The 56,006-nt window shown below is 45.8% G+C and overlaps 1 long non-coding RNA gene across 1 annotated transcript; it reads left to right on the top strand.

Moving 5' to 3' along the window:
• The first annotated feature begins 17,980 nt into the window (after nucleotides 1-17,980).
• LOC142931275 (uncharacterized) lies at nucleotides 17,981-53,337 on the top strand. Its single transcript, XR_012947293.1, has 3 exons — nucleotides 17,981-18,360; nucleotides 19,808-20,192; nucleotides 52,390-53,337. It is a non-coding gene; the product is annotated as an uncharacterized LOC142931275 (long non-coding RNA).
• Nucleotides 53,338-56,006: the final 2,669 nt, after the last annotated feature.

Raw genomic sequence — 56,006 nt, 5'->3', positions numbered from 1 at the left:
GCGACCAATGTTGTGGTTCGTAATTAATGTTTGGGTTAGACCACGTGCGGACATTTCCAATGCGTCGTTGTACACATTGCCATTTCATTGTAATCTTTACAAGTACGAATGCATACAGACACACCAGTTAAATCTGCCTTTATATCTCGAATTCCTATACAACAAATCTTAGGAGTCTCAATGTTAATAACATAGCCCGACTCCACTTCTGATATATTCTGTCCTATTAATGCAAGTTCAGGATTCGTGATTTAAAAAATAATTTTGATAACTTCCATTTTGTTTAGACCTTTCTCTTTGCACCGAATTAAAATCCCTCGTTCATGGTTCACAAAAGCTCGGCGCTGTCCTCGGGTTAGCATGTAATGTTGGCCTGACGGTTTCCAATAAAAAAACAGCTTTCACATTTTTACAGGGATGGTATTTGAAATGTATTAGTACATTTCTAGAATTCGCAGACATGGAGGGGGGTGGAGGGTGACGAATGTGTGATAAGAGCCCCATGACTAAGGGGCTTGCATAGATGTGTTTTATAATCGGTCCATCCCTAAGATTAGATCTCCTAAAGTGGCTTCTGGAAGGGGAAAAAAAAGTATTCGTAATCTTAAGGGGGACTGACAATGGAATGGTGTGGGGGGATTTTGTTGTTTGTGTATATATCTATCTGTCTCTCGCACACGAAAGAAATATTCCTCACGGAACAAAGTACGATATTAACGGAGCAATTTAGCAGCTTTAAAAAAAAACGCACGCAGTGACTTTTAATGAATGGCTATTTACACAACGAGCCGGGCACACTTTCTAAATCATCGCCGCTGTTTCAATTTTTGATGTGTTATTGATTTTTAAGAAATTTTTTTTCTCTGTCTCCCTCCTCCGAGGCGATATGGGCTCTTGCCTGCAAAGATCACTAAAGGTCACCCTAATGTGCCACGGGATGGGGGTCGCCTTGGCAACGGACTCATCCATTAGCGACAGCGTCGGCCGGGGGGGGGGGTGAGAGATGGTCGGTGGGTTGTAGGAGTGATTGGACTATACCAACGAGAATTAATGTCCGTAGAAATGTCGGGATTTTTACAACAACAATATTAATTGAATGAAAAACTAAAACTAACCAACCGAATAACTATGCGTCAAGAGATTCCTCGCGAAAGGCGCATCCATTATTTTTCTGCGCTTTGCCACTCATGACTAAGAACATACATTTTGGTTTTAATTCTGCAAATTGGTTTATACTGCTTTGGCAGTGTTGTGGCACAGTAGTCGATCGCTACGTAAACCGTTGCTGGTATCGTTTTGGTTAGCCCAGGGTCCAAGGCCGTAGCCATGGAGTCAACATTGGGGGGGACCAAATCTTCCAGGCTGTCTGGGGCTCCCAACCCAGAAAAATATAAAAAAAATTTTTTAACTCATTTCCTGCCTAAAATATTTTTTAAAAAATCACTAACACATGGGGATGGACTTTTTATTTTTTACAATAATGTCTAATAGTGTATTGTATTACATTGATCTGTTTATTTCTTTGTTACCTTTCCTTGTTTCATTGTATGTAATGGCAGAGATATAAAGTACAACCATAATCACGATCATGTAAACATAAATCTATGCATTGTTATATGAAGACAAGTCCAGATATTGTGGCCAAGGTTAGCGAATTGTTGTTTTTTATTCACATAGCATCGCAATTATTATTTTTAAAAATATTCTTATAGCAATATATTGGGGAGGGGGGGGGGACATTTTGATGTGTCCCTCCCACCCAATATACATTATAATAATTACGTCCTTGCCGGGGTCACTAACGCTCGAATGGGTGGGATGATAAGTCGTGTTAGCGTATGGTAACACGTGTCACCCGAGGAGACGTCACTAAGGGTTGACGGTCTTGAATTGTGGGCCAGTCGGTCACCCTATTATACCAGTGTTCTTCACGAATTTGTATTTTTCAGAGGGGGGTGGGCCACTTTCGTTGATAAGACATCATCAATGCGAGGGCCGCCACACATTTGAAACCATTGTGGGTTTCACAGCAGCACGATGGGGCTTGTTGTCACCAATGCCGGATTAAGCTAGTGCGGGACCTGTAGCATATGTGAAAAAGGGGCCCTAAATACAAACAACAAATATTAAAGCACAAATGTTTAACTTGCATAGTAAAGTAATTGTATTTTGTCATTTGCTATACAGCCAGATAACACGACAAATCGCTAACCTTAAACACGCCGTTGTTCATAAAAGTCGAAGGCGGTATAGTACTATAGTAATAGAACAAGTGCAGAATCACTGAACCGGAATTGATATCCTGAAAGCATTTAGCGCGGGGCCCTTGAAAGTGCGGCGCCCGTAGCTACTACACGTGTAGTAGCTACTAAACGTGTAGTAGCTACAACACGTGTAGTAGCTACTACTACACGTGTAGTAGCTACTACTACACGTGTAGTAGCAGCTACTACACGTGTAGTAGCTACTACTACACGTGTAGTAGCTACTACTACACGTGTAGTAGCTGCTACTACACGTGTAGTAGTGGCTACTACACGTGCAGTGGCTACTACACGTGTTGTGGCTACTACACGTGTTGTGGCTACTACACGTGTTGTGGCTACTACACGTGTTGTGGCTACTACACGTGTTGTGGCTACTACACGTGTTGTGGCTACTACACGTGCAGCTACTACACGTGTTGTGGCTATTGCACGTGTTGTGGCTACTACACGTGCAGCTACTACACGTGCAGCTACTTTTGCTACTACGATAAATCCGTCAAGGTCTCACGGGGCTTTGCAATGAAGAACGCTTCCCTATTACACTTCCACACGGCAGCGCAACTTCCAACAGCAAAATCTGTCACACGCACACACAACACACGGTATCTTACAACAGTGGTTCTTAACCTTGTTGGAGGTACCGAACCCCACCAGTTTCATATGCGCATTCACCGAACCCCTCTTTAGTGAAAAATAAAATGTGATTTTTTTCAAATTCAAGACATAGATATGTTTTTTACTGGTACACAAAATGAGCCGTGCATGAACATTACCTTGTTCAAAGAATAAAACCAACACAATGCATAAACTCACAACAAATTACATACCTGGAAATCAATGTGACTTCTGCTGTTGCCTTTGAGAGATCAGTTCAGATATGCGTGGCTTCACCTTGGCAAGTGCCACTCTCATGTCATTTTCACAGCAAAGTCTGTTCCTTTTCTTCGTTTTTATGTCCAGCATCCTCGAAAAGGATTGCTCACAAAGATATGTTGTAACAAATGGTATAAAAAAATCCAGGGCTTTCTTAGCAATAACTGGATACTTGTTCATTTGTCGACACCAAAACGTTGAGAGCGTTGTTGTTCTGAAGAGTTGCTGTTGAACCTGGCTCTGCTGAATTTCAATGATTTCGTCGAGGAATTCATCATTGACATCTGCTGTTTCAACAGCAAACGTGAACGGCTGTCTCACCCATGCTGGATATGACTCTCTTGTAGGGAAATATCCGTCGAGAGACTTTGCAAGCTCATCTAAGTGCGTGGCAATTGTTTGCTTCAGTTCCGTGGATACAGAAATATCTCCGATTCTAGACACATCTTCGATCTTACTTGCACAGTCGTCCAGAAGCGGGAAGTTTGCGAAGTTATTGTTCTCTGTTCGTCGTTTCCATAACGGTAGCTTTTTTTGAAAAGCCTTCAGGTGTTCTTCCGCTTCCATGATATTGACTCCACCACCCTGCATCTGCTGATTGAGATGATTGAGAGCTGCGAATATATCAGCCATGTACGCTAAAATGAGAATGAACTCAGGATTGTTGAAGCAATCTGCATGGCAGTGTTGGTGCTCTTGCAAAAACAGGGCTAATTCCACACGCATGGCAAAAACACGATTCAGCACCTGTCCCCGGGATAACCACCAAATATTAGAATGGAGCAGAAGTACCTCAAATTCAGAGCCCATTTCTTTACACAGCTCACTGAAGATGCAGTGCCTCAGAGCACTTTTTCGCACATAGTTCACACATTCCACCACAGTTTTTAATACTTCTGCCATTTTTGGAGGTAAGGTTTTTGTTGCCAATGCATGCCTGTGCAGAATACAATGCGTCACAATGATGTGTGGTGCATCGGCCTTTACTAGCGCACCAAAACCAGACTTTCTTCCCAGCATGACTGGAGCTCCGTCCGTACAAACTGCAGAAACCATATCCCATGAAAGATTGTTGTCTCTGAAGAAGTCATCCACAAGCTTCTTCACATCGGCTGCCTTTGTTGTTGTTGTAAGAGGCTTACAAAATAAAAACTCTTCTTTTATCATGTCGTCTTTCACATAGCGTACAAAAACAGCAAGCTGGCTTAGATCAGAAACGTCTGTGGTTTCGTCGAGTTGAAGGCTGAATTTTGCCGGGCTTGAAATCAGATCCGCGACTACTTGAGCCAAGATGTCTTTACTCATGTCTTCTATTCTGTCACTGACAGTGTAATTTGAAAGGGGAATTTGGGATAATTTACCTTCGGCCGCTGTTCCGAGTATCAGATTCGCCATCTTTAATGCAGCTGGTTTCACAAGTGTTTCACCAATGGTGTGTGGCTTGCCCTGCTTTGCGATCAGGTAAGCAACTTCGTACGATGCTGTCAGGATCGGTTTGTTAACAGGTACAAATCCAAGAGCAGGCAGAGTGGCCCTTTCATCGAATCTGGCTCTCTTCACCCTGAATTCAGCAAGTGTTGTGTTCTTGTATTCCCCGTCTCCATGCAGCTTCAAGAAGTGTTCCTTTAGTTTTGCCGGTGCAAGACTAGAGTTGCTCAACTTGGCGTTGCAAATCATGCAGATAGGACGCTCACTCCCATCACGTTCCGTGATACATGAGAATCCATGTTGTACATATTCGTCCGACCACTTTCTTCTTTTGCCCGACATAGTTAGTATGGATAAAATATTAAAGAAATCACACGACGTACGACAACAACAGTCACACGTTGACTACTGAGTACGCACTAAATTCCCCGCAGCGCTGATTGGCCAAGCAGTGTAGCATGATCATCTGCAGCCAGTGATGGCCAAGCTGGCCGTGTGTGTCATCACAAATTTACACAATAATTCAAGTGTGTCCGGACCTCCGTGGCGGGGGCTCTGCCGAACCCCTGAGATCGACTCACCGAACCCCTGGGGTTCGATCGAACCCAGGTTAAGAACCACTGTCTTACAAGTAGTAACAACCAAAAGCGCACCCACTCACACTTACGTTCTAGTAGTGCATTACCGAATCCATTACTCTCGCTCGGATAAGACTGCAACCCTTAGCGTCCGTTAGCCCTTGAGGCAGTTTTGCCCATCCATCCGATGGGTAGCGTGACCAGCGTGGTGAAGTATGGTTACCAGTAGCGTGACCAGCGTGGTGAAGTATGGTTACCAGTAGCGTGACCAGCGTGGTGAAGTATGGTTACCAGTAGCGTGACCGGCGTGGTGAAGTATGGTTACCGGTAACGTGACCGGCGTGGTGAAGTATGGTTACCGGTAACGTGACCGGCGTGGTGAAGTATTGTTACCGGTAACGTGACCGGCGTGGTGAAGTATGGTTACCAGTAGCGTGACCGGCGTGGTGAAGTATGGTTACCGGTAACGTGACCGGCGTGGTGAAGTATGGTTACCGGTAACGTGACCGGCGTGGTGAAGTATGGTTACCGGTAGCGTGACCGGCGTGGTGAAGTATGGTTACCGGTAGCGTGACCGGCGTGGTGAAGTATGGTTACCGGTAACGTGACCGGCGTGGTGAAGTATGGTTACCGGTAACGTGACCGGCGTGGTGAAGTATGGTTACCGGTAACGTGACCAGCGTGGTGAAGTATGGTTACCGGTAGCGTGACCGGCGTGGTGAAGTATGGTTACCGGTAACGTGACCGGCGTGGTGAAGTATTGTTACCAGTAACGTGACCGGCGTGGTGAAGTATGGTTACCGGTAACGTGACCGGCGTGGTGAAGTATGGTTACCGGTAACGTGACCGGCGTGGTGAAGTATGGTTACCGGTAACGTGACCGGCGTGGTGAAGTATGGTTACCGGTAACGTGACCGGCGTGGGGGTAGAGGCTGACCCCCACCTCCCCCTTGACAACCACCGTGTGAAAAGAAGAAAAAAACTCTTAATTAAAATGCGGTTTCAATTAATTTGTCTTTAATGAAATCTCTTTCATTTATGTTCCGCGGTTTATTTTGAATTTAATTAGCACAGTACCGTTTGGCTTCGGCAAAAAATAGCGCAAATTAAATAGTGGGGGTGCCACCTGACCACCGATTGCATCCCCCCCCAACTCCATCTGATAATGTAGTCACTACACCACTGATAACGTAGTCACTACACCACTGATAATGTAGTCACTACACCACTGATAATGTAGTTACTACACCACTGATAATATAGTCACTACACCACTGATAATGTAGTTACTACACCACTGATAATGTAGTCACTACGCCACTGATAATGTAGTTACTACTCCACTGATAATGCAGTTACTACACCACTGATAATGTAGTTACTACACCACTGATAATGTAGTTACTACACCACTGATAATGTAGTCACTACACCACTGATAATGTAGTTACTACACCACTGATAATGTAGTTACTACACCACTGATAATGTAGTTACTACACCACTGATAATGTAGTTACTACACCACTGATAATATAGTTACTACACCACTGATAATGTAGTTACTACACCACTGATAATGTAGTTACTACACCACTGATAATGTAGTCACTACACCACTGATAATGTAGTTACTACGCCACTGATAATGTAGTTACTACACCACTGATAATGTAGTTACTACACCACTGATAATATAGTTACTACGCCACTGATAATGTAGTCACTACACCACTGATAATGTAGTCACTACACCACTGATAATGTAGTTACTACACCACTGATAATGTAGTCACTACACCACTGATAATGTAGTTCTACACCACTGATAATGTAGTCACTACACCACTGATAATGTAGTTACTACACCACTGATAATGTAGTCACTACACCACTGATAATGTAGTCACTACACCACTGATAATGTAGTTACTACACCACTGATAATGTAGTCACTACACCACTGATAATGTAGTTACTACACCACTGATAATGTAGTTACTACACCACTGATAATGTAGTTACTACACCACTGATAATGTAGTCACTACGTCACTGATAATGTAGTTACTACACCACTGATAATGTAGTCACTACGTCACTGATAATGTAGTTACTACACCACTGATAATGTAGTCACTACACCACTGATAATGTAGTTACTACACCACTGATAATGTAGTTACTACACAACTGATAATATAGTTACTACACCACTGATAATGTAGTTACTACACCACTGATAATGTAGTTACTACACCACTGATAATGTAGTCACTACGTCACTGATAATGTAGTTACTACACCACTGATAATGTAGTCACTACACCACTGATAATGTAGTTACTACACCACTGATAATGTAGTTACTACACAACTGATAATGTAGTCACTACACCACTGATAATGTAGTTACTACACCACTGATAATGTAGTTACTACACCACTGATAATGTAGTTACTACACCACTGATAATGTAGTTACTACACCACTGATAATGTAGTTACTACACCACTGATAATGTAGTTACTACCCCACTGATAATGTAGTCACTACACCACTGATAATGTAGTTAGTACACCACTGATAATGTAGTTACTACACCACTGATAATGTAGTTACTACGCCACTGATAATGTATTTACTACGTCACTGATAATGTAGTTACTACGTCACTGATAATGTAGTAACTACACCACTGATAATGTAGTTACTACCCCACTGATAATGTAGTCACTACACCACTGATAATGTAGTTAGTACACCACTGATAATGTAGTTACTACACCACTGATAATGTAGTTACTACGCCACTGATAATGTATTTACTACGTCACTGATAATGTAGTTACTACGTCACTGATAATGTAGTAACTACACCACTGATAATGTAGTTACTACGCCACTAATAATGTAGTCACTACACCACTGATAATGTAGTTACTACGCCACTGATAATGTAGTCACTACACCACTGATAATGTAGTTACTACGCCACTGATAATGTAGTCACTACACCACTGATAATGTAGTTACTACCCCACTGATAATGTAGTTACTACACCACTGATAATGTAGTCACTACACCACTGATAATGTAGTTACTACACCACTGATAATGAAGTTACTACACCACTGATAATGTAGTCACTACAACACTGATAATGTAGTTAATACACCACTGATAATGTAGTTACTACACCACTGATAATGTAATCACTACACCACTGATAATGTAGTTACTACACCACTGATAATGTAGTTACTACACCACTGATAATGTAGTTACTACGCCACTGATAATGTCCTTACTACACCACTGATAATGTAGTCACTACACTACTGATAATGCAGTTACTACACCACTGATAATGTAGTCACTACACCACTGATAATGTAGTTACAACGTCACTGATAATGTCCTTACTACGCCACTGATAATGTAGTCACTACACCACTGATAATGTAGTCACTACACCACTGATAATGTAGTCACTACACCACTGATAATGTAGTCACTACACCACTGATAATGTAGTTACTACGTCACTGATAATGTAGTTACTACACCACTGATAATGTAGTCACTACACCACTGATAATGTAGTTACCACGCCACTGATAATGTAGTTACTACACCACTGATAATGTAGTCACTACACGACTGATAATGTAGTTACTACGTCACTGATAATGTAGTTACTACACCACTGATAATGTAGTCACTACACCACTGATAATGTAGTTACTACACCAATGATAATGTAGTCACTACACCACTGATAATGTAGTCACTACACCACTGATAATGTAGTTACTACACCACTGATAATGTAGTTACTACACCACTGATAATGTAGTTACTACGTCACTGATAATGTAGTCACTACACCGCTGATAATGTAGTCACTACACCACTGATAATGTAGTCACTACGCCACTGATAATGTAGTCACTACACCACTGATAATGTAGTGACTACACCACTGATAATGTAGTTACTACGCCACTGATAATGTAGTTACTACACCACTGATAATGTAGTTACTACACCACTGATAATGTAGTTACTACGCCACTGATAATGTAGTTACTACACCACTGATAATGTAGTCACTACACCACTGATAATGTAGTTACTACACCACTGATAATGTAGTTACTACACCACTGATAATGTAGTTACTACACCACTGATAATGTAGTCACTACACCACTGATAATGTAGTTACTACACCACTGATAATGTAGTTACTACACCACTGATAATGTAGTCACTACACCACTGATAATGTAGTTACTACACCACTGATAATATAGTCACTACACCACTGATAATGTAGTTACTACACCACTGATAATGTAGTTACTACACCACTGATAATATAGTCACTACACCACTGATAATGTAGTTACTACACCACTGATAATGTAGTCACTACGCCACTGATAATGTAGTTACTACACCACTGATAATGTAGTTACTACACCACTGATAATGTAGTTACTACACCACTGATAATGTAGTCACTACACCACTGATAATGTAGTTACTACACCACTGATAATGTAGTTACTACACCACTGATAATGTAGTTACTACACCACTGATAATGTAGTTACTACACCACTGATAATATAGTTACTACACCACTGATAATGTAGTTACTACACCACTGATAATGTAGTTACTACACCACTGATAATGTAGTCACTACACCACTGATAATGTAGTTACTACGCCACTGATAATGTAGTTACTACACCACTGATAATGTAGTTACTACACCACTGATAATATAGTTACTACGCCACTGATAATGTAGTCACTACACCACTGATAATGTAGTCACTACACCACTGATAATGTAGTTACTACACCACTGATAATGTAGTCACTACACCACTGATAATGTAGTTCTCCACCACTGATAATGTAGTCACTACACCACTGATAATGTAGTTACTACACCACTGATAATGTAGTCACTACACCACTGATAATGTAGTCACTACACCACTGATAATGTAGTTACTACACCACTGATAATGTAGTCACTACACCACTGATAATGTAGTTACTACACCACTGATAATGTAGTTACTACACCACTGATAATGTAGTTACTACACCACTGATAATGTAGTCACTACGTCACTGATAATGTAGTTACTACACCACTGATAATGTAGTCACTACGTCACTGATAATGTAGTTACTACACCACTGATAATGTAGTCACTACACCACTGATAATGTAGTTACTACACCACTGATAATGTAGTTACTACACAACTGATAATATAGTTACTACACCACTGATAATGTAGTTACTACACCACTGATAATGTAGTTACTACACCACTGATAATGTAGTTACTACACCACTGATAATGTAGTTACTACACCACTGATAATGTAGTTACTACACCACTGATAATATAGTCACTACACCACTGATAATGTAGTTACTACACCACTGATAATGTAGTTACTACACCACTGATAATGTAGTCACTACACCACTGATAATGTAGTTACTACACCACTGATAATGTAGTTACTACACCACTGATAATGTAGTTACTACACCACTGATAATGTAGTTACTACACCACTGATAATGTAGTTACTACCCCACTGATAATGTAGTCACTACACCACTGATAATGTAGTTAGTACACCACTGATAATGTAGTTACTACACCACTGATAATGTAGTTACTACGCCACTGATAATGTATTTACTACGTCACTGATAATGTAGTTACTACGTCACTGATAATGTAGTAACTACACCACTGATAATGTAGTTACTACGCCACTAATAATGTAGTCACTACACCACTGATAATGTAGTTACTACGCCACTGATAATGTAGTCACTACACCACTGATAATGTAGTTACTACGCCACTGATAATGTAGTCACTACACCACTGATAATGTAGTTACTACCCCACTGATAATGTAGTTACTACACCACTGATAATGTAGTCACTACACCACTGATAATGTAGTTACTACACCACTGATAATGTAGTTACTACACCACTGATAATGTAGTCACTACAACACTGATAATGTAGTTACTACACCACTGATAATGTAGTTACTACACCACTGATAATGTAATCACTACACCACTGATAATGTAGTTACTACACCACTGATAATGTAGTTACTACACCACTGATAATGTAGTTACTACGCCACTGATAATGTCCTTACTACACCACTGATAATGTAGTCACTACACTACTGATAATGCAGTTACTACACCACTGATAATGTAGTCACTACACCACTGATAATGTAGTTACAACGTCACTGATAATGTCCTTACTACGCCACTGATAATGTAGTCACTACACCACTGATAATGTAGTCACTACACCACTGATAATGTAGTCACTACACCACTGATAATGTAGTCACTACACCACTGATAATGTAGTTACTACGTCACTGATAATGTAGTTACTACACCACTGATAATGTAGTCACTACACCACTGATAATGTAGTTACCACGCCACTGATAATGTAGTTACTACACCACTGATAATGTAGTCACTACACGACTGATAATGTAGTTACTACGTCACTGATAATGTAGTTACTACACCACTGATAATGTAGTCACTACACCACTGATAATGTAGTTACTACACCAATGATAATGTAGTCACTACACCACTGATAATGTAGTCACTACATCACTGATAATGTAGTTACTACACCACTGATAATGTAGTTACTACACCACTGATAATGTAGTTACTACGTCACTGATAATGTAGTCACTACACCGCTGATAATGTAGTCACTACACCACTGATAATGTAGTCACTACGCCACTGATAATGTAGTCACTACACCACTGATAATGTAGTGACTACACCACTGATAATGTAGTTACTACGCCACTGATAATGTAGTTACTACACCACTGATAATGTAGTTACTACACCACTGATAATGTAGTTACTACGCCACTGATAATGTAGTTACTACACCACTGATAATGTAGTCACTACACCACTGATAATGTAGTTACTACACCACTGATAATGTAGTTACTACACCACTGATAATGTAGTTACTACACCACTGATAATGTAGTCACTACACCACTGATAATGTAGTTACTACACCACTGATAATGTAGTTACTACACCACTGATAATGTAGTCACTACACCACTGATAATGTAGTCACTACACCACTGATAATGTAGTTACTACGCCACTGATAATGTAGTCACTACGCCACTGATAATGTAGTCACTACACCACTGATAATATAGTCACTACACCACTGATAATGTAGTTACTACACCACTGATAATGTAGTTACTACACCACTGATAATATAGTCACTACACCACTGATAATGTAGTCACTACACCACTGATAATGTAGTGACTACACCACTGATAATGTAGTTACTACACCACTGATAATGTAGTCACTACACCACTGATAATGTAGTTACTACACCACTGATAATGTAGTTACTACACCACTGATAATGTAGTCACTACACCACTGATAATGTAGTTACTACACCACTGATAATGTAGTCACTACACCACTGATAATGTAGTCACTACACCACTGATAATGTAGTTACTACACCACTGATAATGTAGTCACTACACCACTGATAATGTAGTTACTACACCACTGACAATGTAGTTACTACACCACTGATAATGTAGTCACTACACCACTGATAATGTAGTTACTACACCACTGATAATGTAGTCACTACACCACTGATAATGTAGTTACTACACCACTGATAATGTAGTCACTACTCCACTGATAATGTAGTCACTACACCACTGATAATGTAGTTACTACACCACTGATAATGTAGTTACTACGCCGCTGATAATGTAGTTACTACGCCACTGAAAATGTAGTTACTACACCACTGATAATGTAGTCACTACACCACTGATAATGTCGTCACTACACCACTGATAATGTAGTTACTACGCCGCTGATAATGTAGTTACTACGCCACTGATAATGTAGTCACTACACCACTGATAATATAGTCACTACACCACTGATAATGTAGTTACTACATCACTGATAATGTAGTCACTATACAACTGATAATGTAGTTACTACACCACTGATAATGTAGTTACTACACCACTGATAATGTAGTCACTACACCACTGATAATGTAGTCACTACGTCACTGATAATGTAGTCACTACACAACTGATAATGTAGTTACTACACCACTGATAATGTAGTTACTACACCACTGATAATGTAGTCACTACTCCACTGATAATGTAGTTACTACCCCACTGATAGTGTAGTTACTACACCACTGATAATGTAGTTACTACGCCACTGGTAATGTAGTTACTACACCACTGATAATGTAGTCACTACTCCACTGATAATGTAGTTACTACGCCACTGATAATGTAGTTACTACACCACTGATAATGTAGTTACTACGCCACTGATAATGTAGTCACTACACCACTGATAATGTAGTCACTACGCCACTGATAATGTAGTTACTACGCCACTGATAATGTAGTCACTACTCCACTGATAATGTAGTTACTACGTCACTGATAATGTAGTCACTACACTACTGATAATGTAGTCACTACACCACTGATAATGTAGTTACTACGTCACTGATAATGTAGTTACTACACCACTGATAATGTAGTCACTACACTACTGATAATGTAGTTACTACACCACTGATAATGTAGTTACTACACCACTGATAATGTAGTTACTACACCACTGATAATGTAGTTACTACGTCACTGATAATGTAGTTACTACGCCACTGATAATGTAGTCACTACACCACTGATAATGTAGTCACTACACCACTGATAATGTAGTTACTACACCACTGATAATGTAGTCACTACCCCACTAATAATGTAGTTACTACCCCACTGATAATGTAGTCACTACACCACTGATAATGTAGTTACTACGTCACTGATAATGTAGTTACTACACCACTGATAATGTAGTTACTACACCACTGATAATATAGTTACTACACTACTGATAATGTAGCTACTACCCCACTGATAATGTAGTTACTACGTCACTGATAATGTAGTTACTACACCACTGATAATGTAGTTACTACACCACTGATAATGTAGTCACTACACCACTGATAATGTAGTTACTACACCACTGATAATGTAGTTACTACACTACTGATAATGTAGTTACTACACCACTGATAATGTAGTCACTACACCACTGATAATGTAGTTACTACACTACTGATAATGTAGTTACTACACCACTGATAATGTAGTCACTACACCACTGATAATGTAGTTACTACACCACTGATAATGTAGTCACTACACTACTGATAATGTAGTTACTACACCACTGATAATGTAGTCACTACACTACTGATAATGTAGTTACTACACCACTGATAATGTAGTCACTACACTACTGATAATGTAGTTACTACACCACTGATAATGTAGTTACTACACCACTGATAATGTAGTTACTACACCACTGATAATGTAGTTACTACACCACTGCATCCGAACATGGAAACGTTCCCACTATCCGACGCAGTGTCGAGCGCAATGCCGCGATGTTTAACCCGCGCTCGCCGTTCGTCTTCAGGGGCTTTGGGTGTTGAGACCCCCCCCAAACCCCCCCCAACCCCCCCCAAACCCACCCCCAAACCCCTCCCCCCCCCCTTGGGGCAGCCGTCGGCAACCCGCGACTCGCGAGCCACGTGCGGCTCTTTAAGGGCCGGCTCGTGGCGTTATTTATGAAGGACCACCAGCAGCACCGTCTCGCAATTGCGGCTCTTGAAATATTGAGTGTTTTTGTTGTTGTTGTTACCGAATTCGCAAACAAAAAGGTTGTTGTTGTTGTTTTGGAAGCCCTAGGGATTCCAGCACTCACCTTTTACCACAGTATTCCCATCGGGTGCTTCAGTGACCTTACTAGTCACCCCTGCACTCTAGTAGATGGCACCCCGTCACCATCACCAAACTCTATGTGACCTCTCGGGTTATCTTAAGCCACCCTCGCTACAGTTTATCCCTTCTCGAGATGCAGTACACAGTGGCGTAGTAACTACTTTATCAGTGGCCTAGGAACTACATTATCAGTGGCTTAGGAATTACATTATCAGTGGCGTAGTGACTACATTATCAGTGGCGTAGTAACTACATTATCAGTGGTGTAGTAACTACATTATCAGTGGCGTAGTAACTACATTATCAGTGGCGTAGTAACTACATTATCAGTGGTGTAGTAACTAGATTATCAGTGGCGTAGTAACTACATTATCAGTGGCGTAGTAACTACATTATCAGTGGCGTAGTAACTACTTTATCAGTGGCGTAGTAATTACATTATCAGTGGTGTAGTAACTACATTATCAGTGGCGTAGTAACTACATTATCAGTGGCGCAGTAACTACTTTATCAGTGGCGTAGTAACTACTTTATCAGTGGCGTAGTAACTACACTGTCAGTGACGTAGTAACTACAATATCAGTCGCGTAGTAACTACATTATCAGTGGTGTAGTGACTACATTATCAGTGGTGTAGTGACTACATTATCAGTGGTGTAGTGACTACATTATCAGTGGTGTAGTGACTACATTATCAGTGGCGTAGTAACTACATTATCAGTGGTGTAGTAACTATATTATGAGTGGCCTAGGGACTACATTATCAGTGGCCTAGGAACTACATTATCAGTGGCGTATTAACTACATTATCAGTGGTGTAGTGACTAGAATACTAGATTATCAGTGGGGTAGTAACTACATTACCAGTGGTGTAGTGACTACATTATCAGTGGAGTAGTAACTGCATTATCAGTGGCGTAGTCACTACATTATCAGTGGCGTAGTAACTACATCATCAGTGGTGTAGTAACTACATTATCAGTGGTGTAGTAACTACATTATCAGTGGCGTAGTAACTACATTATCAGTGGGGTAGTAACTACATTATTAGTGACGTAGTAACTACATTATCAGTAGTGTAGTAACTACATTATCAGTGGCGTAGTCACTACATTATCAGTGGTGTAGTAACTACATTATCAGTGGTGTAGTAACTACATTATCAGTGGCGTAGTAACTACATTATCAGTGGGGTAGTAACTACATTATTAGTGACGTAGTAACTACATTATCAGTAGTGTAGTAACTACATTATCAGTGGCGTAGTAACTACATTATCAGTGGTGTAGTAACTACATTATCAGTGGTGTAGTGACTACATTATCAGTAGCGAAGTAACTACATTATCAGTGGCCTAGGAACTACATTATCAGTGGCGTATTAACTACATTATCAGTGGCGTAGTCACTACATTATCAGTGGTGTAGTAACTACATTATCAGTGGTGTAGTAACTACATTATCAGTGGTGTAGTAACTACATTATCAGTGGTGTAGTAACTACATTATCAGTGGTGTAGTAACTACATTATCGGTGACGTAGTAACTACATTATCAGTGGTATAGTGACTACATTATCAGTGGTGTAGTAACTACATTATCAGTGGTGTAGTAACTACATTATCAGTGGCGTAGGAACTACATTATCAGTGGTGTAGTAACTACATTATCAGTGGCGTAGTCACTACATTATCAGTGACGTAGTAACTACATTATCAGTGGTGTAGTAACTACATTATCAATGGCGTAGTGACTACATTATCAGTGGCGTAGTAACTACATTATCAGTGGCGTAGTCACTACATTATCAGTGGTGTAGTAACTACATTATCAGTGGTGTAGTAACTACATTTTCAGTGGCGTAGGAACTACATTATCAGCTCAGGGGGTGCAGCAATTGGCAAGATAAGGCCCCAATATTTGATTTACCTCGCACGGTCGCACATAGGCTACGAAATATCGTGGCTACTCTTGCGTAATCACATCGTTTCCGCTCACGGTCTCGAACATTTAACGCTGCATGGGGCGCTCAGTCTTTCCAAATAACAGCATTCTCACAAAAAATACATTTAAACCGCCTTTTAAAATCAGTGTTTGTTCTTTTACACTGTTGATGAAAACACATCTCATGGCGATAGTCAAGGGGGCACCCCCCCAACTCGTAGCTTTGGCCACCAGGGGAGGCCAAGGCACCCCCTGCCTGCCGCACGCTCACTACGCGACCGAGCACACCGCAATCACGGACCACCACATCCATCTCTGCCGGTTACCACAACCAGCACGCTCAGCAGCACAATGTGGGACTTAAATGGCACGAGCCGAGACGGTGACAACAGAAGTGCTGCTGTTGCATTTATTTAGCAGTCCTTCCCCCGCACGGTGCGAAAGAAGTTCAACATATAGTATTCCCTCGCTATTCGCGAGGGATACGTTTCGGAGATGCTCGTTAATAGCACATTTTGTGGATAACGATATTGGCCAACATATATTGTACCCGTAACGTCAGCAGATGCTTCTAAAGCTTCGAGATCTTTCTCACTCTCACTTCTCTCTCGATGCGTACGTATAGATTTGTATAAAGGTAGAACTTCTTCCGCATCGGGCGAGGACTATTAACTCACGACCCCAATGGTGCGCTATATACAAATCACACTTTCAGAATTATAGAGGACCGCTCGTCCTCGTCGTGATGCAACGCCGCCGTTTAGAGAATTTGGCTCGACTGGCCACTCCTCTCTCCACTGCTCCCTGGATGTTCGCTGGATGTTGGAGAGCACCGCTTGACGAATGTTCTCCTGCCGTGGTGTCTCCCCGCATCTCCATTGCGTGGGAGGCGAGGTCCGGGGAGGTCGGAGGTCGGGGGGGGGGTCCCTTATATATGAAACTTGGGTTGGGTTGGCATGGTCCATTGGTTTATTTCTGCTTTTTATGATGAAATTAAGCCCCTGCACCCGTTCTGAATACAACAATCCACACGTGCTTTTTCTGCGCCCATTCGGAATGAATATCACCGGCACGCGGTTCATCCCGCTAATAATGTAACTCAAAGCGCAATGTTGCGCCACTGGATGAATTGGCGACCCGAATGAGGCTCATCAATGCCTTCACTTGGCGAACACAGAAGCCAGTTTTTCCTCTGCCAATTCACCATCCCCCCCCCCCGTCCCTGCCCTCCTTCACACACATGGTCCGCCCCATACACCCTGTATCGGCATTGGACCCTCACGATATTCCGCTCTCACCGGTAAGTCATTTTAATTTTCATTGTCCGAACAAAACTCAACACATTTGTCAAGAACACTTGTGTGTGTGCGTGGCTTTAAAAGGAAACATGATAGGTGACTTTTGATTTAAACCTTTCGCGACTGCAGGAATTCATATTCTTGGTTCTTTCGGTAAAGTCACGTAGAAGGGAAACCAAACGACATGTCTCGGACGGCATCCGTGAACACAAAGCAGACCTAAAACACGGTAGGACCAACACCTCGGCCGTGGCAGATCACTGTTATAATTCAGTAGGCTCACATGACATTGACTTCTCCAAGACAGAGGTTCTCTGCAAGCCATCTGGCTACCATGAGAGATTCGTTCATGAGGCTATCCACTTATACAAACACAGAGACAATTTCAACCGAGAAGATGTATTCTGGCTTAGCAATCATTGGAAGGATTTGATAAACCATTTCGGGTCTTAATTGATTGTTCACGCTTACGGTGGCTTTCAGACCGCATCCATTATTTTCGTCTCCCCCCCTCCTCTTTTCCGAACATAGATAGACTCGTTCATCTGACTAAACTGTCAAATCGCTCTCCGTGGTGCTAACGTAAAAAAAACGCCACATTTTTCAAATTTTCTTGTTGTGGTTTTCACACCTGATGATGATTGCTTATGTTGCAGTCGAAACGTCGTGATAATTTATTGTTTTATATTTGTTTTATTTTATTGTTTCCCTTCTACGTGACTTTACCGAAAGAACCAAGAATATGATAGGTGACGTTTCGGCCAATGGCCCTTCTTCATAACACACACTTTTTTATCAGGCCAAGTTTGGATAATTTTAAGCTCCACGTCCCACATTTATTTTTGTAAAGTTAGCTACGGTATTTCAATGGGGCCATTCGCAGTACTGGGTGGAGAGATGGCGCAATAATTAGCGCACTGCGTCATGAACCCGATCACTTGGCTTCGATATTCGGTCACGGCTAACATCAGTGGCCAGTGAAATCTGAACTGGTACTGGGTCCCATCCACCATCACCCACCAAAGCACACCAATGTGGTGACGTATGGTGAAACGTTTCCATTGGCCGACATGACAGGCCTTCACCCAACAGTGTATTGACACAGATCTGTTAAGGGGCCGTCCAAAAATGACGTCACGCGATTTTGGACGATTTTTTACCCCCCCCCCCTCGTCCCACGGCGTCACAAAAAGTCAGACCTTCCCTCAAATATGACGTCACAAAGCTCTGCCCCCCCCCCCCAATATATATAAAACATGCTTTAAAGCGCTTTAAACTATTGTCATTGTAGTGCGTATTTAATGTGGAGAAAACGTTTATTAAAAAGTCTATTTAATCAAGTGGAACGTGTTGTCTATATTTATCTAAAGTTGCGCATTTTTACGTGACGTCACATTTCTCAAACACCCCCCCCCCTCCTCGTCATGCCGTCGGCTCGACCCCCACTAGGTGCGTGACGTCATTTATGGACGGCCCCCAAGGTGAGCAGCGTGAGGGGGTCGAGCCGACGGCGGGCGAACGCCGATCTTGACGCGAAATATTGCCGCGTGCGAAGTGCCAATGTTGGAAGGGCCTCATTTGGACCAAATACAAATGATGCCACGCCACCAATTCGGGAGACGTCATCCATTCATCACCGGGTGGCAATCACCGCTGAGGCCATTGAGTTGTTGTCGACAGGAAACGAATCTCTTACCGGGCCCTTGTCACCAACGAAGACCCCCCACACACACACACACACGCCTCCCAGCACGGAGACCTCACGCCGAGCAAACTCTTGTGTTTTTTTACTGTCCCAGCGGCGGGCGCATCAGGTGACAAATGTGCCGTCAGGGTGAGTTACGGACGATGCAAAATTAACTGCCGCAACAGAGGGAGACAAACACAAATTCAGTTTCCATGCACCCCCCCCCCCTCTTTCTCACTCTCTTCCTCACTGGCAATGCAAAGCGTGCGCGCAGCAGTGACGGGAACTTCTGGAGGTTTATTTTGGGGGGGGGAGGGGGGTTTGCTGTGAGATTATTGCGCGCCGAGAGTGTTTTAAGGCCGATTTAAAGCTTTCGCGACTGCAGGAATTCATATTCTTGGTTTCTTCGGTAAAGTCACGTAGAAGGGAAATAATAAAATAAATAAAATAAAACATTAAATTCTCACGACGTTTCGGCCACAACGCAAGCAGCCGTCCTCAGGTGAAGAACAGAGCTGTCGGAACAGAAGACAGCATCTTTCCGACAGCTGTATACTACACTTACAGCTCTCCACACTATACAGCTCTGTTCTTCACCTGAGGACGGCTGCTTGCGTTGTGGTCGAAACGTCGTGAGAATTTTATTTTATTATGTTTTATTTGTATTATTTCATTATTTCCCTTCTACGTGACTTTACCGAAAGAACCAAGAATAGGTTTTAAGACCGTTTTGCCCGTGCAGTTGTTGTAGTGTAGCGGTCAGCGCGCTGCGCTACGAACCCGGCGGCCCTGACCAACACCAGTGACGATTTATCTGAACGGGTCCTGGCCCACTTCCCGCTAGGTCGACTCAGCCTAAAATGAGTGCCTGGTGCGGTGAGTAAACGTAGCCACTAGGAAGACAAAGGCGGTCGGGATTGGTGCTGGCCCACCCACCTCCTCGTGCGCAATTCCTGCCTACATAGGCGCTCGCTAACAGCACTTGCACCAACAGTGTGTTAAGGCTACACGGGGGATGTTTGTGATTGCAGTGTGGTGAGTGGATGAGTGAGTAGGTGGGTAGGTGAGTGTGTTGCTATGATTGATCTGCATGGAATGTTTGAGTGGGTGAGTGCGTTGTTGTGACCTGCAGTCTGGATGAAAACAGAGTATCGATGAGACGAAGCCGTCTAGTATCTCAACATGGGTGGAGGAATTGAACGCACGAACAGTAACCATGGTCAGAGCCGTCCCCAGGATACGGCGAATCGGGAGGACCCGCGTTTGGGGGGGGGGGCACGCTTCGACATTATTGTGTGAGATGTAATACTTCCGGTTTAGTTTGAAGGCGTCGGGGGCGGGGGGGTGTCCCGCACCCCATCTTTGGACGGCCCTGACCATTGGACGGTACAATAGTCGTGTGTTGGCTCAGTACGGTACTCGTAATCCAACGCAGGATCACATGTTGTGATAAAAATGTGTGGTGGTGGTGGGAGGGGTGTTTGAAAATGTGATTGTAATTGTCGAGTGAAGTCGTTGTGCTGGGGAAATTTGTCAGTTTTGTAATTCTCAGAGCTCAAACTTAGGCAAATGTGATGCAAAACCACATTTAAGGATGTTTTTTTTTTGGTGCAGTCATTGGCGACTGGGCTGAGACGATTAACAATGTATTGAGAGTTCAATTTTAATGTACAATGTATATTGAGCGACTGTATTTTGTCTCCGTGTGGTCCGGCACTGCTTTTGCTGTTGTTTTACTGCCTTTCAAAAAGATTGGAAATTGATGATGCAATTGAAACTCATATACTTTATTTATTTATTAAATTGGGCGCCATGGTGGTGTGATGTAATCTTCCTCGCCTGGTATGCTGGAGCTTGGGGGTTCGATCCCAACCCTGACACCTTTATATTTGGAGTTTGCATATTCTCCCCGTGGTCGCGTGGATTTTTTTTCTCTGAGTGCTCCAGTTTTTCCCACACCACACTTATAAACATGCATTGAGATTATTTACAAATATCTTGTAGCTATAATGTCCAAATGATTGGCCAGTTTGTTGAGCTATCATTTGTGGCCAGGTCGCTTCTGAAAATAAGTTAATACCTCAGTGGGCTTTGTTTGGTAGGATGGGGATGGTTTAGTTTTACAGTATTTGTATGTATCCTTTGGGTCTTTCGGTAAAGTCACGTAGATAGGTTCAAATTAATAAAAAATAAATTAACAAAAGACTACGACGTTTCGATCGCAACTAAAGCAGTCGTCATCAGGCCTACGTGTTAAACTGAATATGAATTCCTGCAGTCACGAAAGCTTTAAGTCATTATTTTATTTGTTTGTATTTGGGTGATTTGTTTCTTGTACTTTGCACTACTATCATGTTTTTGTATTCGTTGTTGTAACGTTCTTACCCACTCCTACTGGACATCTGTGAAAAAAGGTGCTTTACAGCTCATCGGATTCCTCCGGTATAAATATTCGATTATGTGGCTGAAACCCAAATACTAACACTGAATCTCGGTGGTACTGGCTGAGCATCTCTAACCCTTTGAACCACAAAGGTACTTCTTCAAGAACCCGGTATAATCACCGTTAGCTGTCCGAAACCCAAATACTAACCCAGCATCTGGGTGGCATTGGCTGAGCATCTTTGACCCTCTGAGAATCCCGACCACTTCCAGCCACATGGGATTTTTTTTAAACTAAAAGTGAAAATCACCTTGGGATAGTTTTTTTTTTTACAGCGACACAGTGTACTAACCACTTTCTCACCACTTCCCATGGCGTCAATTGGTCCTACAGCCGTAATTGGCTCCACGGTACATAATTGTCAACGGTATGGCCTGAAATTGCCACAGCTCCAGAGATGCATTATTTGTAACGAGCCGTCCTCCAGAATTAGCGGCTCGCAAATTAGGAGTTAAATAAATAACACCAAATTGCTAAAAATTATGCAGTCCGTTTCGTGGCGTTAAATTAATATGTCACGACTCATAACAAAACAAAGCTCGTAAAATTCTATTTATATGATAAGCAGATGGGAAGGCTGTCATCGCGGGAAGGCTGCCGTGTAGTTTGCGAGGATTAAACCTAAGGCGAAAAAGAAATTAATTACTTAGTAATAACCGCTGTCAGCGTGGCTCGTTCAACGTGTAATTGTTATCGTGTGGATCGACATTGCCTTGCCATGCGCACCGTGGCTGGGTTTATTCAATGAGACGAAGCGAGGGCGCAGGGTAACGGGTTCGCCTTGAACAGGGTTCATCAGCAACCAAAATAACAAGAAAGGGCCATTTTTTTTCAAATTCAGTAACAAAAAATCTCAATAATTCAATAGCCGCAATGCACTGTGGTGGTGGTGAAAACCAGACGGTGGTGGTCCCTTAATAAACAACATCACGAAGCAGTCCTTAAAGATCCGCATATGGCTGCGGAGACGCAGGTTACCGACACCTGGTCTATAACGTACCCCGACGATTCCCATCCTTGGCTCGACAATGAAATTGTGGCAGGGTCAATAAATGAAAGCTTTTGCCCATTTATTTCCCCCTCTTCGCTTAGAAAAGTTGGGCCCTAACTGTGTCCGCTCTCCTGATGTGAATTGACCTGCTCGCTTTGCTCCCTCCATCATATATCATCATCGGCATCGCCACCACATCATCATCATCGAGGGAGAGGGTGAACAACGTAATTGAGTTCCCGAAGGAATTGGCCACTCATCTCAATATTCCGAGCCTACCATCATCATCTGTGTTAAGTATTTGCTCTATGGCTACTTCTTATCAATGTCAATTCCGTTAGGAAGACAATTGGTGACTGCAACTTGAGAATGTCATATTTGGACGGACCGTCAATTCGACAAATGAAATTCAGTTTTCTGGGATCTTTCGGTAAAGTCACGTAGAATGGAGATAAAAAAATAAAAAAATAACATAATTATCATTAAAATAATAATAACATTATTATTATTGTATCTCCATTCTACGTGACTTTACCGAAAGACACCAGAATTATTATTATTTTTATTATTATTGTATCTCCATTCTACGTGACTTTACCGAAAGAACCCAGAATTATTTTTATTATTTTATCTCCATTCTACGTGACTTTACCGAAAGACACCAGAATTATTATTATTTTTATTATAATTGTATCTCCATTCTACGTGACTTTACCGAAAGAACCCAGAATTATTTTTATTATTGTATCTCCATTCTACGTTACTTTACCGAAAGAACCCAGAATTATTATTATTTTTATTATTTTATCTCCATTCTGCGTTACTTTACCGAAAGAACCCAGAAGATGAATCCCTGCAGCCACGAAAGCTTTAAATAAAAATTCAATAGTCACGCTTGCAGTTATGAATGGCATTTTAAGTGACGTAAGTGAGTTCCTCTTAATACGATTTTATAATATGTAATTTTAGATCACTATTATTTCCATTGTAAATAGTTGTGGTTGTTTATTATTGTTATTTATTAGCCATGTTTACGAGACAAAAAAATATATTTTGCTTTTGTTCAACGCAACTTCTGTAAAACCCGCGCCCTTCCCATGAAACTTGCCGGTCACTTTGACCGGGGTCACGTGTCCTGTCCAACAGCATGCGGAGGTTTTGACCCGACCACGCGAATTGTTTTAAGCGATTGCTTTACCTTTCCTATCGTGTTTGGTGTGGTTTTTTTTGCACCGTTTGTTGTTATAACGTTGTGACGCCGTGCCACTACTGGACATCTGTGGAAAAAAATTGCTTTATAGCTCATCGGATTCCTCCGATATTAATAAATCGCATGATAGAGTTACATAGCACAAGCAGTAGGAGTTGTGTCAAGTTAGTCGTGAGTCTTAGTACAACTACCGTGTCACGCAAGAACGATTTTTTTTCCATTAAGAGGCAAGCTATAAAGTGCCTGAGAATTGCACTGATGAACATTCGAGCGAGATAGCAATTTTGCTTTTGTGTGTGTGTTTTTTTCTTGTAAGTTAAAGTCGGTGACGTTACTTTAAAGTTCAATACAAATGTTATCCAAATTTATTTATTTTGTGCTCGTCCCGAGTAGGAAGGAAGGCAGCGGAGCGATGCGCGTGCGGTTGCTAGGCAACGTCGGCCCCTGTGTGCCGTTGCCTGGCGACGGTCCCGTGTCATTTATCAGACGAGGAATTGAAAAGGGCCTCCTTTTTACCTCCCACTCCGCGTCTCCCAGTGAATACATAAAGATGCGGCGGAGGCGGCGGTGGGCAGCTCTTATCAGCCAGAGGCAGGTGACTCGCGGCCAATATTCCATCTCTTTGGCGGCGTGGGGGCCGATGTTTAGATTGGCAGAGGCACCGTAGGTGCAGAGATTCACTCACTGCCCCAGAAAATGGACGAATGTGGAAAATCATTTCAGACAAAGCAGGCGTCAAGATTTAAAGCAAAAAAAATCGAGAGAAAATTTAATTAGCAAAATATTCCGCTCAAAGTTGTTAAAGCCCCACAGACGTTCGTGATTGAATTCTATTCAAAGCCATAGGTGGAAGATTAACTTGATGTAAATTTACGTTTTGTGTTTTCTTCCTATGAACCTGTGCATTTGTACTATGTTACTTCGCACCGTATGCAGCCAACCGTGCTAATCGGAGGTGTGGGGGGAAGGACAACAAACTAAACTTTTTTTAAATTGCGGCTTATGAAGATGTTTATTGTGGCTATATGGCAACCAACATCATTCACAATGATGTCCCCACAATTGTATGTGTTATGTAGAGAGACGGATATATGAAGGAGACAATTTGTCCGATTATTTATTTTGTTATGCATCTTCTCCACGACGTCGCTTATTATGGTTTTCTGTAAATTATGATAATAAGTGATTTACACCCCTTTGTAAGAATTAACGTTAATTCAGCCTACTGGGAGAAAATATAACTGATGGGTTCCTATACAATATTGATATCAACAGAAAAAAGGTATATTTAAAAAAAAAAACATGTTTTAAGGATATCGGTGCAGTAATTAACACACTGGACTATGAAACCGTCGATCTGAGTTCGATTCCTGGCCATGGTTAACATCATTGGTAAGTAATACCTGAACCGGTTATGAGTGCCACCTTCACCAACCAACACTGACCGACATGGTGAAGTATGGTCAAGCGATCCCTTATGACCAACAATGAGATGGGAGCAGCCTTCACCACCGGTGGGTGGACAAAGGCGAGTAAATTGTCTATTCAAATTGATACAAAATCTGAAAAGCACCATTGCAGCTTTTCATTACTACAATTACTGGCAAAGCCTTGTAACGTATTATAATAGATGAAAACTAAACACATCCATCAATAACGCTGCCTTAAAAGGACAACAGATGTCGGTGACACTTCGGCCAATATATCTCTTCTTCATGGCAACAGAAAGGCAGCCGTATCATTTGGCCAAAACGGTCACCTTACCGCACGTAATTCTCCTTTTCAGAGCTGGTGTTATTGATGAATGTGTGGGACTGTGTTGCTTATCGTGTGAATCCAATTTCGTATTTTTATTTTCACAAAAGGACGGTGATGCACTCGCACGTGCGCACTCTTCTTTTGATTATTGTTGCCGGCAACTATCGCTGCCGGCAAAAAACCCCACCCCACCCCACACCCGTGTTGGGGCTCACGCGGCCAGATGCAAATAGAGCCCTCTCGATCAAAAAAAATAAAAATAAAATGTGTTGCGCTCAAACATGCCGTGACAAACAAAAGACTCTGCCGCGTCTCCCGTATCGTAGCTTTACTCCCATTAATATATTTGTCATATGCATGAGGTGGCTTATGAATGTTATAAATACATTAGCGCTCCCCATGAATATTCCATCGGGGGGGGGGGGCTCAATTCACCGACGATTCGCGCCAGCCGCCGTTAACCTGTTGCCTGCCAGCCCAGCTCCGCGTTGCTCAGTATCCCGTTGCTCTGCCGCACTCTGAGCTGATTGAAGTACATTTCCCATCGCGTAGATTTTTTTGTTGTTGTTGCGGTTGCTCCGTGCAGCTCTCAGGTTGCTTGCTGCGTGTGTGTGTGTTGTTCGGCACGATGTCCGACGTTTTGCTCCGCGTGTTGGGAGCCTTTTTCAGGAAATTTCAAAAAATGAAGAAGCTCCACGGCACGTCGTGGCGGGGAAACGTCGTGCAGCGAGACACCGGTGGGGTGAGACGTTGATGCCGAACGACACGCGCCACAGCCAGAAAGCACGTCGGAAACATTTTATTTCGTTTATTCATCAAAGTAAGGGCTCGTGTAGAAACTTGCCGTCCGCACGACTTTGTCATGCAGCAGTCCAATTTAATAACAGTCCAAATTTCATGTGACGGGTTTTTTTTTGTGTGCGGTCATTGGTGACAAGCTGAGGCGATCAAATCACCCCACTTGAAAATCCGGTCTGATAAAACTAATATTTTTATTTTACCAGGCAAGGCCACTGAGCTATGAGCTTCTTTTTCAAAAGCGACCTGGCCACAAATGATAGCTCAATGAAGTGGCTTGTTATAATGTGGAAATTTAAAGCAGCCAAATACTATAAACGCATGTTTCTAAATGTGGAGGGACAAACCGGAGGACCTGGAGAAAACTCCACGTGACCACGCAGAGAGGACACTTACATTCCAAATATACAGGAGGCGTCAGAGTTAGGATCGAACCCACGAGCCTCCTGCATATCAAGCGAGGGAGATAACATCTCGGCACCGTGGCACCCACCAGCTCCTGAACCTCCTATACCAATCCAGGCCCTCAATCGTGCCAGATCATCTCTCTGACCTCTGGGCAACCTGACCGCCTCGCCTATTCCAGTATTCTTATTATAATTTAATGCAGCATGAAACCACGATCATTATTTTTCATAACAGCCAAAGAGACGGGCATAGTAAATTTCACCCGCCAGCCTAAATGTTTCGCTAAGACCGACACGCTCGCTCCTGGCACACTTCATTACCGGGGCGAGACAGCCAGAAATTACCGTACGGCTCGCCTCACCTGGGGGAGGAGATCCCTGAAGCCAAGCAAAATAAATTTTGGTTTCCATCGCATATTGCTGCGGCTCGGCTCACCTACATAACAATCAAAACTCGATTTGTGGGCCGTTGCGGCATCGTGCGATCGGCACACAGTTGCACGATCGTTCATCCTTGGCTAGCGTTAAAGTCCTCCTAGGCTGCGCGGTGACAGGGTGGCTCAGAGGTCACAGAGCTGAGATGCCACCACTGAGATACCTGGGTTCGAATCCAGGTTTAGGGCGCCACGTTGGCAAGATGTTAACTACCTCGCCTGGTATACAGGAGGTCGTGATCCCACAAGAGGTTTTTGGGTTAGATCGTGTAAATATATGCGAGTTCGATCATGAGCGTGGCAGCGTCGTCTCGTGTGCCCGTTCAGGATGTGATTTGTTGTCGTGGCGTATGGGTTACACGAAGCATTGACTTTACTTTGCCCTGTGGGTGAGTAAACTACTTAACATGTGAACTACACGCGTGCGTGCCAGTAATACGTGTCTTGTAATTTGAAACAATTGCTGGGACGCACCTTCACTCTACCAAGCCAGGCACTGTTGTGTCACGGAATTATTCATTTTGTTGCTGATGTATGCACCACACATAGCCAACCGTGTAAATCGTAGGTGCGGGAGGACGACAAATTAAACACAAAGAACAGTTTTAAAGAAATATGATTTAAACGTGCAGAGCTGCAGTGGCTTCCTAATATCGGAAGGAACACAGTTCCAGATGTCCGCAGAAGCGCATCTGAAAGCGTGCGATGCAGTGACCGTCTCTGTTCAACGGTCAGCCAAAAGCCGCTGCGAGGGCGACCGTAGTTCCCGTGATGGTTTTATGCTCCTTGACGAGAGATCGGCAAGGTATGATGGTTTCGTGTGCTGCACTTGCAATCCAGATGCCGCAGGTTCGATTCTCTCTCCCGGCGCGGCAGTTCCACAAAAGAGGTGCGCATTTCTTACATCTCACCCTCACCAGTCGCCATTTGGCGGGTTAAAGTGTGGGTACTCATGCCAAGACGACTGGCCAGCGTGGAAGAGGTGGCCAAAATAGCCTCTCAAAGAGGCGCTCTCTACGAGAGAGTCCTCTACCGGAGGCCCTTTGCGCCAACAGCGGCGGCTGCTGCGTGCGAACATTTTGCGAGGCTGCGCCTTTACCCCCTTGAAACGAGATCGCGCTGCGGGGATTGCGCTTCCGGAGTGTGTTACAGCCTTGCCGAGGGGATCTCTCTCCGAGCCTGGGCGATTAAGAAAATTTAACGGCGCAAAATCCGGCGCTCGGCTTCCCGGTAAAGCCCGCCCAAACCCCCCGCGGGGACTCGGCACGAGCGATGGAGGGCACCGCGGTGAACGGTAAATGTCATCAATTCTCACCGTGGCAAAGTGACGCTGCTGCCAACGCGAGGCTTCCTGCGCAACTTCTCCCCGTGTGGCCCGGGGTCGCGTCGCGGAACCGCGACACCCGCGAGCCCGAAAACTCCCCGCGCTCGTTATCCGCAGCTGATTTTTTAAATTCGAAAAGGTCGAAGGGTGGCCTCCGGTGTTAAGATAGCGGCAGGTGAAATTAGAAATAATAACAATAAAAAAGAATCGAAACACAAAGGATATGTCACATCACGACTGTAATCTGCTGCTGCTTGCTGCTGCTACTGCTAACCCATGAGCCAAGGGTGGTTCACCATAAACAGCTGTGGTGAAGAATTATAAGATGGGAAGTTGTCCACCGTGGTCACAACCCACCATGGGCACTGCCCACCGTGGACAGGAGATTTAGCGTACAAACGGTCTGCTTTATAGACACACTTAATAATTAGTTGCGAAAACTAAGTTCTCCATAAAACGTACTACGGTACCCTATAAATGTCATTATTTTCAGAGGGCTACCACGGAGAACTTGCTATCATACATAGTTGTAATAGCGAGATAAAATATATCAAGAAAATAATTGTTAGCATTTGCCACCCCGAATGATACCGATAAGCCATTTTCGGAGCAATGGCTTTCAGGGACCAATTCCCACCACGACTGCTGCTCCGGCGCTCTCCTGCCCAAGGTGTTCCCAGATCTGGAGCGGATATTGACTGGGCAATGACGGGGAAAACGATGATGAAGCTGCAGCCAATACTATCGCAGCGAAGCCGTCAATACTCGCAGAAGCACCGCGAGATCTGCAGGGGAAATCGTTACGGAGAAAATTACCACTACCTGCACGCTACGGAATTGTTTAATATTTAAATTGGACAAGTTTTGGGAATTACATACTGGACACGCACGCACACATATTTAGATGAAGAAAAAACTAATGAATAACGTCAGCTCGTAAACGCGGTGCACCGTTTCTGCTCGCTTTCGGAGTGGGAGAACGACTCGATGGCATGGATAGGAAGCACAGGCAAAGCGGGAAGGTGGGCACGCAGTAAGCCGGTGCCAACAACTGCCAAAAGCTCTTCGGCCCTCTATCTATGAAGATGTTATCGGCCAATGAACGAGTGTTTACATTGTATGCTGCCACACTGCAGGTCACAACACACTCACTCGCTCAACTGCCACACTGCAGGTCACAACACGCTCACTCGCTCAACTGTCACACTGCAGGTCACAACATGCTCACTCGCTCAACTGCCACACTGCAGGTCACAACACACTCACTCGCTCAACTGCCACACTGCAGGTCACAACACGCTCACTCGCTCAACTGCCACACTGCAGGTCACAACACACTCACTCGCTCAACTGCCACACTGTAGGTCACAACACACTCACTCGCTCAACTGCCACACTGCAGGTCACAACACGCTCACTCGCTCAACTGCCACACTGCAGGTCACAACACATTCACTCGCTCAACTGCCACACTGCAGGTCACAACACGCTCACTCGCTCAACTGCCACACTGCAGGTCACAACACGCTCACTCGCTCAACTGCCACACTGCAGGTCACAACACACTCACTCGCTCAACTGCCACACTGCAGGTCACAACACGCTCACTCGCTCAACTGCCACACTCCAGGTCACAACACGCTCACTCGCTCAACTGCCACACTGCAGGTCACAACACACTCACTCGCTCAACTGCCACACTGCAGGTCACAACACACTCGCTCGCTCAACTGCCACACTGCAGGTCACAACACACTCACTCGCTCAACTGCCACACTGCAGGTCACAACACGCTCACTCGCTCAACTGCCACACTGCAGGTCACAACACGCTCACTCGCTCAACTGCCACACTGCAGGTCACAACACACTCACTCGCTCAACTGCCACACTGCAGGTCACAACACGCTCACTCGCTCAACTGCCACACTGCAGGTCACAACACGCTCACTCGCTCAACTGCCACACTGCAGGTCACAACGCACTCACTCGCTCAACTGCCACACTGCAGGTCACAACACGCTCACTCGCTCAACTGCCACACTGCAGGTCACAACACACTCACTCGCTCAACTGCCACACTGCAGGTCACAACACGCTCACTCGCTCAACTGCCACACTGCAGGTCACAACACGCTCACTCGCTCAACTGCCATACTGCAGGTCACAACACGCTCACTCGCTCAACTGCCACACTGCAGGTCACAACGCTTCTCTGGTCTGCTTCTTCCCCTCGCACTGCTTCGCGTTGGCAAATTCCTTCCCGTCGTCTCCCTTTCACAAGCTCTTACACAACGATAATCTTGCGCCAGTCCTAATAAAACCGTGAATAACTTTTATCTATGACAAGTTTGGCGATGTTGCGTGTCGCTTTACGTTTTGGGCCTTTGGGCCTGTATTCGGCAAACTGTAAAAAAAAGCGCTATTATATAAATAAGACACCTCGCGGTTCGTATCTCCATGTTTTGTTACGGAAATATACGAAAATCATTATTTGCAAATGCTGGCACGGCGTGGCTGTGCGCACCACTGGGCACAACGGTGGATTGGACGTGGCACGAAGATAATCCTTGCTTGCGCGGCGAGATTGAAAAATTCAGACAATTATCGCCACGCCAGCCCTCATTTGTGTCAACCTGCGGAGAGCTGTAGCAAAAAAATAAAGATTAATATGATACTATTCCGGATGGCAGTATCCTTATTACAAAACCGCCCGCCTCCGGATCTGGGATATCAATCACGGTGCACGCCGATACGATGCCCGGCACGTATCTTTTTCAACCGCACATTTATGTATCTATCTATCATTTTCCATCATCGTCAGTCACTTTTCGATTGATGAACACTTCAGGCCACTTGCCAGACGTTTGTGTCAAGGGGGTCAAGTGGCAGCCACCACTGCAGACGACGAACACCCCCCGCCCCCTTACCCCCACCCGCAAGTTTCGTAATTGAATAAAGTTCATAATTTGCTTGTGGCTAATTCACAGTGGAGGCCGTGTGGCCTGCAAGAAAAAAAAGGCTTTGCGCTTCTGGAACCAAAGATGCCACGTGCTCTGCAGTATGAGCGTCACATCCTTTTACAAGCGTTTTGCATGAATTATCACGTGGCGAGATTCGTATATTGTCGCGATGAAAATGTAAGTGGGCTTGGGCAGGGCAAGTGGCGAGAACACAAGAAGGGACGATGTGCCCAGTGGTCAAAACTAACGACAGAGTGGCACAGCTTACGGAGGCTCCGACGGTCTCATCACCACCACTTAATGACAGTGGCGATGGGATTAATGACGACGGGCCTCGAAGGATGTGTGCCGTGCAATAACGATAAGAGTCACGTGGTGGTGGTGGTGGTGGTGATCAGGCGAGAGAAACTCTTCCATGTTGGGTACTGAAGAATTTGTGGCACCTCCTGGATCGAGTGGATGGAGCATCATCATCATCATTATTATTTATACTTGGTGTAAATTGACCGGCCGGTGAGAATGGAACTCGGGTCAACGCGTCCGTAGCACAGTGCCCCAAACCACTGCGTTGCCGCACCGGTGAGAAAAAAAAACACACACACATAAAACTGTAGACAACATTGGCAACATTTCCCCACCATCACCACCACCACCCGTTCGCCCCCCTCCCAATGTTTTTCCTGCGCATAATCGCAAGTTGGTGCCAATGCACGGGGAGCCAGCAGGGGTCAAACCCAGACCACGCTTTGTTGCCTCCAACAAAAGCGTTAACGAACCTTTGGGTGCCATGCCCCCGTGATTAGCGCCGAAAGCGTGGCAACTGAAGTTCATTATTTTCTCGCGGTAACACGAAAAAAAGAGCTTCACTGTCCCCATAGCACACCCCCATCGACCGCCTTGCACCCCCCCCCCCCCACACGCTTGCCCGGTTACCGGCACCGGCGGCGCCAAACGGGGCCCCAAGAACCCGACCTTCGACCCCAACCTTTCAGGAGGTGAAATAGGGGCCACGTTTTGGGAATGAAATCAAGCATTCATTAATGCTGCTTTTTTTTGCACACACGCAGACAGACAGACTGACGCACAGACGCACACGCTCGCTGCTCTCTGCCTGGTACTGGTGTTGGTGGCGGTGTGTGGGAATTGGTGCGTGTGAGTTGGTGTGTTTTCGGTGGGGAAGGTGTGTTTTAAAATGTGTATGATTCCTTTGGTGAAAGGGGAACTATTGCGCTATTGTTGAATGCTATGTTTGGGGTTTTTTTGTTGTTGTTGCTGCTGCCATCGGACTTCAGTGCAAGGGATGGAGAGAAAGAGAGACTGCCGTGAGGTTTACCTTGAGAGAGCAAAACAACAACGCAACGCAGTTTAACACGTAGGCTTTCGCGACCAATATTCATGACAAAAGTTTTTATGTTGGGCTAGATTAGACCCAACACAATTTAAGTACGACGTTTTGCTGGTGATTACAACCAGCTTCATCAGGCGATTTGCCAGAAATGAATCTTTCGGTTTCCAATCGCAAAAGTTCCTGCTTCGGTGAACGTATACATCGGCGGTTCTCAACACCACCGCGGGTCGCTTTTAACAGGCTGCGGCATGGTTACCGTGCAGGAGATTTCGGATGTTGTGCCGGGGAAACCTCGGCACCACGCTGTGACCGCAGGACTTGGGGATGGGAGCTCGAGCAGAATTCGCGCTGGATTACTTATTACTTAGATTTTTCTCCGGGTCCTCTGGTTTTTCCCTCCATATTTATAATCAACGTGCGTTTAGAGTATTCGGTGGCTCTAAATTTCTACATCATAAGCCACTTCGTCAGGCTATAATTTGTAGCCAGGTCGCTTCTGAAAAAGAAACTAATAGCTCCGTTGGCTTTACCTGGTAAAATGAAAATAGTTTAGTTTGACTTGTATATTTTTTTCTATGAATTTTCTTACCTTTCCTATACTTTGCACTTATATCGTGTTTTTCTAATGTTTATACTGGTAGGAACCTCCTGGTTACACCAGCCCACAGGGGATGATTGTGTCCGTCCGTCCGTCGTGCATACAAAAAGAGGGAGGGGTGGGGAGGGAGGGGCTGGGTGGGGAGGGGAGGGTGGGGAGGGTGGGGCTGGGTGGGGAGGGGAGGGTGGGGAGTGGGAGGGGTGTGGCTGGGTGGGGAGGGGCTGGTCACCCCGTGGTGCCCTTATAAAACTCAACGTTTAACCTACTCACGCCGGCTTGTGCCTGCCCTCACAGATGAGCATATTTGCGGAATACACCACGCCGCCGTTGACCCTGGCCATTGACCGAGAAACCCAACGTTCCTACCAGCTCCCTCCGCAGGAATGTGTTTATTGTAACGTTCTTACCCGCCCCTACTGGACATCGGTGAAATAGAGCTTCATAGCCTCATCAGATTCCTCCAGTATCAATAAATATTCTGATTCTGAGGAAAGCCGATAAAGTGGTACACGATGTGTATAGCGCTTAACATTTGTTTCGACTTTGTTTCACATTGTGTCGTGCGCTCGCCTGAGTTTTTGTATCACCTCCCTTTTAAACAAGGTCAGGCTACAGGATTCCATAAAGCACAAATAATAATACAAAACTACAGCCCTGAATTATCAATACACTATTGGATGAAGGCCTCTCTATGCCATATTGGCTATCGGGGGGTTTGTTTGACCATACTTACCCACGCTGGTGAATGTGGGTTGGTGAAGTGCGGTGACCGGTTCAAAACATCACTGACGTTAGCCAAGGATGGGGCAATAAAAAACCACTCAGGTCACCGGATTCATAACACTGTGCGGTAACCGCTGCGCCACCAGTGCAGGCTTTGGGATTTACCCACCACGCGGTCGCAGAGTTCACGATGGAAGATTGCCTGCTACTTCCGTTTGTCGATCGGGCAGAGGACCCATAAATATTGGCATAACCTAAGAGACCGGTTTTGCCCCCCCACACACACAACACTGAGATACGGAGATAGAGAGACAAGGGGGGGTTGTGGAATAATTTCCGCTGCAGGAGAGAGGCTCTCAAGTTGGTGTCGTGGACCGCTTGGTGTTAACGTCTCTGTTGAGAATCGTCGGGCGCGAATGCAGTCGATATTGTGAAGTGGCTTTTAGATGATAAACTCCTTAAAATACGTTTTTTTATACAACGGTTTTATTAACAACTTCGTTTAACTCACGGTCGAGAAGTACGTCAATGATGCGGCGCCTGCTCCCACATCAACGCTTACTTGAATTAATAATATTAAACTCCGGGATAAGAAGGCTCAACTAATCGAGTCTCTCACCTTTCTGAAGAGATGCCGCGACTCTAAGGTAATACCAACCGCATTTACACTAACCTCTGCTGCTGTAACTTCTTTTAATGCAAAACGAATTCTAGCTAGAACTAGCTTAGCTCTATCTCAGAAAAAATCAGACTTACGCGCACCGAACTAGATCAGTTAGACAAGATACTCTACAAATCACACTTATCATTGACGGCACCAATGTCTACATCGGATTGGGAACATGTAGACAATATGACTGCCTCTTCAGCTGCCACTGTCGACCAAATGTAAGGACAATTTGATTTCCAAATTCAACCGCCTTTCCAACAAGAAATTGGACCCACACACCGAAAAGCTAGACGTTAACAAAGTCGTAATTAATCGCAGTAACAGTTCTATTTCTGATGGTCTGAAAGCCGTTTTGGCTAAAGAGCTAAACTTTGCAGTCACACCTAGACACATACCAGTTAATTATATTATTGCCCATGTCGACGTGGCACTCAAGGGCCTGGGTCACATCGCTGCAGACGTAGCAAGATCTGAAATCGCTGCAACCTTCAAAAACGCTAAGATGCCACCTAGCAACATCAGCAAAGATGAGCGCTTTGAATTATCTCAATTAAAAAAGAGAGATGACATTGTCATCCTCTCAGCCGACAAGGACAATGCCACTTTCATTATGGACAAAATAGAATATAACAACAAAATTCAGGAACTACTCAACGATGGCAGCTATACAAAAATAAGAAGAGATCCCACCAACAGCCTGGTTACTAAAACCAACAAAATCATTTCTGATTCAACAGCATTAATTGATCAAACCAAACAGTGTTCTTTGAAACTTTCTGCGGCCAGACCACCAAGATTATATGGCCTTACAAAGATACATAAAGAAGATACACCCCTTTGTCTCATCGTCTTCACTATCAAACCCCCCACCTACAAACTGGCTCGTTTTCTGTCTGATATCCTGGGACCTTTTACTGGAAAAACCACCTCTGTGGTACTAAACTCTACTCACCTGGTATCGACAATCAAGGGTATTTCCCTGTCCCCAGACGACCTGCTTGTCAGTTTTGATGTGGTTTCCTTATTCACCAAAGTTCCGGTACCTGACACCATCGCAATCATTGAAGACTTGGTTCATCAAGGACTGCATACTGATGTACCCCCCTGGTGCGACACTGCTTAACCAACACATACTTCACCTGGAATGGAACTTTCTACAAACAAACTTATGGCACCCCAATGGGCTCTCCCCTATCTCCGGTTGTAGCCAACGTGTTCATGGAAAAATTTGAAACTGACGCTATCCAGACTGCCACTCTACGCCCAACCTTATGGAAGAGGTACGTGGATGACACTTTTGTCATGTGGCCACATGGCCGGCCTGCTATAGACCAATTCCTCGACCACATCAATTCCATACACCCAGCCATCAGATTTACCATGGAGGTAGAAAAAGATGGCAAGCTACCCTTTTTGGATGTCTTAATTAAAAGGAGACCTAATGGTTCAATGAGCCACTCAGTCTACAGGAAATCTACCCATACGGATGCTTACTTAAAACCGGATTCCCACCACCATCCATCCCAGAAGAACTCCCTCATCAAGACTCTATACCATAGAGCCCAATGCATTTCCGACCAGGAACACATTGCTAGTGAACTCAAGCATGTACACCAAGCTCTCAAGGCTAATGATTACTCCGACTACACAATCCGCAAAGCCATCACTCCAGTCATGAAGAAGGATCCTCTTGAGAAGCCATTCAAAACCATCACCTTACCCTACATTGCGGGGGTCACAAAAAAGATCTCCAAAATCCTGAATGAACACAATATCCAGGTCCGATTCAACACAGTACATAAAATCCGTGATCTGGTTCCGTCTGTAAAAGATGTGGTTCCAGACATACAGTACCCGGGCATTTACAAACTAAGTTGCCTCTGTAGTAGCAGCTACATTGGAGAAACCAAACGACATATCTCGGACCGCATCCGTGAACATAAAGCAGACTTGAAACACGGTAGGACGAACTCCTCAGCCGTGGCAGATCACTGTTATAATTCAGTTGGCTCACATGACATTGACTTCTCCAAGACGGAGGTTCTCTGCAAGCCATCCGGCTACCATGAGAGATTCGTTCATGAGGCCATCCACATATACAAACACAGAGACAATTTCAACCGAGAAGATGGATTCTGGCTTAGTAACCTTTGGAAAGATGTTATAAACCATTTCGGTTCTTAATTGATTGTATTTTATGGTGACCTTCAGACCGCAGTCCATTCGCTGGCACAGCCTCTTAATACCTTTCACACGACGGTCAATGGTATGGTTTATAGCATGTGGTATAATAATAAATAGTATAACATTGTAATGTTTAACATAATTCATAAGGCAATATATAGTATCGTAATTGTATAGTGAATATACAGCAGTGTGGTATACAGTAGGGTTGATAGAATAAGACATAGTGTAATATTACAAGTCTAATATTTTATAGTCTAAAGTATAGGGTAGTGTATAGTAATGCATTGTATAATTCAAAGGTGGAATTTGTCTATGGATATGATATTATACCATGTAGTTTAGATTGGAAGGTATAATATTGTATTGTAGTCCAGTGTATAGCATAGTTACAACGCAACACAGGACAGAGCAGCGCACCTTGGCTGTTCTTCTTTCTTTTTCTGTGTGCCCAGCCGCCACCCTCATCCGCTCCGGAGGTGGTGCTGGGTAACATGCTAATTCATATGTTAACTCCGCCCACACAGCTTAAAAGACGCGGTCCATGCTTGGCAGTGCTCACTCAAGCGCTGTCTTCCGGACAGTCTTGTTTCTTCACCTGAAGAAGGCTACTTGTGTTGTGGCCGAAACGTCGTGAGAATTTTATTTTATTATGTTTTATTTTTATTATTTTATTTCCGTTCTACGCGACTTTACCGAAAGAACCAAGAAGATTAATAATATTAATTGATAACTTTATAAATGAGTCTTCAACGTACAACTTTTGTTTGTGTGGAGTGAGGATGCTCGTAACTCGTTGACACGGAGCAGGCGTGGCGCCTGAGACACGTGGCAGCCTGAGACACGTGGCGCCTGAGACACGTGGCAGCCTGAGACACGTGGCAGCCTGAGACACGTGGCAGCCTGAGACACGTGGTAGCCTGAGACACGTGGCGCCTGCTTCTTGGGCGAGGCGATTCCAGAGTTTAGGGACCGCGGCGTTTTTGACCTACACAAATATATATAAACAATAAGGCGTCCATACAAAATGTAAATTACTTTAAAGTAGCGAATTAATTGATTAATTGATGCCGATTTTGATACAGGCATGCATTGTCACCGGATCTGAGTACGTGTGCAACATATTGAATTGATTGGACAACGGGAAGTGGACTACATTTTGATTACAAGATTTGACCACGACACAAGAATCAAGTTAAGTAAAACCGTTGAAAAAAGAAGAGCAGGCTTTAACCCTTATTGGCAATAAAACAGAATGTGTTAAGATGTTCAAACACCAAACAGATACCTATTTCAAACGCATCAAGTCTGCGTTAGCCACACACACGTGTGGCAAAACATGCAAACAAAACATTCTCTGGTAATATTTGGCTTTATCTTTGAAACTGATTGGCCTACACTAGACACGGCATTTTTTATGACCTCGTCTCAACACAAGTGTTTGAAAATTCCTGCAAAAAAAGCCGAGGACGCGAATTCCCATACAAGCATTGCAAAAGAGCCGTCTGTGCGCGAGCATGCCTGTGTGTGTGTTTAAACTAAATTGGGAGCGGTGGTGTAGCGATTAGCGCACTGCGCTACCAACCCAGCGACCCCGGTGCAATTCCCGCTCACGTTCAACACCACGGACGATTATCCGAACCGGTCCTGGGCCTCCCCTAGGTCGACTCAGCCTCAAATGAGTACCTGGTGCGAACATCGCCACTGAGGAGACAAAGGCGGCCGGGCGTGGTGCTGCCACCCACCCCCTCGTATGCCGTGCCGACCTTCATAGGTGCCCGCTAACAGCACTTGCACCCCCCCCCCCCTAATAACCGCATCTCCAGTTTCTTCAGCCTCCTACTTCCAGCCCCGCCCACTCCCCCCCGGCATTGTGCCTTGCTCATCTTCTAATCCCTCTAGCAGCGTCCCCCCCTCTCTATCTCTCCTCCCTGGCTCCTCCCCTCTCTCTATCTCTCCTCCCTGGCTCCTCCCCCCTCTCTATCTCTCCTCCCTGGCTCCTCCCCTCTCTATCTCTCCTCCCTGGCTCCTCCTCTCTCTCTATCTCTCCTCCCTGGCTCCTCCCCCCTCTCTATCTCTCCTCCCTGGCTCCTCCCCTCTCTCTATCTCTCCTCCCTGGCTCCTCCCCTCTCTCTATCTCTCCTCCCTGGCTCCTCCCCTCTCTCTATCTCTCCTCCCTGGCTCCTCCTCTCTCTCTATCTCTCCTCCCTGGCTCCTCCCCTCTCTACCTCTCCTCCCTGGCTCCTCCCCCTCTCTCTATCTCTCCTCCCTGGCTCCTCCTCTCTCTCTATCTCTCCTCCCTGGCTCCTCCCCCCTCTCTATCTCTCCTCCCTGGCTCCTCCCCTCTCTCTATCTCTCCTCCCTGGCTCCTCCCCTCTCTCTATCTCTCCTCCCTGGCTCCTCCTCTCTCTCTATCTCTCCTCCCTGGCTCCTCCCCCCTCTCTATCTCTCCTCCCTGGCTCCTCCCCCCCTCTATCTCTCTTCCCTGGCTCCTCCCCCCTCTCTATCTCTCCTCCCTGGCTCCTCCCCCCTCTCTATCTCTCCTCCCTGGCTCCTCCCCCCTCTCTATCTCTCCTCCATGGCTCCTCCCCCCTCTCTATTTCTCCTCCCTGGCTCCTCCCCCCTCTCTATCTCTCCTCCCTGGCTCCTCCCCCCTCTCTATCTCTCCTCCCTGGCTCCTCCCCTCTCTCTATCTCTCCTCCCTGGCTCCTCCCCTCTCTCTATCTCTCCTCCCTGGCTCCTCCTCTCTCTCTATCTCTCCTCCCCGGCTCCTCCCCTCTCTACCTCTCCTCCCTGGCTCCTCCCCCCTCTCTATCTCTCCTCCCTGGCTCCTCCCCCCTCTCTCTATCTCTCCTCCCTGGCTCCTCCTCTCTCTATCTCTCCTCTCTGGCTCCTCCCCCCTCTCTATCTCTCCTCCCTGGCTCCTCCCCTCTCTCTATCTCTCCTCCCTGGCTCCTTCCCTCTCTCTATCTCTCCTCCCTGGCTCCTCCTCTCTCTCTATCTCTCCCCCCCCCCAGCTCCTCCCCCCTCTCTATCTCTCCTCCCTGGCTCCTCCCCTCTCTATCTCTCCTCCCTGGCTCCTCCCCCTCTCTCTATCTCTCCTCCCTGGCTCCTCCTCTCTCTATCTCTCCTCTCTGGCTCCTCCCCTCTCTATCTCTCCTCCCTGGCTCCTGCCCCCTCTCTATCTCTCCTCCCTGGCTCCCCATCCCCTCTCTATCTCTCCCCCCCCTAGCTCCTCTCCCCTCTCTATCTCTCCTCCCTGGCTCCTCCCCCCTCTCTATCTCTCCTCCCTGGCTCCTCCCCCCTCTCATACCTCTATAGCCTCTTGTCACAGCAGCCCTTTTGCCCACTTCAGCAATTGTTTCTTGCCGTGGTTGTCTCACCTGATGACGGACGCTTGTGTTGCGCCCGAAACGTCGTGATTTAATTATTTTATTTTATATTTTCTACCTACGTGACTTTACCGAAAGAACCAAAGAGTATGGATCCCTGCAGTCACGACAGCTTCAAATCTAGTCTGTTAATGCTATACAGAGGATCTTTGTCCGTGTTGTGACCTGCAGTGTGGTGAGTGGGTGAGCGAGTAGGTGGGTAGGCGAGTGTGCGATAGAGAAAACAACCCCTTGCGTTGTATCTTCTCTTCTACAACAACAACAACAAAAAACGTCCCATATCTAACATCACCATCCGAGAATACAGCAAGGAAGAAAAATCACGCGCATGCATGGATCCTGTACACAAGCTTCAGTCATCTGAAGGCGTTTTAATTAGCGATAGTACCGTGACGACGCGGGGATCCCACGATCAATTAAGCTATCACCTTGGTCGGAAAAAGACAAATCCGTTTTTGGCGCTGGTTTATTTATCTATTTATTTATCGGGGCGACCCTTTTCACGAATTTTCCCGGATTTGTTTTTTCTTCTTCTTCTCTTCGGGCAAAAAAAAAATCGACGATAGGGGATCGCAACTTTAAACTAAAGTTTAATTCGTCTTGCATCATCTTTACCAAAGTTATCATGACCCCCCCCCCCCCCCCTGTTACAGGTCGAACGTACAGAACTAAAGCATTAATACAAGCCGTCAACCTTTTAGTTGGGTGGCGTCAACAACAACAAACAAACTCAAGAAATCGCGAAATTTCAAGGTTCAGAGGAGCCTCTTGTGCGCCCCATTGTGGCACGGCGCTCTGCCCACTTGAGGCTCGCAGCTTTTGTGTGTTGCGCTGTCGGGTCAAATCTACCCTCGCATCGCCGAGCGCTTTATATGCTGCCTCGCTTAATGGCTCAACCCCCCACCCCTCCACCCACCCCGATGTTAACCCAAACTTCAACTTTGGCTGAACTTTTCCGGTTGCTGGTTTTGAGGGATTATTGCTCCAGCCCCGATGTGTTTTAAAAGCCACGAGCTTTGGCGCTTGCCATGTTCACGGGGTGGGGGTGGTGGATGGGGGTGGTGGTGGTGGTGGTGAAACAAAGCAAAAAAAAAAAGACCGAGAGAATGAGAAAGGGTCGCGTACGCTTGCTGCCTTTGAGTGGCGAGATGTTAACTACCTCGCCTGGTATACAGGAGGTCGTCAGTTCAATACCAACACTGACACCTGTTGTATATTTCGAGTTTGCGTGTTCTCCCCCGTGGTTTTGGGTGGATTTTTCTCCGGGTCCTTCGGGTTTCCCCTCCGCATTTATAAACAACACGCGTTTAGAGAAGTTGACCGCTACAAACAGCCACGCGATGAGAAGCCACTACGTTGCGCCAGGTGGCTTCTGTAAAAGAACTATATAGCTAAGTGGGCCTTAGCTGGTGAAACAAAAAAGAGGTGTTACGTAGATACGATGAGCTTCTTTCGCTCTATACATAGCCAAACGTGCTAATCCGAGATGCTGGGAGGACGGACAACAAACTAACACACATGAAGCAGTTCTAAAGCAATTAGTTTTCAATTTAGTATAGTAGTGGTGTGTATAGTAGCATATAGTGTATTGTCGTGTATCGTTTACTGTATAGCGTATGTTTAACAAAATGTTCGCACCGCACGTAGCCAATTGTGCTAATGAGAGGTGCGGGATGGAAGTGGGAACAGCAAACTACAAACACAAAAAGCAGTCCTCTAGAATGAATTGTTAGGCAAGAGACAAACAAACAAAACAACAAAACCCTCCGCTTGAAATGCTCTCGATTTGTTTGTTTTTTCAATAACATTCGCAAATGCCGAGAGCGAAAGCGTAGGGCGGAACATCGGAATACCAAACTGTCGGGAGTATGGCGCCACGTCAGAGCATTTTCCTTCAGGAAGGAAAAAAGTGCAGGGAATGTTGCAAAGTTCGAGCAATGTCTCGTCTAGCATCCCATAAACATAGAACGTTGGGTCAACGTTGGGCCAACGTTGGGCCGATGGTTCCAACCAAATGCCAAAATTGGCCCAACGTCGCATGCCTGCTGGAGATGATCGGTGGACTGGTGGCACAGTGTACAATGAACCCGAGTTCGATTCCAGGCCACGGCTAACATTAGTGGTGAGTGAGCGATATCTGAAAAGATTCTGGCATGCCACCTCGTTTCACCAAATTGCACTGACCGGCGTGATGAATGACAGGCACGCCACGAGCAGGCCTTCATCCAGCAGTGGATTCATATCAGCGTGTAGACTATTCACGATCGCATAGTCTAGCATTAACATGTGGTTTGCAACCAGTAGTGAGCTTTGGATGCTTTCTGTCGGCTTTATTGTCACACGCCACGGGAGGCAAATGCCTTGGTTCACTCACGGCGGGGACCGTATGTTTGTAAAGTGTTTTGTGAGCAAACGACTTGTAGCAACATGGAACTTTAGGCTGACCCTGCCCCTGTGACTGAAACCAATCGGCATCTGCGCCGTAATGTTTTGGGGTCCAAATTTTTAAAAAAATGTGGTTGGATTTTTCTGGTATGTCGTAAACATTGTTGCCAAATTGAAACTCTGGCCCCTTGATTCATGAAGCAATCTCAATTGGCACTTTTTTTGCGTCGGGTGGAGGAGGGTAAATGACACACCGGCATTGTGCTCGCGCTGCGACCCGACCACAAAAATACCATCATGAACCGTTACTGTGGTCACGAAATTTCTAAGCCGAGTAAAACAGAATAATTTTAATTTACTCATTCACCCACAGTCACAAACATCTATAGAGAGTGTATAAAACGTATCTCCTAAAATTATTCACCAATCGGTGACGTGTATCAGTGACGTGTATTACCTTACTATCGTCGCATAGAGCAGATGGGCATGCGCCCTAGTTTTGGAAGCAATGTGTGTATGCATGTCGAGCTTCTTTCGCACCGTCCGTAGCCAACCGTGCTAATCGGAGGTGCGATTAATCGGAGGCGCATACGCCGACGTTCTAAAACATCCGACTTAAACACACGCAGCGGAGATGACTGTAGTACAACCGACAACAAAACCAGTTCACTTTCAACGATGCCAGTAGTGGCACGCGCGCAAAGAGAATTTGTCTGAACACAGACTGACAGGGCCACTGGTGTAATTGGCTTTAATGGGCTTACAACCCTCGCACTGATCAAATCTGTACATGATGAGAGAAAAAATCCCGTCGTAACGGGAGAATGGTGCAAGGCCGGAAAACCCCGTTAGGGTTCAAACAACCGCACAAAAACGTGTCAAATATCAGACGGTCACATTTTCTCAAATTTAAATGAACAAATATTCCACTTCAAGTTGAAGCCCCGCGTGTAATTCGTCGTAACCGCTCCAGAGTTGTGCTTGTACTGAATCAATGCTGCTGAAATTATTCACTCCCACAAGGCCGTGAGACAGATGGGTTTTGTAAATAATACTTTTATCGTTTACGTGGAGAAACAGATATATATTCTCCGTTTACCGATTTTGGTTATTAATATTCTCCACAACTACGCGAATGATAATTATATTGAGTTATACACCCACGGTTCAGTTTAATTTAATCCATACGTGGATAATTAACGTAAACTTGATCCTTACTTGCACCTGTCCATGCGTTGTTTTGTTGTGGCCTATTAACAACGTTTGAAGCATTTTGAAGCATTATCGCAGCCATCCTTACTACTGCTAATAATAACTGTAAATCACAAGCCTTGCTCATTCCACTACTGGATGAAGGCCTCCGCACGCCGTGCGGCTTGGCTGCAATGCCTCCTCATTCGCGACCCGGGGCCAGTTCTCGTTCCACCTCTGCCACATCTTCTGACGCCGTCCAATATCGCGAGTGTCAAAATTCTCCCACGTCCGGCTGCCGCGCGCACACACAATCCGAAGTTAATAAACGCATCGTCGGAGAGGCTTCGGGCGGCGGAGAGCAACATCGCGTCGCGAGGTGACATTTCCCCAACTCACGCTCGAGGAAATGTTACGTGACATTCGCTTCGCGTGGGTTGATTGTTCTCCGTGTCGTTGTTTTAAAGCCGCCGCGAAAGAGATTTCAGGTGTCGCTGTGTGTGCGTGCGTGCGCGCGCGACGTGTGGAAGTGCACGTCGCCGTGACCTTGAACTTCAATGAAAACAATTCAACGCATCCGTCAATAACGGTGTGGCTTTAAAATAATTATATTTATAAACGGTGACGTTTCGGAGCAGTGGCCCTTCTTCATGACGCACGTTGAATTTTCGTACTGTTCATTGTGCTCGTGTACCACTGCCAACGCAGCATCACGAAAGGCATTCTTAAACCTCAATGAAGCAAACTTGATCCTTGCTTGCACCTGTGCATGCGTTGTTTTGTTGTGGCCTATTAACAACGTTCTGAAGTATTTGAAGCATATCCCAGCCATCCTTACTAATAATAATAACTGTAAATCACAAGCCTTTCTCATTCCACCGCACATTATGGGACCCCCCCTTTTGATTGGAACCGCCGCAGCCATGATATAATCGATCAGCTCGCCGAACTTTTAACCCAGTGGTCGCCGATTCGAATGGATTTATCGACGCAGCAGTCGAAACGATTACGCGAGTCTCTTAAAATTCCCCGGACCGCCTCTGTCCACCCCGCCGGTGCAAACGGTTACGCCACAATCAACCGTCAGGTTATGTGTGATGGAGTAAAGTGTGAGCACTGCCAACTCGTTCGTGAAGTCTGGCCAGAGTGGAAGAGTAGGCCAAGTACCCCATAGATGTGGGGGGGGGGGGGGATTTAGAACTCCCTCCCTCTCGTAGAAATTCGTCTGCCAGCAGTGGCATGAGCAATCAGCGACACGGTTTCCGATTTACATATATACTTAAATATATATTGTGGCAACCGAATAAACTAAACAATATTTTGTATTTTACCAGGTAAGGCCCTTTGAGCTATATAACTCTTTTTAAGAAGCGAGCTGGCCACAAATGATAGCTCAACGAAGTGGCTTATCATGTGGACATGCATAGCAGCCAAATAATAATGGTTATCTGGCATAGTTAAGCTATCTCACTCGATGCCCCACGGCCCCGATCCTCTACACATGGACATGCCGCACCGTGGGCCCCCCTTTGGCCCCCCAATGGGTACGTATGGGGGACCGCATGCCGTTCATGACAAACTGCACGGTGCTCAAGTCGGTGTCGCGTTCGCCTGCGTCTCGGTCGTCACGCGTGTCGCTTGGCACCGTGCCGCACGTCTCCTGCGTCGCACGCGCCACCGTCTCTCGCCGCGTCGGCCGTCTGACCCAACGCATCGTCTGTGTTTGTGCCCCCAGGCCCCACTCCTCCAAACATGAGGGCACCCCCCACCACCACCACATGCTGCCCATGCGATTCGGGCACCCCCCCCCCCCGCCACGGCCGCCTCCCTTCGGTTTCCCTCGTCGGCCCCCACCGCCTCCCCCGCGCGGGATGCGGGCCCCCTGCGCAGGTCCAGATGCGGGGACCCCCTCTCCTCCCGCAGTAAACAGTCTCCCCGCCAACCAGTTTCTCATGCCCCGTTTTTTGCACCGTCACATCTGGGCCGTGCCGACGAGGGGCCCGCACAGTATGGGTGGTTTTCCACTGGCTATTTGCCGACCAGAGCTGGACCAAACTCAGAAAAACTCTGGCTTCGGGGGCCAAGCAGGGTCGGAGGGCGGGGTTTAAAGTGCACGCTTCAGGAAATGCTAAATATTTAGTCACGCATTGGCATACACGCGCGACTCGGCTCATTCGGTATGTGACGTCGTCGGCACGGCTCGACTTCTGCAGTGGAGAAACAACCTCGGGCTAGGCTGGATCGCATGTGCGGTGGAAACAACCGCTGCCCATCCACAGAACTCGAGAATCTTGATGGAGTTCTCCACTCTGTGAAGTCAAGTCGGGGGCTGCACCGTTTGTGTTTTCTGTCGTCATAACCGAAGGTCGCGTCTTGGGAGTGATTTTAATAAACACAGATCTTTGTAACATTGCACTGTTCCTCGTTTGCTGGTAATGCAGTTACAATCAAGGTCAATATTCCAGCATGGGCAAAGCTGCCGATGCCACCACACCTTGCTACCAACATTTTGTACCTTCCAGATTTCGAAGCCGCTTGCACATTTGGACACGCAACCTCAAAGATCTGACCGAAAAGTATCCCAATATCATCAGCTCTTCAGTTGTGTTCTTGGTCGCATCAGACACGTGGAGAACATGGCCCTGCACCATCCTGCACGCGTGTCCACGGTGCCTGTACCAGGCAAGGTGAATTGAAGCTATACAAAGTGTCAAAGGGTCGCTGACAGGTCGTGTCTGTTACCCACCCATGCAGGTGAAAACGCAGGTGTGCTCGCAAACATGTCAAAGACAAATGAGTTACACGAGCGGCTCTATAGACACGAGGCTCTTCTCAATGTTAAGCTGCCGCGCTCCCATTGGCTCCACCACCGCCTGATCACGTGGAATGAAGCAGGCGGCGTTTGTTGTGGTCAGACCACTTGGCCCTGCAGCACACAGCCCAATAACATCCAGCCGTACAGCACAGCAGCGCACAACCCTGCAGCACACAGCCGTACAACCACAACCCTGCAGCACACAGCCGTACAACCACAACCCTGCAGCGCACAGGCTCTAGGAGGAGCACCGGCAGCTCCAGGAAAAGCAGCAGCTCTAGAAACAACAGCTCGAGAAGCAGCTGCAGCAGAATGAGCTCGAGGAGAACGGGGTTCCCATCTTTCCCGAGCACCAACCCCAGACCAATTTGTAGTCCACCACAGGTCCTAACAGATCGGTGCGGTATCACGTGAGGAAGTTGATCACAATCTCACAGCAGTGATAGCTCCACAGACAGATTTAGGGACTCCATTGGTGCCGCGCCATCTCCTCGCTACCTCAAAGATGTCTATTGGTTGTCCTTAAACCACGCACCTCCGATCGGCGGGGTTGGCTACGTAAGGTGCGAAAGAAGTTCAACAGACCGTACCTTCTGGCCACCACTCAGGGCTCTCAACTGGACGCAAAGTAACTTGCTTTGTTTTGCAGGACAACTATTTGCATGCATTGAACATTGCATTTAATCCATTACTCATTGATTAATAAGCTAACACGCAAAAAAACTAACACGCATCCATGTTCACGGGATATATAACACATGCCAGAAAAGTTGAATTGTGCGTGTAGTGTAGCGTGTGAATCGAGGGTTGTGCCGTGTGAACAATGTCTGCACATTGGGAGCTGGTGTGCGTGCGAATGGTGTAAGGGGCCGTCCATAAATGACGTCACGCACCTGGGGGGGGGGTCAGACATTTGTGACGATGGGGGGGGGTTGAGAAATGTGACGTCACATCAAAATGCGCAACTTTAAATACATATAGATAACACGTTCTACTTAATCAAATAGACTTTTTAAATAAATGTTTTCTCCTACAACATCAGTTTTGTTTATGACGACGGTAATTTGGGCAACGACGAGAGGATTGATATCTGGTGGGTCGAGGCGTTTATGTGCGCAATGGGATGGAGTCGCCAAAAAAAAAAAATTACGATGTTTACTTCCGTTTATTCGGGCTCCCGGGGTACTGCCATGAGGTTCATGTGTCTGTGCGTGTCTGCGAGTCTCTGTACACGTCAGAGAGGATCTCCCAAGCAACATTGAGGGAGGGTGGCGTTCGTGCACATACTGCCCTACATGACATAATAACAGTCTGGACCACTGGATGGGTTCCTCAGGATTGGATGCATGCCCTGGTGGTCCCCTCTTTAAGAAGAGACTACACAGTAACTGCATCATGGGCATCTCACTCCTCTGTGCCAAGAAAGGTCCTGGCAAGGATTATTCAACATTACCTTGCCAGGCACGCTGAGGAAAGGCTTGCCGAGCCCCATATTTTAGGTCAGTCTGCTACAGTAGAGGTGAAGAGAATTCCAGCAAGACCTATACATCTGCTTTATTGACCTGGTCATGGCCTATGATACCATCAGTAGGCTTGGGCTCTGGGTTGTACTTCATGCTCTCCGAGTCCCTGACTCTGCACAATCATTAAGGACCTTCATGATGGCAAGTAGGCCCGGGTAAAACTACGTGGCCGGGAGTCTGAGCCATTCCTTGTTCACTTTGGGGTGCGACAGGGATGTCCTCTGGCTCCCACATGATTTAACATCCATTTCGACCACGTAGTTAGTGAAGCCTTCAATGGCTGTACCACAGAAATTTCCATCTGGTACAGATACAGTGGGAGGCTGATCAATGCCCGGGTGTGGTCAAGGGATGGCTCCCTATTGGTCAACCATGTTTTGTATGCCGATGATCTGGTGAATGCTGCTCACTCAGAGTATTTGGAGGCACTGCTTCTGAACCTGGAGCGTGCCACCAAGAGGTGGGGCCTTACCATTAAACCCACAAAAACTAAGCACCTGCCTGGGTGTTTGTACCATCAAACACTCCACCCCCACAACTCCTAATTGTTCATAGGGTAGTTGTGGACAGAGTGGAGAGGTTTTCCCATACCTGGGCAGTGTGCTCATGACTGGCTCCGGTTTTGCCAGCAGAGGTCGAACTCCGAATCAGTCGAACGACAGTATCTTATCATCGGCTGCATAACACTGTGTCGAAGCTACTGGCTCTGTCGCTCCACATGAAGCCTCGGTTCTTCTCGGACATGGTCATGCCCTCCCTTCTCTATGCTTGCGAAACGTGGACCCCCAAAATGGAACATCGTCGCTGGTTAGAAACCTTTAGGCCTACGGTCCATCCTGGGTTGAACCAGGCAGGATTGTGAGCAGCTCAAAAATCCTTGAAATCATCTGGACAAATCATTTTCGGCGAGCTCCTCCGGCAAGCAAGGCTGCGTTGGCTGGGTCAAGTGGCCCACATGCCCACCCACTGCAAGCCTAAATAGCTTTTTTTCGGCCGGATAGTGTGGGCTAAACGGGCGTGGCACTGGCTAGAGAAGAGATGGAGTGATGTGGAGCCCAGTGGACTTGCTGATTACTGGTACCAGCGGTGTCAAGATTGGCCTCTGTGGAGGAGGCCCATCAAGGACGCTACTGGACAGAGGAGTCGCCCTCCAGCAACAATGGAGGGCAGAGGAACGATACTCACAACGATCGGAGCACCGGGCAGATAAAACACAGCAAGTTGATACAGTAGGGCGCACAGGTTGTGTGTCGGCCAGTCATCTCAGTCAGTGGACCCATGGCACCTGGATCTGCCCCGTGACCTGCTAGCGGGCATTCGACACTTCACGCGGTTTTAACACGCACATAGCCTGGCACGAGCGGTGGTGATATCACCACCACTTAGCGAATGGTGGTTGTTTTTGTAGATATCTCTGCGCGATTATGGGTTTCTACGTGAGTGCGTACGTGTCTTTGCGCGTTTGTGGGTCTCTGTGGGAGTCTACAGGTCTCGAGTCGTCTATATGGGTGTGCAAATGAACGTACAATGAAGGACATGCATTGCTCCTAATCTCGCCTAGTAGTTACTTTCCTTTTAAGGCAGTGTTATTGACCAATGCATTTAAAGTTATATGGAGGCACCACTAGTTGTCAGCCATGATAAATTCACAGCTGGATGAAGGCCTCAAACCCGTTCCCATTTCACAATCCTGCAATGTTGCTACCGCACCTAGAACCTGCTCACAGGGTCTCTGTGGAGCTTGTCGGCTAAGCCTACTTCAAGGCTAATCTTGATTTCTGCCACTATTTTGTTTGGTTAGCCAAGTCACGCCTGGGTATAGTGTGCATCGAGTCTAGTGAGAGGGCAATCGATACCAAAACTTGGGGCGATTCAAGAGGGTTGGTTTGTCTTTAATTTGTAGACAAGATCTCCCTGCCTGCTTTAACACCATAGCCTATATCTGCACAACACTCTGCGCTTACAGTATACCACAGGACGACCTCGTAGTCCTGACACTCACCTGAGCCTAAGGGTTCCAAAACACACACCTCCTTAAGGCACGTTTAGCCTGAGATGGTGTTTACCACCCACTTTAGGGGTACGTTCATAAGAAACCCGACTTCAAGGTGAAGCGTGCCGCCGCCTCCCAGCGCTCCTCTGCCCGTACCTGCTCCCCACTAACAATCACAGGGACTGTTAATTAGACCCTGGTGCATTACAATAATATATTAAATTTCATATCCCCACTCAAACCCCACAGTCTTGCCGCGCTGCTAATTACAGCTGGAAGCTTGGGTGTTTTATGGGACCGCTCCTGTTCCTTGCTGGAGCTCAAGCGCATAGATGGCTGGAGTCTTGCTTCATTCACCCTCTGCTATCCTCCGGTGGGCGTGAGGGGGGGGGTCCCCTATTTATAGGAAGCCGGCCACACTAATGGTGATTGAAACCTTGTTTGCTGCAGGTGGTTATAATTTTCAATCACCTGCATTCCCTATTACAGGTGGACCCCACCCTCCATTGTATTCTGCTTTGCAACTTATTGGTGCCATGTGACAGTCTCTATGCAAATCTTTAACCCCGTGTGCAACGGTATTACTTTGTCCGTGTGTTTAAGTGTGTATATCTGCGTGGGGAGTGGTAGTGTAGTGGTTAGTACACCGAGATCGATCCCCACTCACAGCCAACGACAGTGAAGCTCATGTGACCAAATCTCGGCCTCCGCCGATGTCGATTCTGCCTCAAACAAGTACCTGATGCGATGGATAAACATTGCAACTGGGAAGATAAAGGGGGCCGGGCATTGTGCTGTCCACCCATTCCTTCATGTTCTGTGCCGGCCTTCATAGTTGCTAGCTAACATCACTTACCTCAAGAGTCTCTTAAGGCTATATGGGGGGTCTTTGTATCTGCCTGAGGGAGTGATATTGGGCTAAGAATAAGACGACCCGATTTCGAATCCTGATCACGGCCAACATCTGTGACGAACATCGGAACCGGTCTTGGGCCTCCCATGAGTCTGATGTTCACTCGTCGTTAGTTACATCTATGTATGCTGTAAATAGCCATCCGTGCTAATCGGTGGTACGGAATAATTCCAGAATCTCTGGAAGAAAAAAAACCATCCTAGTCTGATGCCAGAACAAGTGGGAATGTGAACGTAGCTGTAAACAAATTTCATCGTCTGCCACCCATTTCCCCCTCCGCAGCATTACAACGGGAGATCTCGTCCGAGAGGCTGGAGGACAACGTGGCCTCCCGGGGCAGCCTCTCGCAGATCGACGACCGCACCGCCACCCCCAAGGCCTCCAGATCGGACGCAGCAACCAGTGGTGCTGAGTGCTGGAACCTTTAACCAAAAGTCATCATTCTTCAGGATCGGCCGGTCGCTAAGGGGAATCAAGGCTCCAAATTTGTTGTTCGCCAGCACCGGTCGGCCAGCGTCACCCCCACCACCTCTGCCACAACTACCGCCACCACTGTCACCCCCACTGGCACCGCCACTGCCACCACCATAGCCACTGCCACCACCACCACTGCCATCTCCACCACTGCCACCTCCACCGCCACCACCCCGACCGCCACCGCCAATGCCACCTCCACAGCCACCATCCCCAATGCTGCCAAATCTCCCTCAATCACCACTCGTCCCAAGTGGTGCAACAAATGTTAGAAAGCAGGCATTGGCCAGAGCCGAAGGACTTCATTTAGCGAGGATGAGGTGCGGCTGCCCATCTACTTGCCACCATTCAACCCCTTGGACTTCTGCATGTGCATCTCCTGTTTGGATGACGCCTGCAGCCTGTGCCTGCTGCCTGTGACTGCATCCTCTACATGCAGCCAGTGGCTGAATCCTCTACACACAGCCCGGGACTGCAGCCTGTACCTGCAGCCAGATACTGGAGCCTGTGACTGCAGCCTGAGACTACATCATACACCTGCAGCCTGTACCTGCAGCCTGTGCCTGCGAGCTGTGACTGCTGCTGTGCACCGACGTCAAGGCTCCTCCGCTGCTTCTGACTTTCGGCGCTGCAGCCGGAGTGCACACGGTGGCAGGACTCAAGCTGAGTGCCACTGGACCCTGCGCTACGCTGGGGGGTGTCGTGTCTGCGACTGAACATTTTTAAATAAACCCGCATTTGTCGGATTGAACACATTTGGCTGCTGCCTGTGGTGTGTAGATCTTCTTTCGTGCCGTTACGTAGCCAACCGTGCTCATAATCGGAGGTGTTGCACCATGGAATACATTTGGGAGTCGGGACATAAGGAGTGATCGAGTTTGCTGTGACGAGGGCCATTAGCATCTCACAGCCTGACCACGATATAAGATAGCTGATACCGCTCGTATCCATTCATAACATGCAGCTGGGTGTGCATGTGTTTGCTTCCAGTGTTGTTACGTTAAAAGTTTACCTTCTGTAAAATAATGAAACTTTAATCTTACTAGGTAAATCCCACCGAGCTATTTGCTTGTTTTCAGAGATGACATGGCCACATATAATACCTCACCACACGTGGGAATTTATAGTCGCAGCCAAATAATCTAAATGTATGTTTTTTTTATGTGGGGGGCAAATAGGAAGAACTGGAGAATTATCCACACGCCCAATCATTGGGAGTGACCAAGCAACCTTCCACTACAGCCTATCGTCAGGGTCCAGATCGAACTTACGACCTCCTGCAGAAGAGGCGAGGGAGACGGAGATCTCCTCACCACAGCGGCATCCTACTGATGTGAACCTCGACTCCAGCAACGAGGTGGTCGGGTTTGTGGATCACACAGGTTGACACGCGGTCACAATCATGTGCATCAAACATCCACTCCCCTGGTTAGAAAGACTTTCTCTCAGGGGCAGTCCAGAAAATAGGTTGAGTGATCTCCACGCCTGTGTAGGGTTTCTCTGGGCATTGTTTTCAAATTCCCCATGGAGGTGGAAAAGGATAGCAAGCTACCATTGTTGGATGTTTTAATCGAAAAGAGACCAGATGGCTCAATGGGACATTCTTTCTACAGGAAAGCCTCCCATACGGATGCATATCTAAAACCTGACTCCCACCACTATCCATCCCAGAAGAATACCCTCATCAAAACTCTACACCATAGAGCTCGATGCATTTCCGATCATCATCACCTAGCCAGTGAACTGGAACACGAATACCAAGTTCTCAAGATGAATGGATATTCAGACTACACAATTTGTCAAGCTATCACCCCAACCGTTGGGAAAGAACCATCTGAGGACCCCATCAAAATCATCACCTTGCCATACATAGCAGGGGTCACCAACATTTTTTCCAAAATCATGAGCAAACACAATATCCAGGCTCGATTTAACACAGTACATAAAATTCGTGATCTGATCCCATTAATGAAAGATGTGATCTCTGACATGCAATACCCCGGCGCTACAAACTAAGCTGTATCTGCGGCAGTAGTTACATTGGGGAAACTAAGCGACATGTCTCAGACCATGTTCGTGAACATAAGGCAGATCTAAAACACGGTAGGACCAATGCCTCGGCCGTGGCTGATCATTGTTTTAATGCGGTGGGCTCACACGAAATTGATTTCTCTAAGACGAAGGTACTTTGCAAAACCACTGGCTATCAACAAAGATTCGTTCATGAAGCCATCCATAAATACAGACACAGACACAATTTCAACCGAGAAGATGGGTACAAACCGAGCAATCATTGGAAGGACGTTATAATTCATTTGTTTGATGTGGTGGATTTAAGACACTAATCAACATTCTAGCATGAATTAAGATCTACATTTGAATACTGTACTTCATTGAAGATTAAAACTAACCAACTGTGTAAAAAATACAACGAAGAATGCTGAACACAGGGGCCCAAAGGCCCAACACGTCAAGCCGGCCAGAAACAAACAGCACTATCAAATCTTGACTTAAAGCTTTCATGACTGCAGGAATTCATATTCTTGGATCTTTTGGTAAAGTCACGTAGATAGGTTCAAAGAAAATAACGCAACAGGATGACCGCTTGTGTTGCAATCGAAATGTGGGAGTTTTTTGTTGTTATTTTCTGTTATTTTCTTTGAACCTATCTATGTGACTTTACCGAAAGATCCAAGAATATAGCACTATCAAAGTTGCAATAGATAATAATATTGAGCACCTTTCTTTAATATAGAATTGAATTATTATTATTTTAATATAATTTTCTACATACGTGACTTTACCGAAAAAAAACAATGAGTATAGCACGTTTCTTTAGTTGAACGTGGTTATACAAGCGTGGGAAGAGAGGCGGTGGGAGGCAATCCTCGAGTCTGGCAGTGCGAGGAAAGTAGCCTACAAAAGTGGTGTGACTTGGAAGTGTGGTGGATGAAGTGTGGTGGATGAAGTGTGGTGGATGAAGTGGGGTGGATGAAGTGTGGGTGAGACGAAGTGTGGTGGATGAAGTGTGGTGGATGAAGTGTGGGTGAGACGAAGCAGTCTGGTAGACAAGACAGAGTCTGCAGCACGGGTGGAGGAATCAATGAGTGAAGTTCCCGAGAAGAGTAACCATGGTAGTAGTAGTAGTAGTCAGAATCAGAATATGTATTTATACTGGTAGAATCCGATGAGCTATAAAGCTCTTTTTTCACAGATGTCCAGCAGGGGCGGGAAATAACGTTAGAACAAACAATACAAAAACACAATAGTGCAAAGTACAAAAAACAAATCACCCAAACACATACAAATAAAACTAAACCATCCCAATGGGCAAACCCCACTGAGGTATTAACTTATTTTTCAAAATCGACCAGGCCACAAATTATAGCTAAAAAAAGTGGCCAATCATTTGGACATTTAAAACG

This window comes from Petromyzon marinus, chromosome 52 (assembly GCF_048934315.1).
Source record: "Petromyzon marinus isolate PM22_M1 ecotype Great Lakes invasive population chromosome 52, UKy_Petmar_22M1.pri1.0, whole genome shotgun sequence".
Taxonomy (NCBI): domain Eukaryota; kingdom Metazoa; phylum Chordata; class Hyperoartia; order Petromyzontiformes; family Petromyzontidae; genus Petromyzon; species Petromyzon marinus.
This window is presented reverse-complemented; position numbering and strand designations above follow the sequence as displayed.